This window comes from Gossypium hirsutum, chromosome D12 (genome assembly GCF_007990345.1).
Source record: "Gossypium hirsutum isolate 1008001.06 chromosome D12, Gossypium_hirsutum_v2.1, whole genome shotgun sequence".
Lineage (NCBI taxonomy): Eukaryota > Viridiplantae > Streptophyta > Magnoliopsida > Malvales > Malvaceae > Gossypium > Gossypium hirsutum.
In genome coordinates, this window is record NC_053448.1 from 1932829 (window position 1) to 2004917 (window position 72089).

The 72089-nt window shown below is 33.2% G+C and overlaps 6 protein-coding genes across 6 annotated transcripts; 4 read left to right on the forward strand and 2 right to left on the reverse strand.

The window, feature by feature from the left end:
- The first annotated feature begins 22441 nt into the window (after positions 1–22441).
- Positions 22442–26821, forward strand: LOC107929108 (outer envelope protein 64, mitochondrial). The gene is made up of 10 exons (XM_016860450.2): positions 22442–22822; positions 22928–23080; positions 23192–23316; positions 23571–23696; positions 24147–24329; positions 24476–24620; positions 24776–24944; positions 25613–25747; positions 25840–26039; positions 26352–26821. Exons 1-9 carry the CDS (start codon positions 22572–22574, stop codon positions 26029–26031), a joined length of 1479 nt encoding a protein of 492 aa, XP_016715939.1. The 5' UTR covers positions 22442–22571; the 3' UTR covers positions 26032–26039; positions 26352–26821.
- Positions 26822–33632: 6811 nt separating this feature from the next.
- LOC107939255 (2-hydroxy-6-oxononadienedioate/2-hydroxy-6-oxononatrienedioate hydrolase) lies at positions 33633–36474 on the forward strand. Its single transcript, XM_041108172.1, has 4 exons — positions 33633–34858; positions 35088–35180; positions 36063–36130; positions 36224–36474. The coding sequence occupies exons 1-4, from the start codon at positions 34217–34219 to the stop codon at positions 36390–36392; spliced, it is 972 nt and encodes a 323-aa protein (XP_040964106.1). The 5' UTR covers positions 33633–34216; the 3' UTR covers positions 36393–36474.
- Positions 36475–36593: 119 nt separating this feature from the next.
- On the forward strand, positions 36594–40958 carry LOC107929102 (chaperone protein dnaJ A6, chloroplastic). The gene is made up of 8 exons (XM_016860436.2): positions 36594–37550; positions 37729–37832; positions 38066–38207; positions 38308–38365; positions 38797–38839; positions 39530–39578; positions 39701–39781; positions 39890–40958. Exons 2-8 carry the CDS (start codon positions 37732–37734, stop codon positions 40721–40723), a joined length of 1308 nt encoding a protein of 435 aa, XP_016715925.2. The 5' UTR covers positions 36594–37550; positions 37729–37731; the 3' UTR covers positions 40724–40958.
- A 4910-nt stretch (positions 40959–45868) lies between these two features.
- On the forward strand, positions 45869–47814 carry LOC107929079 (7-deoxyloganetin glucosyltransferase). The gene is made up of 2 exons (XM_016860419.2): positions 45869–46724; positions 46799–47814. Exons 1-2 carry the CDS (start codon positions 46226–46228, stop codon positions 47737–47739), a joined length of 1440 nt encoding a protein of 479 aa, XP_016715908.1. The 5' UTR covers positions 45869–46225; the 3' UTR covers positions 47740–47814.
- On the reverse strand, positions 47746–51146 carry LOC107929091 (NADH:quinone reductase). Its single transcript, XM_016860427.2, has 6 exons — positions 50836–51146; positions 49970–50182; positions 49163–49258; positions 48830–48975; positions 48272–48491; positions 47746–48096 (listed from the first exon to the last, which is right to left on the reverse strand). Exons 1-6 carry the CDS (start codon positions 50968–50970, stop codon positions 47902–47904), a joined length of 1005 nt encoding a protein of 334 aa, XP_016715916.1. The 5' UTR covers positions 50971–51146; the 3' UTR covers positions 47746–47901.
- A 1882-nt stretch (positions 51147–53028) lies between these two features.
- Positions 53029–56427, reverse strand: LOC107929069 (polyadenylate-binding protein 2). The gene is made up of 6 exons (XM_016860408.2): positions 56152–56427; positions 55950–56052; positions 55385–55455; positions 53788–53979; positions 53580–53701; positions 53029–53443 (listed from the first exon to the last, which is right to left on the reverse strand). Exons 1-6 carry the CDS (start codon positions 56197–56199, stop codon positions 53395–53397), a joined length of 585 nt encoding a protein of 194 aa, XP_016715897.2. The 5' UTR covers positions 56200–56427; the 3' UTR covers positions 53029–53394.
- Between the last annotated feature and the right edge of the window lie 15662 nt (positions 56428–72089).

The window sequence follows — 72089 nt, forward strand, 5'->3', positions numbered from 1 at the left end:
CCAACTGTAAGTATGACATGATTCGCTCGTCCAGATCGTACTTGGGAAAATGAAACCGCGACCTCAAAACCCGATACTCATCCTGTATGGTAATTTTTTTTATAAAAATATGATAAATCAATTATCTATATAATTTAAATATAAAATTATATATTGAAGAGTAAAACTAAAAGGTTGAGAAAACAAAAACATCACATTTATACTATACCAATGTAGTCATTCCAAGTATTTTTTATTTAATTTAAATTAAACGAGTAATAGAATATTAATAATAGAATAAAGATTTGTCATAAATATCAATAATAACACGTAGAGATCAAATGTGATTATTATGTCCTAATCATAGTTAAGCATTAAAACAAAAGGCAACCATATAACTACAAAAAGTACATCAAACAAAAAAAAACGATAATGTCCTAGAAAAACATAGGTGGTATGGGTAAATATAAAAATAAAAAGACTTATTTTTATTGAATCGATATCTATAATAATACATAGAATTTTACATATAATATAAACTAGGCATATTCAAACTCGAAAATTTATTTTACATGCGAGAACTTTTATAAAAAAAATATATTCACTCATTAAAGACAAATGTAACTTTTTTGTACTCCACAAATGGAACCAAGCACAGTAACAATGCAAAATTAAGCAGAAATGTCGTCATATTAAAAAAAATTAATATATAAATTTATGAACGTGTCACAAATTAAAAAAAATTATAACTAACACGTAGAGATCAATTTCATGCAAACATGAGTTAAAAAGGGATAATAACAACTAAATAGAGATCAGTTTCACGCAATCAAAACACGTTGAGCAAAGCAGCACTTAGTAAGAAAAAACGAGAAACTAAAACATTTTTTAATTTAATTTATAATCAATTTTACTGTTTCGTTGATCCTCGATGAAGTGTGATCCGTATTTGCTCCAGAAGATATTTTGATATCTGTATAATTTTAAAAAAATTATATAAATTAAATATAATTAATTATTATATTACAATAACTATAAAATACAAAATACAAATTATAAATAACTTACTAGTTTTTTTTTTTCCTTTCCTCCTTTTTATAAAATATTTGACGGGGGGACCAAAACCCCACCTTATTAAATAAGACGTTCTTCTTCTCTTTTTTTTTTTCTTAACTAACAATTATTAGGATAATGACTAGTTACATCGCTGATGTCACTGTCACGATGTGACTAGTCATAATATATAATTTTAATTTTTTAATATACATATATTTTTAAAAAAGTCATAGTTTTTTAACAAATAAATCTTTTTTTATTTTTTTCCAATCAATTCAATTTTCACTTTTTTTATCATTTTTTTCAATTTTTTTGGTTCTTATTTTTTTTATTTCTATTAAAAGTGTCTCTTTAATTTTCTTAATTTCACATTACATAAATTATTTATAGGCTTTTTTTTATAAAACTAACCTAAAAAATTAATTAATTACATAAATTACCTATTTTTTGATAAAATACGTAAATAACCTAAAATTTACAATAATTATACAAATATACATAAAATATTATAAAAAAATTAAAAAAAAAAACAAATAAAGGACAAATAAAATATTATTTTTAAAATTTTAAATATAATTTAAAAAACGTTTCAATATCTTTAAAAGTAATTTTAAAAAATAATAATTTAAAAAAAATATATTTAAATTTTTAAAAAATACTTTTTAAAAATTTTAAAATATACATTTAAAATATTATAAAACAAATAATAAATTTGAAAGGTGGTATCTTTAGAAATGATATATTTTAAATGTTTTATAATATTAAAAAATATATTTAAAATTTTTAAAAATAATATTGTAAAACATTTAAAATATACATTAAAAATATTATAAACCAATAATAAACAAACAAATAAAATAAAGAAAGAAAGAAAATAAAGGACAAATAAAAGAAACTGAAATAGTAAATAAAGAAAAACAAAATAAAAAAAAATGAAAAAGGACAAAGAAATGAAAGAAAGAAATAGAAAAAGCAACGAATGAAAAAAAGTTAAAAACATTTAGGCTGTTTGAATAGGTAACAGAATCTGGTGGCGTTAAATTATTTGTATCCACTAGAAAAAGGTAAAATTTCTTAAAGCCCCCTATTTTTTCAAAAACCGCAGTATTTTTTTAGTATTTATACAAGTGGCGTCATTCTATATAGCTCTACCAAAAAATGATTTTTTATGTAGATTGCTAACATGGCATATTGGTGGCGCCAAACACTTTGGTTTCACCAATTTTTACCGTAGATTTTAGATTATTTTTGTATTTTATCAAAAAAATAAATCATTTAAGTAATTAATTATTTTTGAGGGTTAATTTTATAAAAAAAAGCCGTAGGTTCCCCATAGAGCTGTCCATGGGCTGGGCCCGAAAAAAATTTCGGCCCGACTCTTAGGACCGGCTCGAAATATGGGCCTAAAATTTTGCCTAGGCCCGGCCCAGAAAAAATAATAAGCCCGAGCCCGGCCCGGCCCGATTTTTAATAAACATAAAAAAAATATTTTAAAAATAAAAAAATAAAAAAATATTTTTAAAGTATTTTAAAATTTAAAAATAAAAAATATATATTTATTATATTCGGGCCGGGCCGGACTCGGGCCAAAAAAGTTGAGCCCGAGCCCGGCCCATTTTTTAAACGGGCCTCTTTTTTTGCCCAAACCCATATTTCGAGTCTATATTTTTACCCGAACCCTCTCATATTTCAGGCGGGCCGTCGGGCCCGTCCCGTCCCGGCCCATGGACAGGTCTAGTCCCCACTCCAACATTATTTTCGTGACACTCGCAATCATACATTTCCATAATTCCTCACACCTTGCCTCACCTCGTCTCCTTCACACATTAATTACACTTGAAAATCTGCACGTTGTAAATCGCTTACACTACATCGGTTGCACTTGTCTATTCATTTGGTAGTCCTTTTCACATATAAAATACCACAACCTTTTTCATCATTACATTTGTTAAATAAGGTTAATTTGAAATTCAAAAAAGATTTGTATAAAAATATTAGACTCATTTAAAATGTAAATTAAGCTTGAGTTTTAAAATTTAAATCTATATCTTTTAATTTGATGTCCACAAAATTAACTAAAAATTTGACTAAAGTAAGTTCATCTATTAATTAATAGTATATCTATATTGAGCAAAAATATCATTCCCACGAAGACTAAAAGTACTAGTAATTACTGTCTTTCTATTATTTATTCGATAAATTCAAGTGATTGATGAAAAACTAAAATTAACTAAATTAATTAACTAACAAACACGACAAAAAACAAAACATGAAAATAACCAATTAACAACTAAGAAACAAAGCGATGCCCAAGAAATAATTCACCTAGACTTCTCCTACCACTATCAACCTAAATTACACAATTTATTTAATTAGTAACTTGATCTATAAAAATGCCTAAATTATGCTAATATCTCTTTCGAGAGTAAGAGCAATTGACTCTAGGTTGATTAATTGAAATTTCTTTCTAATTAAAACCTCTATTATCGCATTAACTCGTGCTATGGATTCCCTATTAGATTTGACTATAATCCTGTAGATTTATGTTGTCCTAGTTCTAGGATTGCATGTAACTCCACTCAATTACGCAAGACCTACTCTTAAACAGAGTCTATTCCTCCTCTCATTTAAGCACATCAAACATGTATCAATAACCTAGAAATATCAAACCAAGAATTAAGCACACATTATTGAGAATAAGAAACTAAGTATTTATCGCATAAAATAAAAATCAAATGACAGAATCCATCATAGGGTTCATCTCCCCTAGGCATTTAGAAAATTAGTTCATGCTTGCAAATAAAAACAACTAAGAGACAGGATAACCGAAAGAAACAAAAAAACTCATGATATTCTTCTAAGAAATCAATTGGGAATCTTCAATCTTGACGGAAATCCGCTTTAGAATCGACTTCAATTTTATTTTTCGAGTTGTTTTCTTGAATATTTTATGACGGCTCACTCTCATCTTCTTATTTTTGTGATATATAAGCCTTAGAATGCCCGAAAAACCTAAAAACACAATTTCTTGCAATTTAGGGTGCAAATTCACGAAATCGACACGGCCTACCAAATAGTCGTGTGGTCTGCCAGTGTGGCTCCCATAGCTTGCTCTGATTTTCCATTTTTACTCCTTTTGCTTCAAAATGCTCTATTAAGCATAAAAACATGAATTTAAAGGATTATGAACATTAAAATCACAATTAACATCGAATAATCACCCAAAAACGTATTAAGAATGAAGTTGAAACATATTACTTTTAACACTTATCATAGGTAGTGCATTAATCTGCATAATATACTAAATAAATTAACCTATATGAGTGTGAAATAGAGTTGCTTTTATAAGATTTATGGAAAAGTCTTTAAAGCACTCATGAAAATTTTATGTTTCATCATTTATTCCGTAAATTATGTCTCATTCTTTCTTGTTATAGTATATAGTCCAAAAGACACTAGAGTCGATGTGTTATATCTAAATAGAAGGGTCAAGGTGTAATACACTTAGCGGTTGCACTTGGTTGTGATCAGGCAATAAAACTGACTGTTACTGCTGGAGTTAGTATAAATTTTTGTGATGCTAATGGATGGACAACAATGCATTGGGCTGCTTTCTGTGGCAAGCAAGGACTCTATAAACTTACTCTTATCATTTGTGGTATATGCAAGCATCATTTTTTTGCTACATATGGAGACATCGACTCTCTTTTGGATGCTTATGCTTTCATGTCTATTGCATTTGAATAAGATCTCCTGCCAACTTTTCCCCTGCATGTCCTACCCCAAAAAAGTCCGGCCACATCTTTGTAGCATTATAGATGCGGTAACTTCATTTTGTCTGTAAATATAATATCTAACAATTTTAGGGTCTAAGGTATTGTGCTTGTTTCTAGGTAACGCAGAAAAGTGTTTCTTTTCGGGTTTAATAGTTTCTAATATCCCAAATTCTTAACTAAAGGGTTAGAGTAGTATTTATTGGTTGCTGAGTTTGTTGGATAAAATTATTTGTAGAGTAAAAATAAGTGAGTTAAATGAGTTCACTTTCATAGCGGGGCCAATTGTTGTGGTAATAACTTAGATATTTCGTGGAATATGATACATTAATTCATTGTGTGTAGACCTTATAATCCATACTTTTATATTGAATTTTGTGTTATTTTCATGTTCTATAAATTTTGATAAACAATAAGTTTTTACTAATTAGCATGTTCATGTTGTCTAGGTGTGATTTTTTAGTTTCATGTTTTTGTTATTTTTCTTATTTCGTTTCTAAAACTTGATGCTTACTTATAAAGTGTTCCATTTGTGTTCAAATCTTGTTTTTTTTTTTTGGGGGGGGGGGGTTAGACTTGATTGGTAGGCTCAATTAAACTCAACAAGATGTTCCAAAAAATCGATAAGAGATTTCCCAACTTAGTGCTTCTTTTAAAGGTGTGCTTGGTTGGATAGAAAAATGGAGGTATGGGAGGAGGAAGTAGAAAAGTGAAAACAAAATAAATTTTAAGTATATTTGATTGGGAAGAAGAGTGAGAAGAAGAAAAATAGGAGGATGACCATTTTTCATCCTACTGCATAAAAATCGACCTTTTCAAATTGGAATGATGAAACAAGAGAAAATGAGAGAGGCGTGTTATGCATTTTTCAGATGTTTTTTCTTCTTTCATTCAATTTTTTATCTCTACCAAGTAATGAATGGAAAGAAAATGTAAAGTGACAAGCTCTAATACCAATTGAAGTTTGTAAAAGATTGCTAAGATGAAAGTTGCACATTATAAAGGAGTGACTAGAGAGTGGACATTACTCTTTCACCATTGGAAGTAAAAACATTAAACAAGCAGAAGACTCAAGAGTTATTTACGCAGTTCTGTTTTCCTACGTCTGCGGAGCCTAGTTTAGTGAAAACTATTCATTATCTTCAACACTTACAACAAATTATTATAATTTATCGCACACCAGTGGCAATTTCCTTACATTTACACTTTGAAGAATAATACTCTCACCATTAAATTCACTATTGTGAATTCAACAAATAAAACCACAATAGACAAGTTTTTACTACCAATATGCATCCGTACAATATTGTTCAATAAATTGTCAACATCTCAAATATGAAAACGGTCTAATATAGCTCCAATAACACTCACTTAATTGTTTAATAATTTTCTATATATTCTCAAGTCACCCAATCTCAATTCTCTTTGCCAATTTTTCCATACTGTCTTTGATTAGTGATTTAGTTAACTTTTGCAAGATCATGATCTAGTTTAGTGGTAACTTTGATTTTATATCAGATTTTGTGTTTAGTGTTACTTTTATGTGCATAAATTATATATCAGTTCACCCGACTTTCCCAGGATTATGACTATACTTACTGTGTATTATGACAAATTGCAGGAGTTTTGGACCAATACTTAGCGTGTATTATTGATTGTTAGGGTACATACAACCGTGTATTATACCAAATTGCAGGAGGAGTTTTGGACCAATACCATCAGGTCCATCTCTAAAGCTTACGAGAAGACAGGCCAGGAAATTCTCTTACACATTCCTGACCCGGGAGGACAAGGTATAGAAATGAGAATCGATCATGCGCCCAACACTGAGCGCGGAAGCATCGAGAACAGAGGTGGCTTTGTCTCCAACATGTCATGTTAATCGACAACTATTTTCTGCTTATGTCTAATTTTCTCTTTAAAGACCATACTCTCCTGCATAACTGAATGGAAGTGAACAAGGACGGTATTGTGGCTGTCAATGTGTATGCGTCACGGTCTACACCCGTGGTAAAGTTCGAGCATGTGAAATATGCATATGACCAGCTACATCTTATATGCTTTCAAATGTAGTTTATACATCTTATATGACTTAACATGAGACGTAGCAAGAGTGAATGACCAACTTGATGACAAGAACATTAAATCACACCTCCAATGCTGATATCGACTCAGATACCCAACTTCTCATCCTTGCAAGTTACGGTCCATGGAAGGTGACTTTCTCATGTTTATTTTCTTTTTGCTCATGCCGAATCCATTCTAATGCAAGCCATGTCCGATCAAGCAGCAGTTGATATTGCGAAAAAGACCAAGGATGAAGGATCCATAGAGAGTGGCATAATAGTTAGCGAACAAGGCACTGAACTGAGTAAGGACTGAGGACAATATCTCCTGTAATGTATCTCGTTTCAAGGGGTAAAATCAAAACTGGAATATAATCGAAAAACACATCCCAGACTGCATAATATAAAAGAATCAAAGGGAAACATGATGGTGAAAATTCCTCGTAATCTTATTTGATTTAATACACATAATCCTATTATAAAATAAAAACATAAATTTCAAAATTTATTTTTATTTAATTCTAATAAATATTTTAAATTATATTTTATCAAAACTATTTTACAAAAGTTTACAAATATAATTATATCTATATCGAATAGTTTTTGTGTTATTTATTTTGGATATAATTATATTTTTTAAATTTGTAAATTTTCTATAACCCAATTTTTCTAAAATTAAATTATTTAAGTAAATTGAATTCTAAAATATTAGATGTCGAAACCTTTTTTTGAAAACAAAAATTTAATTGTCGACTTTAAAAAAAACAAAAATTAGAGTCGCCACCGATCCTTTATTAAGGTGTGATCGGCTCACCTTAAAATGATTTTGGTCTACGAAATTTGAGAAAATGAGTCCGGGAGTCAGTTACGCACGAGGAAAGATTAGCACCCTCGTAACGCCCAAAATCGGTACCAAATTGATTATTTAATATCTTGGTGTCGAAAAATTAAAAAGATTTTAAAAGAGAAATTTTAACTCGCAAACGAATCAAAAAAATATTCTTATTTCAAAGAAATAAAACATCACACCCAGTAAATTAGGGCACAATATTTTTAAATCTTCAAAATTCAGAATATTGCCTTTTGTTTTTGAAATCCTTATTTCGAGATAATAAAATGTCATGACCAGTAAGTTAAGACCCAACATTTTTGAATTCCCGAGAATAAGTTTTTATTTGAAATTTGTGGATTTATTGCAAAACAAATACTTGGCTTTCTAAATTCATCGAAAAATAATCGCAATCCAGTAAATTAGGACACGATCTTTCTCGAGAATCATGAATGTCAAATATTTAATACACGTATACAAGTATACATATGTAAGAAAGAATGAACATGTAAAACAAAACTTATAATAAAAGTTTTTTAAAGAATATGTATGCACATTATAAAATTCATGTATACGTGCATGTGAAGATCAATAAAAAAAATAAAAAAGATAAAATTATGTATATATATATTTAAAAAAAATAAAAAAATGTATAAGTATATATAAAATATGAAGTATATGAAAGTTAAAAAAACAAAAAAAACTATAAAAGAAAAAAACGTATGAATGCATGTGTTTATAAAAGTTATATATATTATATAAAGAAATATGTATATATATACTATATAAGAAATGCGTGTATAAATATAGAAATAGTAATAAATGATAATCAATAATATAGTAATACTTTTAAAAATAAAAATTAAAAAACAAATTGCGAAAAAAACAAAATAACCAAAAAGATGAAATTAAAATAAAACAGGACCAATTTGCCACACACGCATTATATGAGGGGGCCCAAATGGAACAAATTCGCCTCCCTAAAACGTTGCACTGCTATGAGGACCGATTTGAAACAAGGTAAAACATTTGGGCCAAATTAAAAAGAAATAACTGGCTTAATAAAACGTGGTGCAAAGGAGAGGGACTAGTAGCGCAAACCTCCACCCAAAAACCAAACGGCACCTGCTTTGTCCATCTTTTAGGTTTTAAAGAAAAAAAATTAAGCAAAAGAACATTTATTTGTTCTTTTGGGTTCCCCTTTCCAAATGAGAAACCAGACCCTTTTAGGGTTTCCTTAACCCTCATACGCCACCACTCAGCCTCGCGCGCCGTCGATGCCCCGATCTCTGATCGCTACAGAGAGGGGCACCAACTCGGCAATTCCAGTGAAAAAGGTAGGTTTTCTCTTCCTTTCTTTATATTTTAAGCAAAAATAAATAAAAAATAGCGAAACTAAAAAAAATCAAATATATATATGTACAAATGAAGAAAAAAAATGAAAGAACGATAATCGAAAAAATGGTAAAACAGAAAAGAAAGCCTTTTTATTTCAAAAAAAAGAAAATTTCCTCTGTGCCTTTGTATTTCTTTCGGTCCCTCTATTTTCGTATCTTTTTTTACACTCAATCATCCCCCCGTTACAAAGTGAAAGTGGCCTTTTATAGGCTGAAAAAGAAAAAGAAAATAAATCGATAATGCTATTTCTTTGCTGGTTTTTCTCCTCCAGATTCTTTGAGTCTGTTTTTTTGCAGGTGTCATGGGGAGCAAATGGCGCGCGTGGAGAGGGAAGTTCCGAGACGTGCAATGGCCGGGGTCTTGCTGGTGGCTACTATGCGGCTAGGGTTTTGCTTAGGTTTTTTTTTATTTAGTTGAGTTTTGGGTTAATGTTTGGGTCTTGGGCTGGGGTCAATTGGGTATTGGGTTTTAATTTTATTGGGCCTGCTATTGTATTCTATTATTGGTAGGGCCGGGCAAATAATTGGTATTACAACTGCCCCTCTTTGCTCGTTATCATGTGACGAGAATGGAGCAAAGACTTAAAAAGACCAATTTTTGCCTGGCCGTATGGACCTTAGCGTTAGTAGCCTCGTTCCTTCCTACTGCATCTTCAGAGGTATAGGAACTGGTGCTTCAACCTACTCCACTGGAATGTTAGGGAGATAGGATTCATACGTTGTAGCTTCTCAAAAGAACAAAATTTGCTATATTTAATCTGCTCCACTGTAACTTCAGGGAGATAAGACATATAACTTCAACTCATTCTGCTACAACTTAAAAATACATCTGATGCTATCCGCTCTATTGCAACTTCAGAGAGATGAGATCTGCGATTTTAATCCACTCCATTGCAACTTCAAGGAGATAAGATTGGTATACTTCTGTCTGCTCCACTGCAACTTCAGGGAGATAAGACTTGTATCTTCAATCTACTTCGCCACCGATATGGGAAGACAAGATTTGTTGTCTTTGATCTACTTCACGCCAATATATGAAGACAAGATCTACTTTCTTCGATCTACTTCACCACCAGTATGGGAAGACAAGACCTACTTTCTTCGATCTACTTCACGCTAATACATAAAGACAAGATCTGCTTTCTTCGATCTGCTTCGCCACCAGTATGGGAATGCAAGATCTGTTATCTCTGATCTACTTTACGCCAGTACATGAAGACAAGATCTACTTTCTTTGATCTGCTTCACCACCAGTATGGGAAGGCAAGATCTGGTATCTCTGATCTACTTCACGCCAGTACATGAAGATAAGATCTGCTTTCTTTGATCTGCTCCGCCACCAGTATGGAAAGGCAAGATCTGGTATCTCTGATCTACTTCACGCCAGTACATGAAGACAAGATCTGTTTTCTTCGATCTGCTTCGCCACCAGTATGGGAAGGCAAGATCTGTTATCTTTGATTTACTTTACGCCGGTACATGAAGACAAGAACTGCTTTCTTTGACCTGCTTCGCCACCAGTATGGGAATGTAAGATATGGTATCTCTGATCTACTTCACGCCAGTACATGAAGACAAGATCTGTTTTCTTCGATCTGTTTCGCCACCAGTATGGGAAGACAAGATCTATTATCTTTAATCTACTTCACGCCGGTACATGAAGACAAGATCTGCTTTCTCTGACCTGCTTCACCACCAGTATGGGAAGGCAAGATCTGCTATATTCAACCTACTCCACTACTGCCCAGGAAGACAAGGCTGGTATCTTTGATCTGCTTCTCTGTCAGTACAGGAAGGCAAGATCTGCTATCTTCAGTCTGCTCCGCTGCAAACTCAGGAAGGCAAGGCTGAAGTTTCACCGGTTTGTCCTCTGAGGAGCATAACCTGTATAATTCAACTTATGAACCTAATTATGCCTAGTGATTAGGATATCATGATCAGAATGAATCAAATGCTCCTAACTAGACATGTATGAATGACGTTTGAATGAATACAGAATGTCATTTTTTCCGAGAATGATCTCGCTTAGGTAGTCATTACTCAAAATTTATTAAAGCCGTATCACTGACGCACTACAACGTCCTCTTGCTCAGCTAGCATCTTCAAAAAAAAAACACTCAATCAAATTGCCCCCCACTGTGAACTTTAAAGTTCAATCTACTGGGATGCAATATTGGTACCATCTTTCTCCCGCTATAACCCAAGGGTAGAAAAAAATCTGGCCTCTCAATATTCTCTTATCGCAAGGTGACGCACTTTGGTCCTTTATACCGTTCTCAAGGTGTCATACCAAATACCTATGCACAAATAAAGAATTTCTTTCTCCGAGAACAACTTTTTTTTATTATTCGGTGATCATTGTTTGCTTGTTCATTGAAGCTTTATTACCAACCCGACATCTTACCATTTTGTTCAATTAACACTTTAGACAAGAAAATTCAAAGGGATAGTCTTAATTTAGACTCTTCCTTATTAGATTTCTAACCTGGTGCGTTCTAAACAATAGTCCTATTTGAGGTTCCTATATTATTCAGAAACTTCTAGAGTAATATGCGAAACTTCCCTTGTGAAAGTTTTATTAGTCTATTAATTATTATTCTAATGCAACATGATTTGCAAAAAGATCATGGATAAGAATAGAGTTGGTTCTGAGCATAGCTCGAGATGAATAAATTGTCGAGGATAACAAAGATGGATAACAAAGAAATTAATTTAGGAATGCGTATCTTGGAAATGAATGAAGTGTTCCAAGAATAACAAAAATAGTATATGGATTAGGTGCCCCAGATATCGCAGCTTGAACTTCTCTGTACAGACTTTTTAAAGACCATTCGGAGTTTAACATGTGTTTAGGAGTACTTTGTCGATGCCCCAAGATGTCGCCTACCCTTTCATGTTGATTCTAGTATAGCAAGACCACTGCATGCCCCCATTCTGATCAGTATTTGAGCTACTCTGAAAATTTCAAATGCCATTTTGATCAACATTTGAGCCGCCCTTTTTGGGTTTTCAACTCAAATCCCCTTTGGTCTAAGGTGCCCTTTGCGGGTTTTCACCTTAGCCTCTCTATTTTTACTTTTTTCATTTTTCATTTTCATCTTTTCATTTTTCACATCAGTTTTTTTTGGACTCAAACTTCCCTTTGCGGGTTTTTACCTTGGTCCTCTCCTTTTTTAAGCGGAGAATTTCCTGACTGAATCTGAGTTTACAGGACTTTACAGGTTTATCATCCATCTCGCTCAAAATCAAAGCTCCTTTGGAAAAAAACCTTCTCTATAATTATAAAGTTCCTCCCAATTTGGCATCTGTTATATTTTTGTAGAGTGAGGATCTTCTTCAGCATTAGGTCGCCATCGTGGAATTATCTGGGACAAACCTTTTGCTATAGGCTCGCATCATTCATTTCTTGTTACATTTGACCCTGATGACTAGTTTCTAGCCTTTTTCTTCAACTAGGTTCAACTGGTCATATCGGGATTGGATCTTCATCCTACTTCAACTCAGCTAAAACTCGAAGAGAACGAATTTCACCTTCAATGAAAAAATCATGATAAACTGGAAAGAGTGGTATTGCCCCGGTAGAGTTTTCATTGTACCATTCATGATATTCAGCTAGAACATGCTGTAAATTTCTGATATCATGCTGTTGTTCAGATTGTAATGACAGCGCTTAAACCGGGCACATCCTGGTATGACCATGCGAAGGCATCTTTGGATGCTTGAAGTAATTCAACAATGTCCTGCCTTGCTTTTTCAGTCATGCATGTTACCTCAATGTCACAGTCTCTATTGTCTCTTTGTGAGGTAAAATTTCCTTCCTGCTCTACCATCCTTAATAAGTCCAGAAATAAGCTACAATCCATGTCATCTTCAAAGTTGTGAGATCCCTTTAAACACATGCCCCGCTCAAATAAGGAAATTCTGAACTGTAGCAGCGTCACTCACGTCATTGATACCTGGGGACCCATAGTAAGTACCAATGAATATACAAAAGGATGTATGAATTTATATGAATGAATGAATGCATGATTTGGCAGGGAAAAAAAATCTAAAAGAATGAACGAATCGTAAAGAATGAAAGAACATTTGCTCAAAGATGATTGCAATAATGTATTTCATTAAAATAATAATGTTCAGCTGTGAGCCTATTTCACAAAGAAGTTCTTATTGCTTCTAGGCTAAAAGCAATAAGTGTGTTATGAACATTACTCTAGCAAACTCTAAATACTATAGGGTTTCTTCTGCAGTCCAATTATTTAGAATACCTCAAAGGCGAATATCTAATAAGGACTCTTTTAATTGTGTCTGAATATATGGCATCGATGTGCAAGTTTCTCATCACTTCTTCATACATTGCAGTCCATCCATCCTCAATCATGATTGGGTAGCGGATTTCCTGCGCTAGACGAGTCACCAAACTTGACAATACCCATGTTGATAGGTCTTTCAACTTGCTTCTTGAAGGCAGTGCAATTCTTAATCGAGTGTCCCGTAATTCCCGCATGGTATTCACATTGTGTGTTCGCATCATACCATTCAGGATACGGAGGTTGTAGAGGCTTCACATAAAAAGGGGAAACAACATGTGCATCAAACAAATTTTGATATAGCTCCCTATGTGACACCGGAATTGGCGTAAATTGGGGCCTCTCAGTGTTTTATCTTGTACCATCTTTCTGTCTCGATGAACCTTGTTGATTAGTAGCCACCTTTCTTGGCTGACTCACAGTAACTGGTTTAAAGTAACTCGTGCTGTTCATCTCATTTTCTCTTCTCCTTGAGACTGACCTCTTGTTACTCTCATCTGCATCAATTTTCCCACTCCTTATGGCATTCTCGATCATCTCTCCATTCATAACTATATCAGAAAAGCTTTTTGTAGCACTCCTTAACATATGCATAATGAACGGTGCCTTCAGTGTGTTAATAAACAGTATGGTCATTTCCTTTTCCAAGAGCGGTGGCTGAACTTGGACTACGACCTCCCTCCATCTCTGCGCGTACTGCCTAAAGCTTTCGCTCGGCTTCTTCTCCATATTCTGGAGGGTGATTCTATCAGGAGCCATATCTGTCACATGACTATATTGTTGCATGAATGCTTGTGCCAAGTCCCTCCATGAACCAATCGTGGCACGACTCAACTGATTGTACCATTTGGATGCTGCCCCTGCAAGGCTGTCTTGGAAACAATATATCAAGAGTTGGTCGTTGTTAACATATCCCGCCATTCGCCTGCAGAACATGGTGATATGAGCTTCTGGGCAGCTTGTCTCATTGTACTTTTCAAATTCAGGCATCTTAAACTTATGAGGGAGTACTATTTTGCGTCAATGCCTCGATAACTCTCAGTGACCTCCATCACCTTGAACTTCTCCTCGAGCCACCTACATATTTTCTCTAACTATTTCGGTAACTCCTCTTTCATTCTTTCATTCTCAACCACTTCATCAAAGTCAGGAATGGCAGAGTTAACAGGATTATTTTCAGGATTAGAACTCGGCCAAGCTTAGAAGTTCAAAATACCAGCCCGAAACTGCTGAGGTATGATAGTGACAGTAGATTTGCGCGGGTATTCAGCTTGAGCTCGCTTATGTGGAGGGGTGAAACCTGGAGGATAGAGAATTTCATCATCATTTCCCTCATCGACATTTGCCATGGGACCCTTTCCTTTATCACTTCCCTTAGTTATCAGTTGGGTTAACTTTGCCACTATATCTTCTTGGGATTCTCGCATCTTCTTAGACATCTCTTATTTCATCTTGTCTAACCGCTCCTGCACCTGTAGCTGAAGTCGGTCCTGTATCTCCTTTTGACACTGTTCGAGTTTTTCCAATTTCTTATCCATATCTTTTGTCTTTGCCCGAGTGCCGTATCGGTGTTGGATTGGTTGGCTGGTTTCCAGGTTAACTGAGCAATAATTTTAATTAACTAGGATCAATTAAAGGTTTTTAATGCATATGGTGTGATGCATGAGATGAATGCCAGAAATGTGTTAATTATGATTCAATTCCACTTGGAAAACTTTGTTAGAAAACAAATCCCTTTACATAGAATAGACTACAAATACGACTTTGCCCTAATACTTAAGACCTTGATTTTTTGAAGCAACGAGGCTAACTCCCGTCCCCGGTCTAACTCTAATTCATACTTTACACTCAACGTGTCAGCTTGTATTGCCAGAGTTTGTAGGTGATCCGCTACTTCCCGAATCTGAACCAAAGCTTCTCCCATAACACGATCTCTGCTTCTGACTTGATTCTGGAAATAATGAAGCTGTTCGCTTTGATGATCTTCGTTTGCCTCCAAATACTCAATCCTGGCTTCACAGTTTTGCAATGCCACCTCTAGTTCTTCTATAGTTTTCTTCATTTGCTCGATCCTGCTTAAACTTGCTTGCAGTTCCACCACTGAATTACGATTTCGGTATTGATGAACAATCTTCTCAAGTTCGGCCACTCTAGCCTTTAGTTTATCCCATTTATCCTGATTTTCTAACAAACTCTTCTCAAGCGATCTATTTTGCATCTGGGCTTCCTGGAATCTTTCTTCCCATCTACCAGCCTTGGCCTTTTCTTCTTGAACCTCTTGACGCCACTGCTCTGAGGTTTTTCCCAACCTAGCAGTTCTCACTGACAAACGTAGTCTCTTATAATCCGTCTTCAAACTATTCAGATCTTCCTCGACTTTGCGCTTCCCTTTTCTCAGGCCTTTGGTTTCCAATTTCTGAACATCTATGTCCAACTTTAAATTCACTTTTTCTTCCTCCATTTGCTCTATTTTCTTCTCTAATGCTGCATTCATTCTTTCGAAGTCTTGCTTTATGATTTCCAGCTCAGAAGGGACGACACGTAAATGCTCCTCTATCGACTGACTATTTTCTGGACTTGGCCCAGGAATGTTATCATTAATCCTCCTAACACACCATTCGTTGTACTCAGAAGTTGTCATTGGACCCACGGCTAATCTCTTCATTTGGTGAGCCTGATTCCATGCATTGGCCGTCTCACGAGCCTTCCTCTTGTAGCCATCATCCCTATATGAAAATTCACACTCAGCTAGTCCTTGAGTGGCAGGTACAAACTGTCTTGACCTGTATTGTCTTAATACTAGCAATGGAGCATAACCAACAGCTCTCCAAATCTCGAGCAACGGAACCCAGTCAAAATTCCCACCCCGATATAGGATATCATCTCGAAGCAACCACGGAGCTCTCCACTCGATGTTTTCCTCTTATAGATTCTGAAAGATTGCCATCCATTTCTCCTCTGTAATATCATCTCTCCTTGACGTAGCCACTATCTCTTTCAACGGTGAATAACTTTCAGAGAAGACCTGATATGAAACTTTATCAACCTTCCAAAAGTGGCTATGGAACCACCCAAGTAGTAGCTGCGCACATCCAATAAATCTGCCCTCTCCCGTTCTTCGACATGCATTTAATGACCTAAAGGTTTCTACCAAAATCACCGGAACTGGCGTAACTCCCTTATCAAGTCGATTAAATAAATCAGTGACCGCCTCGTCAATATGTCCCAAAATCTTAGGAAACACAATTAAGCCATATATACTCAAAGCAAAGACGTCTACTTTCTTCCTCACATCTGGGTGTGCTAAAATGAGGTCTCTCAAACTTTTCCAGGGAATACACCTGCTATCTCCTTTTTGCTTAATCCCAGCCGTAACCCACTGCTCACTCATCCCTGTTATATTTATCAGCTTCTTTAAGAAGGTCGGTACATTTACCGCTTTCGAATAAATTCTATCTACCTGAACCTTTGAACACCGAAGTAAAGCTGTGTACTCCTCTATCGTAGGCACCAAATCAACCTTCCCGAATGTGAAGCAACTGTAGGCCGGATTCCAAAACTGGGCAAGAGCTCGAAACAGACGCTTGTCTACCTTCATGTCAAGTAAATAAGGCAAATCCGCATAATTTAAATAGAATAACTGCCTAACCTCATTATCCTACTGATCCTAAATATCCTTCAACTCCTGCAAGTTGTTATGAGCTACGCTAACACGAGTGAAATCTCATAACTCTGATATGTATCCCACGGCCAAACTATCACCTTTTTCACGCTGTATCATCTCAGACCAAGTCCGGACAGCCGCATTGTCTTCCACTCTATCAAGAAACTCATTTCCCATGATAAGCTTTCTATATGGCAACCGAATATGAACCAACGCCTTTATAATGAAATGTCATGCAATTATGATGTCATGTAATCAAAACAAAATAAACCCAAGTCAGTATCACATATAAAGATATAATCCAATATAAAATAACAAGAACACTTATTCAGGAATCTACTAGGGTTCGGTATAGTTCTACCTAGGGCAAGTTCCTAAAGCTCACTATATGAGGTTTAGTTTCTAGAGTAAGGGTACCCGAACCAGCAGATTCCTCGATCGTCACCCATTATAGGCTCATATGGATCGAGTTCAGTTCAGGGGGACACATTTCCCTATGGCTGCACGGAGATGAAAATCTCACGAAGACATAGGTACGGATGTATCCCGGAAGCGGTCCACTACCCTGCACGAAGGTGAAAACCTCACGAATGTGAAAACCTCACGAAGGACTAGTTTCTCACTCCCACTTAAGGGTAAAATGCAAAATGCAAATGCAAAGTTACCAACATACCATGATGAAAAGTCAATGAGTGCGAAGGGAACTTATGAATTTTTTAAAAAATTTTATTTTCGACACAAAGACAAACATAATTAGTTTATGGCTCGACTCTCTAACGTCCCCAGCGGAGTCGCCAAGCTGTCGAAGCCGTTTTTTGAAAACAAAAATTTTAGTTTTGACTTAAAAATAAAAACTGGAGTCGCCACCGATCCTTTATTAAGGTGTGGTCGGCGCACCTTAAAAATAATTTTGGTCTGCGAAATTTGAGAAAACAGGTTTGGGAGTCAGTTACGCACGAGGAAGGATTAACACCCTCGTAACGCCCAAAATTGGTACCAAATTGATTTTATTTATGCCTTGGTGTCGAAAACTTGAAAAGATTTTAAAAGGAAACTTTTTATTTCATGAATGAATTAAAATGATAAGACATTCTTATTTCAAAGAAATAAAACACCACACCCACTGAGTTAGGGCACAATGTTTTTAAATCCTCAAAATACCCGAATATTGCCTTTTGCTTTTGAAAATTCTTATTTCGAGAAGAAAATGTCATGACTAGTAAGTTAGGACCCAACATTTTTGAATTCCCGAGAATAAGCTTTTATTTAAAATTTGCGAATTTATTGCAAAACAAATACTTGGCTTTCTAAATTCATCGAAAAATAACCGCAATCCAGTAAGTTAGGACACGATCTTTCTCAAGAATCATGAATGCCAAATATTTTGGAATTTATAAAATAGGATGATTTAAATACTCTGAGAAAATCAAAATATATATTTTTAAAAGGGATGCTAAAAAGGGTTAAGGTATAACATGAAACGAATACTCTAATTTCAAACATATATGAATAAATATTGACAAATATATATACAAGTAGGTATAATATACAAATAAGTTTACAAGTATGTGTACGCATATATATCTAACACACATATACAAGAATACATGTACAGAGAAGGAATGAAATACATCAAATAAAAGCAAACAGAAATACATGTGTTGAAAATAAAATAAAAGTATAAAAATACGTATTTACATAAAAAAATTTGAAATTAAAATATAAAAATATGTATATATAAAGAACGTTTGTATGTACAATATATATATATTTAAAATCTTCTAAAAATGTATATATGTATATTATTTGAAACATGCGTGTATATGTATAGTGGTAGTAATAATAATAATAATAATAATAATAGTAATAATAATAATAAAAATCATAGCCCAACATAATTTTAAAAAAATGAATAAAATAAAAAAAGGTTGAATTGAATTAAAAAATAGGGAAAAAAAACTAAATTCGAAGTAAATCTGAAAATAGGACCACATTGAATGCGCGCGCAAGAGTGGAGGACCAAAAGGGAAATTATCCCCTCCTTCCAAAACGCTGCGCATTGACACTGGCCAAAATGAACAGAAACAGAAACATTTGGGCTAAATTTAAAAAACAAAAATTGGCTTAATAAAACAGAAACAGAAAGGACTGATTGAGCAAATTTCCCTTCTGACGTCAGAACGCGCGGATCCTCCCCTCCGAGTCGGGTCACCGCGCGGGTCGCACCTAGCTAAAACGGCGCCGTTTTGATCTGTTATTTAAAACAGATTTTTTTCTCTAAAAAGCATTTACCTGATTGAAAAGAAAAAAAAACAAAAAAAAGCTTCTATGGTGCTCTACTAGGGTTTAATCCCTAGCGTCATCGCGACACCGTTTAGCCAGTGCCGGTGCTCCGATTGCGACGGAGACGGCCACCGTTCGGCGTCTTCGACGAAAAAGGTTAGATTTCCCCTTTTCCTTTTTGTGTTATCTTTTTTTAAAAAAAACTGAAGAAAGAAAATAATGAAGAGGAAAAAAGACTAAAAACCCGATTTCACCTTCAAAAGTGCTGTATTCTCAGTATTCTCCTTTTTTCTCTTCAATTCCCCCATTTACATGTTAAAAATGGCCTTTTATAGGCCGAAAAAAAAAGAAACGAAAATACAATTATTCTGCTTATTTTTTTCCTTCGGACTCTTTGAGTCCGTATTCGCAGGTGAAAGTGGAGCAAACGGCGCGCGTGGGGTGGTCGATTCCGAGACGTGCGGCGCCTGGGAACTGCTGGAGGCGGCGACTAAGGGTTTTTTAGGGTTTCGGTGATTGTAATTGGGTTAGTTTTAGGATAAATTGATTTGGGCTAGATTATTGGGCCGTGTAAAATGTAGGCCTGTTTATTATTTTTTGTTTCGGTTTATTATGTGGGCCCAGGCCAATTGGGCCTTATTACATTAGCATTTTAAAATTTTCAAAAATTTCAAACTCTTCATTCAAATGTTACGAATCAAGAATAGTTCCATTTAATTAATTTATTTCTATGGGATGTTGATAGCAAGATAAATTTGTATTTTTAATATATTTATTTTTGACTAATTATCAAACAAAATGCTATTAAATTTTGATTTTTCTTATCAGGAATAAAGTTGGTGTGCTGAATCCAAACTCTTACAAAAAGGAGCTAAATTGAAACAAAAAACAAAGAGGAGGGCTTGATTGAAAGATTGAAGATTCAAGGATATCTCGGTAGAGAATGAAGGGTTGAAGATTTCTTTTAAAAAGTGACTGGATAAAGATCGACAGATTTTTTTATATTGTTACAACTCTCTAATTAGTTTAAATTTGATTTTTAAATTTTGAATTATTTAGTGATAACATTTAGGAAAAATCTAACTAAATTTTAGCACTAAGAGTGTGTATAAATACCTAATGACTACAACCAATTGAACACACACTTTGCTTTTGGCATAAATTCTCTATTTCTTTTCTCCCTCGTTGCGTTACTCTTTCCCTTTCCACTTTTTACAATTTCATTTGAACCATTTATTTTTAGGCATAATTCTTTTCATGATTAACTAAACCCTTTTTAGCTTTAACTCAAAATTTGTTCCAACTAAACAATCGTGAGATACGAACCTGCTCAAAAAACCTCTCAACGCAATACTTTCTATCTCTCTGGTATATGGGATAATATAAATTCATCCCTTAAAAGTTGATTTAGTTTCAATTCAAAAAATGCACATTGGGTTGAAGTTATTTGGTATACAGTTGGGAAGACGAATCGGCCGTGCTATGTTCAAATTCCCGTGAACAAATTGGTGTGTCTAGGTGGGAAAAGCCAGTTAGATTCTGTCAAGGGACATAGATATCGGATTTAAACGACCCACGCGGTTGAGGTTGTTGATTGGAGTACATCGAAGCTAAGGCTAAGCTTATGACTGTGACCGTGACAACTATTCTGGTTACGGAAAAAGGCGAAATTAGATAGCCAATCTTTGTGAATTCGACCCTACTGCTCTATACTACTAATTATTGTATTTTGTTGTAGGAATTTATATTTTATGGATTCGACGCCCATTAGATATTCTGTGCGCATTTGTTATATACTTTAATTTGTGGCTCATGACACAAACATATACTAAAACTAGAATTAAAATTAAAAAGTTAACATAGTGGCCTCCATGTACAAAAATTTATGATTTTGTCAAATATGAGTATCACATTAGGGGAAAAAAAAGTACCAAATTAAATAAAAGTACTAAATGACGTATCAAGCTTAAAAAAATATAAAAAGGTAAAAACATCAATAATAACTTTCTTTAAAATGTTATTTTCTTTTTGAGTGAACGAGTTGATATTCAACTCAGTAAATGGTTTATAATAGTATAAACAAATACAAATAATATAAATGGAATAATGATTTATTTGACCCTTCAAATAAAAAAGAGAGAGGTCATTTTAACATTTTATTTAGTTTTTCGTCTCTTTTAGTTTTTAAATTTATTTGTTAAGTTACCCAAAATGGATGAAAAATTAATGTTTGTTAACTTTGTTGGTGTGTCATATATGTGGATGTAACATCAATAATTAATTAATTTTTTAATTTTAAAAAATTCAAAAAAATTAAAAATATTTTAATTATTAAAAAAGTATAAAATATTAAAGACTAAAAGAGACAAAAAAATTAAATAAAAATTAAAACAACTTTTTTTCATAAAATTAGAAGTCAAATCATGTATAAATTTAATTAAAACTATGTTGATTTAGTCTTCGTTTATTTGTACTTGAAAAACAGTTTTTGGTTAGTTGTAGGGTTGAGAAAAACTCGATTCGATTATAAAAAATTGAAAGAAATTTGAATTTTGAGTTAATCGAATCGAGTCACTTTTTAAAATGAACAAATTGGTCTTTCTCAACAAAAATTACAAAAAATGTTCAAAATAATTTCCAAAATTTTAAAATAATTTTTAAAATTCAAAAATTTTAAAATTTATATTAAAAATTTTTAAAAATTTCTAAAAAATATACAAAGAAAGTTAAAATTTTAAAAATTTTCTAAAAATAATAATTTTGGGATCTAAATAAGTAAATTAATAATTTAATTTTATCATATTAAATTATTTTTTTATTTTTTTGAATTTTTTAAGTATATATGATTTCAAATTAAATTAAAATGATAAAATAAAACTATCAACTTGATTAACTTAAAATTTTTTATTTGATTCAACTCAATTTCATCGAACGGATCCTAATTGATTGGTATATGTAAAAAAAAAAAAGAAAGTCTTTGGGTCGTTTTTAAAAATGAAATAAAAATAAGGGAAGACTTGGGCTTTGTCCAAGAAGAAAAAGGAAGACTTCGGCTCGTCTTTAATTAGGCATTTAACCCCGACACACGGCAGAACATTCCAATATCTGTTCCAAATCACAATCCCTTTAAAGATCAGATTAAATTGTCCCAAGTCAAACCTACCTTTGACCTCTTCCCCGCTTCTCTGGATTGGAGAGCTTCTCTTGGAATCCGATAATGTCAAAAACCATTAATCTAATAAAAGCCAACGCTTCTAACCCTAAGGTTTGGATTGTGGCGGGAATTACAGTGGCCGGAATCCTACTTCTGGCTGACACCACTAGAAGGAGGAGGAGGAAAGCTATCATCATCCAAAGACAAGATTTTGGCGCTTTCTTGGAACGCTTCGACTTAATCCCTTTCCCCCAGCCGCCAACTCCTCCCGCCAAACTTCCATTACAAGGTCTTACATTTGCCATCAAGGACATGTTCGTCATTCCACATCCTTTCTCTTTCTCCCTTGCTATACTTTTGTTATAATTTTGGTTTTCCCTTTCAATCTTTTTCTTTCTTTCTTTTAATGATTGCAACAGATTTGATGTAAAAGGTTACGTAACGGGGTTTGGGAATCCCGATTGGCGTAGAACACATGAGCCGTCTGATAAGATGGCGCTGGTGCTTACTGCTTTGTTGCAAAACGGTGCTAAATGTGTTGGCAAGACAGTCATGGACGAACTGGCTTTTGGGTAACCTTTTATTTGGATTACTAGGAAGAAAGTTGTTATGAAGAAGAGCTGGAGCAACATAGATTGATTTCCCAAATGTGACAATTCTTGCTTTTGTTTTCCAATTATTAGAATAACGGGGGAAAATAAGCATTATGGAACACCTATAAATCCCAAAGTGCAGTCAAATATTCCAGGAGGTTCTTCAAGTGGTTCTGCTGTGGCGGTTGCAGCTGAATTTGTGGACTTTGCTCTAGGTAATTTCTTCACTCCCTTACATTGCCAGTACTCAATAGTCAGTCAAATCCCCACAGCCCTTTCCCTGTTTGTTATGCTTTTATTTTGTTTTGTGCATGATTAATTAGTTTCTAGCCTTGAATGGCATAGCTTATCTTTTCCATTCCCTTCCTAAAAGCCTTCGCAGACCCTTTTTTACTGAATCTTGTTGATATACAGTTTGTCTTCTTCTTACTGTTATCTTAGCATAGAAGGCTTTTTCATCACTTTGCAGGTACTGATACAATTGGCTGCATTAGACTTCCGGCATCCTTCTGTGGTATTCTTGGCTTCCGTCCATCTCATCAAGCTGTATCTACTATTGGGCTTATTCCAAATTCCCAAAGTTTGGATACTATTGGTATTGTAATGTGGCCTTCTTGTTCAGATTGTTAAGATGTTCTAATTGTGCAGTGTGGCCTTGGTGTTTTGATCCTTGAGATGTTTGTTGAATCTACTCGTAGATAATAGCTGTTGATAGTTTTAGCTAGTCTGAATTATATAATTATGTGAATTCATTTTGTATTCACCTAAATATATTATTTCTTAACTAAAATGTGGTGCAACTGAATGTGTGATCTATTAGTGAATGGATGCTGCCTCCGGAAAAGGAGCAGACAACTTTGCCCCTCTAGGTTTGTGGCACATGTCATTGCTGTTCTATCATAAGAATGGGCTGTTCAAATAATCAATGGGTATTTATTTGTTTGAGTCTAATTTATTGCTTAGCATTAAACTTTTGGAGAGTTTGCTTTGCCTTCCTCTAGATTTCCTTTGCTTCTCTTGATTTCGTCGAATGTTGATTTTAAAGGATGGTTTGCTCGTGATCCATCTGTTCTACGCCGTGTTGGACATGTTCTACTTAAAGTAAAAGCAGTGGAACCTAAAAGGGAAAGGCGCCTTGTGTTTGCTGATGATCTATTCCAGCTTTCAAAGGTTACCAAGCAGAAGACAGTTTATGTTGTTAGCAAAGCAATAGAAAAGCTTTCTGGTTGTAAGTTGTATGGCCTTCAATTTTTATTTATATCAGTTGCATGTTTTTTGGGTCTCAAAATCATGATCCTAACTCGGTGCTACCACTTCTGTTATGATGCTGTAAGTTTTACTTAATGATTTGTCTACCTCTTGTTGATTGCACAGACCAGCCTCCCCAGCATATTAATTTTTCTCAGTATGTTGCTTCAAATGTGCCCAGTCTAAAAGCTTTTGGTCAAAATTCCTCAAACCTGCAATATGGAATTTCTGCTTTGAAAGCTCTTTCATCAGTGATGGTGTCATTGCAAAGGTACTTGAGAATAATGTGTTACACGCAGGAGTACATATACCTCTTCGACCTGCTTTTATTGTTGCAATCCCTAAATCAAGATATAGTCATTATTAATATCAATTCTTGGCTTTGTCCACTTACCAGTTCTAATATCTAGCAGTATTACTTTTCAGCTATGAGTTCAAAACAAACCATGAGGAATGGGTTAAAAATGTTAAACCAAGACTAGGACCTGAGATTTCTCATCGTGTTCTTGCAGCAATCAACACTAAATATGAGAACGTGAAAGTTTTGTACAAAGTCGGGACAGAGATGCGCGCTGCTCTGCAAAGTCTTCTTAAGGTGTGGTTGCTTCTTCTCTTTCCTCTTTTCTGTCTGCTTCCATTTGTTTCAACTAATGTGATAAGTTTTTGTACCATTTGTTACTGTTATTCTTTTCTATAAGAGAGTTCACTATATACCAAGGATTATGAAGTCTCCCTGGTCATTGCTATAATACATTTGTTACAATATACCAATGAAGTTGTCTCCAGGCAGTTCTGTGCTTCATTTTTAATCAAAGAGAGAAGCAAACTTTAGTGTCTTATTAGCAAACTTTAGCTTTTTCTTATCTGAGACATGATTATTGGTTTTTGGTTCCAGAACACCGATCATATTTAAAAGGGAATGCAAGATAAACTGTTCTTTTCATAGTAAACTTTTTTTTATGTTTACACTGTATAACTGAGACACGTTTAATAATAACAATCTTGTTAGAGGTGCCTGGAAAGGAGACATTGGGCAGATGGGATATTATCTATGATTAAACTAATTGAGAAAAAATGCTAAGAATGTCAGGTGCTTATCATCAGTATCTACGAAGGTGCCTACCTCTGCTGAATTTAGGGTTATTTTTATGGATCCAAAGGTTCTCAGATTTCTGGTGTTGTCTTGAATTGCTATAGTCTACGATGTTAGAATGGCTTTGAACTGGATGAACTCAGATAACCAGGTCATCTTTTTTGTTTCAGGATGATGGAATATTAGTGATTCCCACAATTGTGGACCCTCCACCAAAGCTTAATTCAATGAAAGATTATTCCACTGAGTTTCATGATAGAGCCTGTGCAGTATTGAGCATTGCTAGCATGTCAGGGGGCTGTCAGGTGACTTACAATGTTACTAGGGTTAAGTTGTCATTCTTATTTGTTGTAGCTTGGATATCAATAATTCATTTGACCGTAGAATCTCTTCCTAGGCTTGTGTTCCATTAGGAAATGATGCTGGTTGTCCTGTTTCTGTTTCGTTTGTCTCGTGCCATGGAGCAGACAAATTTCTTCTTGATGCAGTTTTGGATATGTATGCATCTCTGCAAGACCAAGTCAGCATTGCATTCAAGTCCGCGCTATTGCCTGATGTCAATGGTAATATGGATGCTTCTCAATGGTGAAGGAAAAGGTCTGCCTTGCAATATCTTAATTGATTTTTCTAACAAAATCTATATGTCTATGTGAATGACATCCCTGATTTTATTAGTTGACGGGTGTCAGTGATTCCCACAAATCCAAAATAAAGTTTTAGTTTTGCCTATTTGTATTCTTTATCTCGTAATAGTATATTGTTTTACTAAATGGCATATTACTTGACAAGTAAAAAGTAGGAAGGACGAGTTCCTTTTGGGTTATCCGGAGTTCAATTATTGCTGTGATGTGAATGACATGTAGATCTTGAAAAGATGCCATTAACTTGATCTGCGCTATAAAATTGCAGAACTGAGCTACAGGAAAAGAAACTATTTCATATCCAAATTGCTAGTCAAACAAGGAGGAGAAGCGACCAGATATTGAAAAGAATGGGATTGCAAGAATGACACATAAGAAAGAAATTTGTAACTTATTTCTTAAACATGCCAATCATGTCTTAGCTAAGGGGAAATCTTCACTATATGAAAACCTTGGGTTTTAAGCATATCTGTGGGTCATCTCCAACCGATGGATTCAGACGCCGATCTTCAGCGCTGAGCCCTCCCAAATCCCAATAGAACGCCAAGAGTTGGTTATGGGGTAACTGGTCAAACCGAGTTCAAATTTTTTTCCTTTCATTTTATTTTACTTTAGAAAATTAGGTGTAAAGGTTGAACACAGATGACATATGGATGTCTTGTATAAATATGATTTTCCTTTCTATCATTTCCTAATGGAACACAATTTAAAGAGGAATAAACACATTTTTAATCCTAACAAAATTTGGTTTGTTTGATGTTCCCATTAAGTTTTGATTAGTGCAATAATTTGACCTTCAACTACTCTTTATTGAGAGTATAAATGCTCCTTTTATAGAGAAAAGAAAAGAAAATTTTGCCTCTTCTAGGCTAGTCAAATTCTTACTAGAATATACGGCCATTGTTGTTACTTCATATCGAGTTCTAGATTAGAGGTGATTCAAGATTTGCTTACTTTGGTTTGTGAGTGATTCAAAGGAATCGAGAACTACTATTATAAGTAGATCCTATTTTATTCTCTTCTATTCTTTTAATATCTCAAGTAGGATTCAAGAAAAAAATTATATTTTTTCCTTTCCATTTTCTGATTTTTATTCTTGAATTCCAAGACAAAGACATGAATGGGTTAAATGATATAAGAATCTTCTTTTTCTAATTTAAATTTAAGTTTTTAAAAAAAAGCACCTAATAAGAATATAAATATCTTTATATTCATACACATTTTGCTTTACTTTTTTTTTTTTAATTTTATTGATAGAGTTGATGTTTGATTAATTTTACGACATTAAATATAGTCAAACAATAGATACAACTAGATCACAGTACACCCATGATGCAAGTGAAAAATTATACAATAAATATATTTATTAACCCACTGAGTAAAAAAGTTTATGTGAAAAATATATTATTAAAAAAAAAGAAATTATAGTTAAAATTGTAAAGTTGAGATGTTGAAAACCATGTTGCCTTAACTTCAAATTGTTGGATCTAGTGCTCTTAGTAAAATATTTTAATCAATATGTACATTTGTATTTTTTGAATAAATTGATTTAATAAAAATATCCATTAATTACGTTAATAACATTTGTATATTATTCTTAATGGTTTTTGCATGCAAAGTAAAATGGAAGCATTATTATGTGGTCGAATCATAATACAGAAAGACAACTTATATTAGTAGATAATCTAAACACGTCATTAGTCTAATCAGAAATGAGCAGATGTTTTGTCCAATTGTAAGACTAATATGTCGTTTATAAGTTCAATTGGGCAGATATTTGTTTTGAGCATCATTCCACAATGGTAGAATATGTAACCCAACTAAACGGTAAAATATATCCTTTTATTGGCATTATATAATAGGTGAAAAATAAACGTGGTTGCGAGTAATGTAGTCGGTTCCACACCTGTTCAAATTGCACCTGTCAGTGCACACCTTTCCAGTTATAAATCGGAATGACTACTCTTTTCGCAGCGGTGTAAATTCTGGTCTGTACCGGTTGCACCGGCTTGTTACGGCTAATGTCGGTTACACTGACCGGTGCATGAATAATGTTAAAAAATAGATAAAATTATCATTTTTTATTAATCAATTTTAAATTTTAACAAAAAAAAGGAGAACTTTAAAATTTTAAGTAAAAAATTAATGAATAACAAAAAGTAAATAATTTATATAACAAACAAACTAAAGAAAAAAAAAAGAAAAAAATTTCTAAATGCTTCACGAACACAACATTTTATGTATGTTTTTTTTTTGTTAAACTTTCATTTTATATATTTAATGTGGGATGATCTTATTATAATTTAAAAAATAATAATATTGCGGATAATTTTGTTATTTAATGTGTGAGATGCTTTTTTCCTTGTTTACTTTAAATTTGTTAAATGATGAAATTTTATTTGCGAAGTTTATGGATAAATATTTTATATAATCAATTAATATTTTTATATTTGAAATTATTTAATCTAATCCATTTGATGTATTTAATATTTTTTAAAATCAATAAATTCGAAACGGTACACCGAAATAGACTGGTATTGTTATGTACCAATTCTAGTAGAAAAACAGTGCGCCCACGGGTGTGGTACTAACTACCTTGATCACGGGTCATTTGTCTTTGTGATAAATGACTTGATTACTATTTGACAGTAATTGACTTTATTGAAAGAAGATTAATGATTACTGTGAGATAAAATAAGATTATATTGAGAAAATAAATTTATTCCATAGAGATTAATGATATTCTATAAGAATAACACACTTATGATAAAGTCATTAGGTGAACATTTATTAAGTTGCTTTTGTGATGATATACAATAAGGGAGAGTTCAGTCACGATACTTTAGTGGAATGATTTCGTGACTAAATAAATGTATAATTAATAGGCGAAAAGCCAAAACTTAATTATAAATTATTTGAGCCCTAATTGTATATATCTGATTGGTCTTTCTGTTAGCTCGTTGAAACAAAAAAATGAATTGCATGTAGAACTAAATGAATAGAAATGATGAAATAAGAGAAATGGATCCCATTCATAGTAAATGTGTTTTTCTCGCTAAATATAGAAATGACTTGAAAATTAATTTAAAGTTTTTCCAATTATGGTTTAATTAATTATAATTAAATAATTGAAATTCAAAAATGAGGTTAAATTAATTAGTCATTATGAATATATTAAATAAGAAAATTAAATATATTTCCTCGTAGATTCTATTACAGTAAAATTGTTATGACTTCAATGAAAATAGAATTGGTTTGAAAACATTATTTATTTGATAAATTAATTTAGTTAATTTAAATTAATTGAATAAATAATATTTAATTTGGGAAATAGAAAATAAGTATTAGGTTAGATTAAATTATAAAATGTTGGGTCAAAAGTCTTAGTGGTGAGCACATATAATTGAACTCAATATATGAGAGGCCCAAATTTCTCTCATACAACATGTGTGGGGCACTAATTAGGGTGTGTCGCCCCTCTCTTTAAATTGGAAGTGTATTTTCTATTTAAATAATATTATTTATTAAGGGTTTGTTCAATCATGATTCTTATACATCTCCTTATAAATAAGAGCATCGGTTGACCTAAAAGCACACTTCATAGATTATTGAGTTATCGTTATTTTGCCAGAAAGTAGTGATAATATATTTCCTAGAGAATAAATTTTACTTTTCGGAGGTTTTTACCAATTTTTTAAAAGAGAACTTACTTTCCAACTGAAAGTAAGTAAATTGTTTCTATTTTGTTCTTTGGTTTGTGTTGCTCGATCTCACACTCGACACAATTTGTGATACGAGGATAGAGTCATTGTAACACCTCATGCCTAACCCGATCATCGAATGCGGACTACAGTGTGCTACACTTCATAGCTCAAAATGAACTAACGCATTCTTTAATGAATATTCTGCCATTCTGACTTAATGCAACTATTATTAAATTACAGTTATCTAATTGATCATGCCACATGAATTTAATTCGATTATGTAACCTTAATATAATATACAAAATATTTTACAATTTAGTTTAAACATCTCGAATATTTGCTTAGTTTGGAAATAATATTCTTATCAAAATCAATTACAAATAAAACTCTGATCCTGAGACTCCACCTCTGGGTCGTCCCACTTTATACATATTACGACAAGGAAGCACAACTGCCTAATCACAACAGATTTTGGTTCGGCCCATCCATGAATTATCAAAATCCCTTATTACAGGTAATACATAATTACACAAACATAAATTCAAATGAACTTAATAAGTTATCCATACCTCATATTAGCAGAATGCTATCAAGCTTACAAATTTTGAACTAAAGTTTAACTGTCTATACTAGGACAGTTCACCAATCTCATTGGTGTGGTATTTACGTTACAAGATCTAGCTCACTTGTACTTGGTACATCATCTTCAAAGACACTGTCGCTTAATCACTTGCACAACCTAGAGAACAAATCATCTTTCTTGACTGCCTTTGATCTATTACGGATGACTTGAAAATAGAAGATTTCGTAATCGGCTAATGAGCCTTGCACATAAAAAGCTTTCACTAATGAGACTTTTCGTATGTAATATTAGAATGCAGATAAACGTTTGACCACTTGGCGAATTATCCCTATGAATTCTATCTTCATTAGTTGCCCTTGCAAACCCATATGCAGCTTCTTCCTTGAGAGGAAATCTTCGTGGATTTTTACTAGTGGACTTATGAAAGTAAACCCATCTCACCATTTTTCCCCAATAATATATCGTTATCCATATAATACAGATCTTGGCGGATAGTTCCTATTGCGAACTGCCATTAGTGGTTTGTCCTAACGGATTCAGATCCGTAATGCGATCTTTATGGGTTCCTGTTTCAGGCCCAAGTCTATGGATTCATACCTTGCGAAAATATACCAGCAAACTCATAAGTAAAACTCCCATTACAAGTTAATAAGAAGACCAATTTATCTCAATCAAGCCGACGATTCTGGTGGATTGGCGAATCCCACCTTTGTCTCGCAATAATAGATAAACCATTCATAGTGGTCCACCTTTAGAAATAGATAACATGTAGGCAAATTCTTAAGAGCAAATTCCTTATCGCGATACCATACACGTAAAATAGCCCTAACAGATTGTTATATCTTGCTCATATGGACTGGCATATACAAATAACTCTTTCTTGGCGGATTTATTAAGAGGGGATCCCTTCTTTGCGAAATCTTATTTGTAAAATAGTCTTGACAGATTTTCACTTATAAGATAGTCCTGACGGACTTCCACATATAAGATAGTCCTGACGGACTCCACATATAAAATAGTCTTGACGAACTTCCACATGTAAGATAGTCCTGATAGACTTATTAATCAAATCAGGCGAACTTTCATAATTTTTCATAACTTTCATATGTCATGGCTATGAACTTACTTTCACTTATGAGGCTTAAAGTCTTAGACTCCACAAAGCCTCGTACATTCATAGAACTCATGTTGGGTTATCATATTCATTTGCACATATATCTCTGTACAATCCAACCAAACCTCTGCAAAGTCGAAAACCATGCATATACATTCTCTGTACTATCCACCCAAACCTCCGCAAAGGCAGTTAACACGTGGCATAGAGTGCACAATATGACAATTCTTCATCTTTCATCCGCCAAAACATCCTTCTGCTCTCCGCATATCAAACACATGCATTTCATACATAGGCATTCTATCAACACCACTGTTCAAGCATGACACACATCACGCCAACATTTCATTCATTTTCATAACAACACAACAGATCTCACGATACATCAATATTCAACTACAAAGTAATTCATCAATTACGCATCATTCAGCCATAGGATGACGAATCATTTGCTCAACACTCAACCAACATAACCAACAAACATCATGCCAAACATCTCATTTATACCTAGGGGTGTTCATGTTGGAAAAAACGAATTTGAAAAACGCAGCGGAAAATAAATTTAGGGAAAACATAATTTTAATTTTTTTTCCAAAACAAGATCTTGGTTGTGACATCTAAAGTAATAAATACTTTATCAAAATTGTACTTTTTCCATTCGTCTAGGATTGGCACTTCAACCGAGTAGTACTCTCTGCTATCCTCAAGTTCAAGTCTACCAAGTGTGTGCTCGTTTCAAATCAGAAAATTTTTCACATAAATTACCAGTGGAGTAATTTCACAATTTCTCTAAACTTTTGGGTTAAGCTGTAAATCAGAAAAATATCTCTAGAAATTTTATAAAATAATCTATTCAGAGAATTTTTTCTCTACAACTTTCCCTTGAATTCAAGTATTAATGACCCAAGGCTCCTTTATATAGGAAGAGTTTATAGAGTTAAACTATGATTAAACTTAATCCTTTTAAAATTAATATAATATTTATAAATATAAATATTAAATTTAATTTAATATTAAATCTTGTTATAATAATAGAATATTTATCTATAAGATAAATATTAAATTAAATTTAATATTAAACTACTAAAATAATATTATTTTTGGAATAGTTAATCTGAAATCAAATTCTCTGGTAGAGTCCCAGTAGGAGTGTAACTCTTCTACCGCTCAACCACCGAAGACCAATCACCGCCGGTCACTTGAACGCCGCCATCGTAGCTGTTTGTACCACAGTGTTCGGTGATGCAGGTGCGACATCTTTATAGTACCCCTAGCCGGTTCAGTTGCTGTCGGTTTGACCTGGGTCAGTGACAATCTGATCGGTCCGATCCAGCCACCGGCTGGACCGTCAGCCCGGTTTTACATACCGTGCCCGGTTCGACTAATATTTGGGTCTTGGTCTCAGTTTTGGGCTTCCAGACCCAATTTACGATTTCAGGTCTAATTTTCAAGTTTAATTACCCATTGGACCAATTGTTTGACTTAAAAATTAATTTCCAAAAATATCATATTAATTTTAATTAATTTGATTAATTTAATTTTACTTGATCAAAATTAATTTTCCCAAAAATCACTTAGATTTTCCAAATTAAATTTTCAAGAAAATTCTTTAATTAAATTCTCTAGTTGAACAATTCTCACGACCCGAATTTGCAAAAAAAAATTATTGTTTTGCTGTTATTTTCTCACTGTTTTGCTGCAGTTTTCATAATTATGTTGTTACTATTTTGTTGTTATTATTTAGATATTGTATAACTCTTGTTTTAGTGTTAATTTTGCTACTATTTTAGAGGTATTTGCTTGTTAAGTTGCACCTATCTTAGTGTTATTTGAGTATAAAGACTTTTTAAAATTTATTTTCAATTTGTTGAGAAACTTTTATTTTAATGTTTTTAGTGTTTTTAATTTATTATATTTTAAATTTTTTATATAAAAAATAAAAAAATTTTAATACGGGCTAGATCTAGAGTTTTATTAGGACCCAATCTGAATCTGACTCAACCTATGAACAAGTCTAATACCATATGTACAAAATGTTGTTATATACCATGTATATTAAATGAATGTTGTAGCATTCCTAAAAATTACATGAACATTGAAAAACAGGTTACTATAGTATTAAATATGCTGAATAACATGCCATTGTCAAAATGGGAAAAACATAATGTAATTAGTCGCACAAAGTTTACAACTAGGAGAATATCTGTTCACAATCTATGTTATCCATAAATTGACATGGAAATGAATCAGATACAACATTTGGTGTAACTTTTTAACTTTAATAGACAACTTAGAAGATGTGGTTTTTGTTTGTTTGTTTGTTTACGCAGAATCAAGCGAGGGATGTTCCTCTGGGATCAAATTCCGGGTTCTGCAAGCCACCTCTGGCAACAGAGCGAAAAGCGAAAATCGCGCATGTATGGAATCTTGTTGGACTCTCCTATCCTCTCAGCAAACCAATATGCTCCTCTTAATTTGTGGCAAAGATTTTCTAGCCATTCTTGTCTTTTCCCCTACGTAACTGATCTTTGTTTCGGGACGCTAATGTAACTAGGCGATTTTCACGCTTCATTTTTGTCAAATTTATTTACCCCCAAAATATATGCTACAACAAATTTTGAAAGCTGAATTTATCATCTGGATTCAATATGGAGCAACATCATCGAACTCAACACCAGGAAATTTGAAATTTCGTTTGATTTTTTTTTTTTTTGCAATTAGAAGAACACACAATGCGCCATTCCAAGTTGTCAAGGTACTTCAGCTTCACGGCGTCTCGCGATTGGTTCTACCGTTATTCGTTCGGCAATGCAGGCCTTCGTTCGATCAGGACTGATCTCGGCGAAGGCACCGTCATGCACTGTTGGGTACCAAAATGCCACAACGCTTCCAGGCCCAATCTCCTCCTTGTTCACGGATTCGGTGCCAATGCCATGTGGCAATACGGTGAGCATCTCCGCCACTTCACATCTCGATTCAACGTCTATGTGCCGGACCTTATCTTCTTCGGTGAATCCTACACGACGAGAAGCGAGCGGACGGAGTCGTTCCAGGCTCAATCGTTGATGAAACTGATGGAGGCGCACGGAGTGCCAAGAATGAGCTTGGTAGGCATAAGCTACGGCGGGTTCGTGGGGTACAGTATGGCGGCACAGTTTCCAGAGAAAATGGAGAAGTTGGTGTTGTGCTGCGCTGGGGTTTGCTTAGAGGAGAAGGATTTGGAAGAGGGTTTATTTAATGTATCGGATTTGAATGAGGCTTTGAGTATTTTGTTGCCACAGACGCCTGAGAGACTGAGGGACCTGATTAAATTTTCCTTCGTCAAGCCAATAGGCAAGTGGGTGCCAAGCTTTTTTCTCTCAGATTTCATTGATGTAAGCTTGCTTCACTTTCCCTTCCCATTCTAATCCTATCATTATATTCTTCTAATTATTGCAAACTTTTTAGTAATTCAATTTTATTGACTTGAAAAGTGATAGATTGAATTCTAACGAAGAATGTAGCGATTTCAATATAAAAAAGTTGGAATGCAACCAAGCAAAACTAAACCCTAAACTTGTATTTTCAGTAAGTATTTCATCATTGCATATATGTTTGCTGTAGGTAATGTGTACAGACCATCTTAAAGAGAAAAGAGAGCTGCTAGTGGCAATACTAGAAGATAGAAAACTCAGCAACATTCCTAAGATCACACAGGTTTAAGCTCTTCTCTTGTTCCCTTCTTTCAATTTTGTTTTCTTACACCCTATATAACTTCAACATTTCAACCGCGGGGTTTACTTAGTGCCAAATAAAGTCTTATTTGCTAATATTATTAGAAAACCGCCTTAAATTACAAATTAAATATTAAAAAGTTAACATAATTACTTTTAGATATCAAAATGTACAAATTTTTCATATATCACAAACATGGTACCACATTATATAAAAACATGAATACCGTATTAAAAAAATATTAAATTCAGGTATTCGATAACCAATTGAATAAATAAAAAATCGAAAATCAAATTATTTCGATTTATTCGGTTTGATTTTCTCAGTTTCACCGATATCTTGCAAACTCTTACCCCTCATTAGGTTTTAGTGTCAAATGGATTTGTTTGATAGGTAAAAATATCATGGAGGCCCTTGTACTAAGAGTTAGATTACATTTTGCCTCCTCTTCTAAAAAAATATGCAAATTAGTCCTCGTAGATTAGATCAATGAGCAAATTAGTCCTTCTGTTAAAAATTACATATATTTCTACTATTAAAAATTGGTCTATGTATGTCATAATAAGGTACACGTGACACACCAAGTGTAACTTTCTAATTATTCTATTAGCCACATCAATTTTCAACGATAAAAATGAATGAAAATTTTAATAGAAAGGACCAAATTACTCTTGTAAAAAAAATTAACTTTCTACTCTTTTAAAATAGTGTTCTCATATTCATAAATGTAAACCTACAACTCCATATTTAACATTTGTATTTGTTTATTTGTACAAAAAGTTTTTGAAAACAAAATGAAACCCATTACTTTTATTCTTATATTAATATAATTTAACTCTTCTTCTTTTTTTCTTATTCTTAAAGAGCCTATTGATAATATGGGGAGAAGAAGATAAGATATTCCCATTGGAACTTGGCTACAGATTAAAAAGGTTAGTAACCATAATAATGTGTTTTCTTTTCCTTTGACGTATGAGCTGGTACTGATTAATATGTATTTGAATGTGTTGTGTTGTGTGGTGTAGGCATGTGGGGGAAGAGGCTAAGATTGTAGTGATTAAGAATGCAGGGCATGCTGTAAACATAGAAAAGTCAAAGGATTTCATGAAGCACTTAAAATCTTTCCTTTTTGATTCTCTAACACCTCATCGTCCCCCTTCCCTTTTACCCCTTTTCGATTCTTTATGGTCCTAGTTTTAACTTTACATTTCAATATTAGTATTACCTCTCTCTTTTTTCTTCTCAATAACTTCAATCTCATCCATCCTTTTATTTATACACTTTTATTACATTTAAATAATCCTTCACTTTTTAAATTAAACCTTAGCTTTTCATTTATATCCAAATAAACCCTTAATATAATTACTTTTTTTCATTTAAAATAAGGGTTTATTTAGATATAAAAATGATAAGAGTTTATTTGGAATAAATGTCAAAGGGTTAGGCTTCAGCTCTCTGTTGAAGATTTTGAAAGGGTTTAGACAAAATAAATAGGGTTTGTATTGTCTCTAGCTCAAGCTAAAGATTTATCTCTCAACTCTAATTAGACATATATGCTTGCCATTTAAAGGGAAAAGATTCAAACCTACTATTCGTGGATGCTCCTGTTTACAGGTGCTCTTACTCTATGAACTCAGCCTAAAGCATTTTAGGTCTTATCAGAATCAGGAGACAAAATCCTAGTTTAATCAAGAGAAAATATTGACTCGTTAAGGGGTTCGACAGCTTTAGTTGGTCAATATTTTATAAACTTTTTTGAAATAAATTAACCTCCCATCAATATATATAATCATTAAATATTAAATAAAAATAATATGAGCAAGCTTAAACTAATTTGGATTAATCATTTATAATATATATGGTATTAATACCATGCATATGGCACGAACTTGATCTAACTAAAGAAATTTATGAACTAATAAGATCATGATCCAATTTTAAATTACTTAAAAATAAATTAAAAAAAGATTTCCATTACGCACATGAAATTAAATATTAATATATGAAATAAAATTAATTTACTAATATTAGAATTTAGGACAAAAACTAATTTCTACCGCTTAATAAATAAAATATTACTTTATAAAAATTAAATTTCCAGAAAACTCTAATAGCTTCCGCAGGTTAGTGTCCTGTTGGAGTCTTTACGTCATTTCTTCCACTTCATACCGATGGGAACTCTAGAGTGTTTATTCAAAAGCAAAGCATTGCTCTGCTTTCAAACGTTTCCTTCCCCCACTCATCTCTGCCCCAAGGCAGGAAAGGCGCCTCTCGCAGTTCATTATCCAGCTACCAACAGTGGAACCCATAGCCTAAAAGCTTGAGAAGAAGAGCCATATTTGGTAGTTTCAGGTAACTAGTTTATCAGAACTCAAGTAACCCAACTTCTAATCTATATGTTCTCTGATATATCTAGTAAGTTAAAGAAATATGCTGGGGTTCTCGTAATTGCTTTGGCTAACAAGTTTTGCTAGGATCGTTTCTCTTTTACTGCTTGTTTGCTAGATTAACTTTTGATTCTTTGTTTCAGAGTATGGCGACGGCTATACCTTGTGGAAACACAGTGGTGACTGGGCTTCGACCGCGGCTTTTGTCAAGCTTGAATACCAACAAATGGCGGATATCTCAAGCGCGGTGAGATTTTCTCCTTGGAGGTTTAAGAGTTGTGTGTGTATATATATATATATTATATGTCATGGAGGTTTAAGTTCTTTTAATAAACGTCTTAATATAGAAGGTTAAATTTTTAAATCATTTAGTTGGTGCACTGCAGCTTTTAGGTTCTGGAAAATATGTTGTCTGCAGATTATCAATAATGGTTTTTGCTTTAGAGCAACAATTTTACGTGTTTATGTTGTGTTATGCAGTGTTTCAACTGAGATAGGAGCGTTATCATTTTCAAGTTCAAGCATTTTTCCTCAAAATTTGACGCATTTGTTATTCAATTCATGGTCACCTAAAATCCCATATCACCACTTGGCAAGGCGTCTGATTGTCAAAGCTGCTCGGGTAGAGTATTTATCTAGCAACTATGGTTCTAAACTTTTCTTCTTTGGTTATTTTTCCTTTCTTTCTGGTATTTTCTTGCTTAACTGCATACATTTTGCAGGACTACTATTCCATCCTTGGAGTATCTAAAAATGGCAGCAAATCAGACATAAAAAGCGGTGAATGAACTACCCTGTTTATCCTTGACTTCTATGTGTTTACCCCATCTGCTTTTTTCTTTTTCAACTTGACATGGTTTGCATATGATGGCTTGTGTTTTGCATATGGTCTTGAGGTCTACATTTATCGAAGGCTTCCCCTATGACTTCATTTACACATTCATGCTTTACGGCTATCATCCTCATTGGAAGTTTTAAAATCAATGCTTTTATTGTGACATTTTAAGTGTCTGCCAAGAGTTTCTTTGATTTAGAATCCAAATCTTATTCTGTTACTGTGCATAGTCAGCCTTATTTACTGAAGTATGTAGGACAGTAGGAGTATTCCCCTTTGTATTATTTCTGGATCTGGTATAGTCATGTAATTTAGGAGCTATAAAAATATTGATTTTGATTCATTTGTACTGACTACACCCTTTTTTAACTTTCAGCTTATCGAAAACTCGCCAGGAATTATCATCCTGATGTGAACAAGTAAGTTAAAGAACCTTTTTAATTTTTGCAATTATTTATATTATTCAGGTATCAGCTGGAATGTTAAATCTATCATGTATCAGTCCCCCCTCTGCTGGGGAAAAAATCCATTTTATCATTTTTTTTCTTTAATTTATTGCTACAATGTGATCAAAACCGGTAATCATAACCTTCAAACCTAGACATATTGGATTCTTCTATTGATTTGTCACCTTGACTCCACTGCTGTGTTGCCACCTTCAAACACAGTAATCTTCCAAAATAGTTGATTTAACATGTCTCACTTGCTAACTTGAAGGCTTAATTATTAAATTGACGTGTGCTTTAGTGGTTACTAGTCCTACCTTGATTAGATAACAAGAAGTGCCCATTGAAAATTGAGCTTTTGTAGCAAGTATGAAGATCAATTTGAGGGGATGTTGTGGAAATTCTTATTGTCCCACAAGACTGCACCCATATTTTTCTTATCATGTTGTCTTTCCAGTCCTTCCATTAGCAAAACATGTAGTTGTAAATCCTCATTTTTCACTATTTTATCCTCTGTATGTCTGTTCCTAATTCTGTTAGCACACATTCTTGCCAAAATAGATGCAGGTCTCTTTGTATGCTAAACATAACATACCTTAAATGACCACGCTTCTTTATTGGTTTGCAATTTCAATTCTATGCTAATATATATCGTGCCTTCAGGGAAGCAGGAGCTGAACAGAAATTTAAGGAGATTAGTGAAGCTTATGAGGTACAAATCTGATTTCAAACATCAGTGATTGGTCATGGGTGCCGGATTGAACTTGGGATTTGATGTGCAACTTCTTTTGTTCAGGATATTTGTATAATAAAGATGAAAAATATGCGGTGCAGGTCTTGTCAGATGATGAGAAGCGTTCTATATACGACAGATATGGTAAAGATGGTTTTAAAGGTTCTACTATGGACATGGGGGTAAGTTACTTCGATCAAAAGAATAAATCTGTGAAACTTTACCAATATCTCTATTTTTGGCACATCTCTCTTCCTAATAAGTCAAATCTTTTCCGTTTATTCTTGTAGGACTTTAGCAATCCATTTGATCTATTTAGCTCATTATTCGACATGGACATCAGAAATAGAGGTGCTAGAAATATGGCCGCAGATGGCGAAGATCTAATTTGCAATCTAGTATTGACTTTCAAGGAAGCTGTCTTTGGGGTAGAAAAAGAGATCGATGTGTCCAGGCTTGACAACTGTACAACCTGTGATGGTTCAGGTGCAAAGCCAGGGACCAAGGCATATACTTGCACCACATGTGGTGGGCAAGGGCAAGTTGTCTCATCATCAAGGACTCCACTGGGTGTCTTCCAGCAGGTAATGACATGTTCTGCCTGTAGTGGGACTGGGGAAACATTCACTCCTTGTAACAAATGTGGCGGCGATGGAAGAGAAAGGAAATCAAAGAAGATTAGCCTGAAGGTGCCTGCTGGGGTTGATTCCGGTAGTCGGTTGAGGGTCAGATCAGAGGGCAATGCTGGAAAGAGAGGGGGTGCTCCTGGTGATCTTTTTGTCGTCATTGAAGTGATCCCAGACCCTGTACTGAAACGGGATGACACGAACATTCTCTATACATGCAAGATTTCATACATTGATGCAATCTTGGGGACAACAGTGAAGGTACCAACAGTTGATGGATCGGCCGATCTTAAAATCCCTGCCGGTGTCCAGCCTGGAACAACCTTGGTGATGTCAAAGAAAGGAGTGCCGTTGCTGAACAAAGGCAAAATGAGGGGGGACCAATTAGTGAGAGTGCAGGTGGAAATCCCAAGGCAGCTAAGTGATGAAGAAAGGAGGCTTGTTGAAGAACTAGCCAACCTGAAGAAAACCAAGACTTTGAATGGTAGCAGGAGATAAGAGGGTATATTAGCATAAGCATTTTTCCTGGAATTCATGTATTTCTTATATTACAAGTTTCTGACAAATTTATTATTAGAAAGATCTAGACAGACGGTGAGCTATAAAAAGAAGCTTGGAAGAGATTAAATGGCGTACCTGACAGGCCAAGTGCCATTCTTCAGACTCTTAATTGTTTACATTTTCACTATAAAACTTTGGAATATTATCTTTATTTAATTTTAATTTTAATTTTATGTTATTAAAAACATTTTTAATTTTTACAAATTTAATGACATTTATATTGCATTTTTTTATTTAGTTATTTTTAGTATCATTATTAACTTTTATAATTATTTGTTAATTAATGATTTCAATAGCTTAATTTTTTAAAATTATTATTTATCTAAGTAAGATAATCACAAATACTAGTAGTTTGAGTTTGAAGTGATGCATTTGAAAATACTAGCATTAAATGAAAATTTAAAATAATTATAAAAATAATGATATTAAAAATAAATAATACAAAATATGAGTATGGTTTGATCTGTAAAAATGTATAACAATTTTAATAATATGGACAAAAGTCACATTTTAAAGTTAATTTTTATTTTATTTTATTGTGGGATCATATCCTTTTGTTTCACTGAAAATGGTTTCTGAAAAATGACTTTCTTTCTGGAAAAGCTAATATTTTCAGGTGTTTTGATAAATCTTTGTAAAATATTTTTGTTGTTTGACAAATTTTTTGAAAATATTTTATAAAAGTTATTTTCAATGAAACAAACATACATTTGAGATTATGATAAGTAGTGAATTGATTACAAAGTGATGTTAGGGTGAAATTATAATAAATAATAAATCTTCATGAGGTTAAGGATTAAATTGTAAAATTTTTGAAATATATAATTGAAACAAGAGAAGTGATATGCTTGAAAATTTGTCATATGACATAAGATATTATAATAAATTATTTGATTAAAATGCTTATATGGTGAAAATTAAATTACATGGCAATAGGGACTAAATTGAAAAATGTACAAAATTTTAAGTGTGAAACAATTTAATATGTGAATAAGAGAATTATGGTAAAAGTTTAATGAATTTGTTATGAGATGATGGAATATGAATAATGTGTTGTGAAAGTGAAATTGTGAAAAAATATATGAAAATTTTATGATAACAAGGACTAAATTGTTAAACTTGAGAACATATGTGGACGAAATAATATACAAAGTGAAATACATAGAAATTTGATATGTGAAACAAGATATTGAGATAAATTATGTGATTAAAACGTAACAAGAAAAAAAATTGATTTAATATGATTAACTAGTAAATATTAAACTTTTATGACAAAAAGGGACTAAATTGAAAAATTATGAAAGTTTATAAGAAAATATTTGATAAGTAAAAAATGTAGTAGAGAATGTAATATCCTGGTGCTTTGACCCGATGTTTGGGTCGGGTACGGGGATATTACAGTGAACAGAGCATAATTAGTTTAGAAAATGTCTTACGGAAAAAAATGTGGTAAGACATTTACGAGAATAATGGGATAATTTTATGTTAGTTGGAAAACCTTTTACATTAACCATCCTATTTTACTTGAAACAAATATCGAAAAAGGCTGAAAATATTTTATATAAAAAATTTTACGTTGAAACAAAATGGAGCCTAAATGAAAAGAATTTTAAAAAATCTTTAGGTGGAGTTGGAATTGTGAATTTAAGTTGTTAAAAAAAATTGAAATTTTTAAAAATTTTCAAAAACCTTGATAAAAATGAAATTTTTATCCAAATCTTAACCCAAACATACTCTAAAATTTTAAAATTATTAATACAAACATATACTTAATACTAAGAATAGGGAGATGGTCTTTTTTTTTTATCAAAATCAATTTTTTAAAATTATTTTGTAATACTTTAGTCATGGTTACAAATTTGTATTTTAAAATGATGTACATTTAAATTCTAAAAATATTTATCTTAATCCTTAATTACAAAAAAGGTGGTTGACTGAGTCTTAATTTGATATTGATATTGTTGTCGGAGGAGGAGAATTTGGATTTAAGCACGTTGAGGCGTATTTATCCTTCTATTTAAGTGTGATAATAATTTTGCCTAGTTGTAAGCATTGTATAAAAAAAAAGGATAGACTACCTAGTTGGTCACCTAACTTTTAGGGCATTTTCATTTTGGTCACCGAAAACAAAATCTTTACAATTTCATTACCCAATTTTTAAAGCGCTTTTATTTTAGTCACTCAATTGTTAAATCTCAAATGGTAGTTAACTTGTACACGCCACATCATGTTCATATTTTTATTTTGATAACCTAACTTTTAAGGTACTTTCATTTTGGTCACCTAATATGAAATCTTTACAATTTCGTCACTCAATTTTTAGAGTGTTTTCATTTTAATCACCAACCGTTAAATCTCAAATGGCGGTTAACTTGTACACGTAATAGTCATATCATGTTCACACTTTTATTTTGGTCACCAAAAAAATATTTTTTTATATAATATTGATTGGATAAAAAATATTAATGATTAAAGTAAAAAAGTGGTAGAAACTAAAATAATGTTTTAAAAATTGTCAAATTGTACTTATTTATCTCATTGCCAAAAGTTTTATTTTTTTTTCAATATTAAAATTTTAAATTTCAAAACATCAAAATTAATTAAATAAGTTATTCAAATTTTTTATCATTTGATAGTGTCAACCGATTTGTTACTATAATATTGAAATTAATTAAATTAATTAATTTAGTCTCATTTTAAATCTTAAAATTTTATTTGATGTTTCTAAATTAAAATCAACTTAAATAAATAATCTTTAATAAGTGTACGTGAAACCCAAATTTCTTTTGATTATATTATATCGAATCTTTCATGCAAAGCTAAAAGCAAAGAAAAATCATTATAATTAATTTTTAATTAACTAATTTTATATTCCATGCCAAACAAAATTCAAAAAAAATTATCACTTCTTTACTCAAATGAAGAACAAGCAATTAATTTAATTAATTGCAATGATTTTTCTTTACTTTTAGTTTAGTATAGAAGATTCAAGATTATATAATCAAAAGAAATTTAAGTTTCATAAACAATTATTGTATATGAGTTATCGAGATGATTTCATTAAAAATAATATAAAAACATAAAATAAAATTTGAAAATTTAGAAGGAGATTAATTTAATTAATTTTAATATTACAGCAACAATTAGTTAACATTATCAAGGGATAACAAAATTTGGCTATTTTACCAAAATAATCCAAAAAAATTTTATATTTACAAAAATAACTCAGGTATTCACCAAAATAACCTGAAAATAACACTAAAATGGGGTTGTGGCCTGTTAATGGCCGGCACCACCTGGTATTTTGGACTCATGATTGCCTGATAATTGTGTTAGACTTTAAAAAAATAATTTTTTTGGTTCTGGCCTGTCAATGGCCGGAACCCGTGTATTTTTTTAAATCGTATATTACTGGTATACAGAAAATCGAAAAAAAGGGAAAAAATTTTGGGATGGCCGGCACCCCTATACAAAAAAAAATTTTGCGTGTTGGTCTGTCAATGGCCGGCACCAGAATACGAAAAAAGCAAAAAAAAATTTGGGGTGGCCTGGCAATGGTCGGCACCCCTTTTCTACAATTTTTTTTTTTACTTTTGGTATGTCAATGGCCGGCACCAGTATACGAAAAAAGTAAAAAAAAAATTTGGGTGGCCTGGCAATGGCCGGAACCCCCTTTATACATTTTTTTTTTACTTTTGGTATGTCAATGGCCGGCACCAGTATACGAAAAAAGTAAAAAAAAAATTTGGGTGGCCTGCCAATAGCCGGCACCCCCTTTGTACAATTTTTTTTTTTTTACTTTTAGTCTGTCAATAGCTGGCACCAGTATACGAAAAAAGTAAAAAAAAATTAATTGTACAAAGGGGATGTCGGCCATTGCTAGGCCACCCAAATTTTTTTTTTACTTTTTTCGTATACTGGTGCCGGGCTGCTGGCCATTGACACACCCAAAAGTAAAAAAAAAATATTGTAGAAAAGGGGTGCCGACCATTGCCAGGCCACTCCCAAAATTTTTTTTACTTTTTTCGTATTCTGGTGCCAGCCATTGACACACTAAAAGTAAAAAAAAATTATTGTAGAAAGGGGGTGCCGGCCATTGCCAAGCCACCCAAAATTTTTTTTTTTACTTTTTTCGTATTCTGGTGCCGGCCATTGATAGACCAACACTCGAAATTTTTTTTTTCATATAAAGGGGTTCCGGCCATTGACAGACCAGCGCCCAAAATTTCTTTTTTTCCTTTTTTTTCGATTTTCAGTATACCAGTAATATACGATTTAGAAAAAATACACGGGTTCTGGCCATTGACAGGCCAGAACCAAAAAATTCATTTTTTTTAAGTCTAACACAATTATCAGGCAATCATGGGTTCAAAATACCAGGTGGTGCCGGCCATTGACAGGCCACAACTCCATTTTACTGTTCATTTCGGGTTATTTTGGTGAATGTTTTAAAACTTGAGTTATTTTTGTAAATATATATATATTTTTTTATTTTGGTAAAATAGCCACAAAATTTTCAACAAATTATTTAATTGGTTTTTATGTTTTGAAATTTAAAAATTCAATATTTTAAAAAAAATCTAGAATTTCGGCAATGTGATAAACAAGTACAATTTGACAATTTTTTAATGCATTGTTTTAGTTTCTACCATTTTTTACTTTAATCCTTAGTTTTTTTAATCTCAATCAATACTTTAAAAATTGGAACTTTTGGGGTGACCAAATTGAAAGCAACCTAGAAGTTGGGTAATTAAAACGAAAGTGTGAACATGATGAGGCATATATTATTAACCATCATTAGAGATTTAACAATTAAGGGACTAAAATGAAAGCGTTCTAAATTTGAGTGATGAAATTGCAATGATCAAAATAAAAATAACCTAAAAATTGGGTGACCAACTACGGTAATTTACCTAAAAAAAGGATATGGTAAAAAAAATTATAAATTAAAAAAAATAGTAACTAAAATAAAAATCTATAGGGTTGGAACAAATCAAAATTTATTGTGTGGTTAATGATCCGTTTACGACTTTACAAAAAGTCTATATACCCTTTTTGTCTCTTCTTTGTTACCGTGGGTAGCGGCGGATCTAGAGGATTAGCAGGGTCCGACCTTCTGAAAAAAAAAATCTCAGTTCGCCCTGGTGCAATGACAGTCTTCCCATCGGCTATTCATTTGATGTATTTTAAGATACCGTCCTCTATTTACATACAAATGGTCCAATGATCTCGTAGGTGGGCCAACAAAACAATCTTTAATTACAGTGACATGACACGTTGCGATCAACCTTAATGTGGGATAAGATTTTGACTAAACAAAGTGGGGGACTCTCTTCTTATCCTCTTATGGTTGTTTTGATGTCAACCTCTTTATTAATTTAAACATGCCTTTCTTGTTCCATTGGAGAGTGTGAGTGCTACACGTTTTCAAAGGGCCAAATGGAAGCTGGGAAGCCCCATGCTGTCTGTATTCCTCTACCAGCTCAAGGCCACATTAACCCTATGTTATTACTTGCCAAACTCCTCCACTTCCATGGCTTCCATATCACTTTCATCCATACCGAGTTCAACTACCATCGCTTGATTCAGTCGAGAGGACTCGACTCGCTCAGGGGCTCACCCCATTTCCGGTTCGAAACGATAACCGATGGTTTGCCATCGACCAACATTCGGGGGATACAAGATTTACCCGACTTGTGCTTGGCGTTGACGGTTCATGGGTTACGTTCGTTTCGAGAGCTCATAATGAAACTTAATGCTAGGTCAGATGTCCCTCCGGTTACTAGAATAATATCGGATGGGGTGATGAGCTTCACCTTGGAAGTTGCTGAGGCATTTGGCATCCCTGAGATGGTTCTTTTCACTCCTAGTGCTTGTGGCATGTTGGGTTACCTTCACTTTGAAGACCTTAAGGAACGTGGGTACTTCCCATTGAAAGGTACTTACAATTTACATACATAAGTTTGTTCTGATTTATATGATGACCCTTCGTTTAAATAATATTATTTGCAGATGAGAGTGAGTTGAATAATGGATATCTTGAGACGGAGATTGATTGGATACCAGCAATGAAAGGGGTTAGGTTAAAAGATATCCCCACTTTCATTCGAACCACCAACCCTGATGATATCATGTTCATTTACAACTTGCAATCCGTCAACAATGCCAGGAAAGCTGCTGCTGTGATCCTCAACACCTTTGATGATTTTGAACATCATGTTTTGGACGCCATTAAAACTAAGTTACCCAAGCTCTACACTGTTGGTCCTTTATCAATGCTTCAACGCCAGCTTTGTCCCACAAATTTGGACTCCATTGGATCGAATTTGTGGAAAGAAGACACCCAATGCTTGGGTTGGTTGGACAGATGGAAACCCAAGTCAGTTGTGTATGTAAATTATGGGAGCTTGATAACAGTGACGCCTCAACATTTGCGTGAGTTTGCATGGGGACTTGCGGACACCAACTACCCGTTCTTGTGGGTTATTAGGCCGGACATTGTCGATGGCGGTGGAGAAAGAATATTATCCAAGGAATTCACGGCGGCGATAAGCGGCAGGGGTCTGCTTGTGGGGTGGTGCCCACAAGAGAGGGTATTGAGCCACCCTTCAGTGGGAGGGTTTTTGACGCATTGCGGGTGGAATTCCACCATGGAAAGTGTTAGTGAAGGGGTGCCATTGATTTGTTGGCCATTTTTTGCTGAGCAACAGATGAATTGTTTCTACTCGTGCACCAAGTGGGGCATTGGGATGGAGATTGACAGTGATATCAAAAGGGAGAAAGTTGAAAGTCTTGTGAGGGAGTTGATGGAAGGGATGAAGGGGCAAGGTTTAAGGCAAAAAGCCATAGATTGGAAGAAGAGAGCTGAAATAGCTACAAGCCCTGATGGCTCTTCTTACATTAATTTTAATAAGATGGTTATACAGTTGAAACAAGGGATGCCAAATGCTTGAACTGTATCAACTTCCAAGTTTCTGCTATGGAGATTTGCTTTTTTGTGTTATTGAATCGGATAAAAGTTCACATTACATATGTGTAAAACTAGAATACTAATGAAATAGCTTTTAAAACTGTGTAACTTCATCAAATAAGGTATAAAATTCACATAATCAATTTTAGATCGAGTCCGGATTAAATGTTTGGTGGATAAGAAGTTGAGCCGCTTCAACCAGCTTCTTTACAACTTGTCCGGCAGGTAGAATTTCCTTGATGAGGCCTACACTTTGGCCTGCGTACATCACCATGCTTTCAATGTCACCTGTTGTTGTTGGGTTCGGAACTGTACCGGCAAAACGCCGAATTTCTCTTTCCTATCAAACAATCATCGAGTTAACACAAGGTTAGATACTTCATTCAGCATAATATCATTTCAGTGATATCTCTCTAGCCCCACTCTAGTGGAATGAACCGATTAGGAAATAGTTCTATTGTTGAAAATGTCATTATGCAACATTATTTTAATAATGCGTTGTCTAACATTCTCACCACGCCGTGTATTATTGTTCGACCAATGATAGGCTGATTAGTTTCATTTTCTTGAGCATTAAGGCATTTCCAATCACAGAAGAAGGGTGTTTGAAGGACACGGTGTGGTGCACCAGGCCACCTTGCTCTGCCAAAGACATCTGTATACTCGGTTTTATCGTATTCAATCAGTTTCCGCTTGTACGTAGGGTGCGCATAGCTTTCATGAGTTGCCAGAAACCTGCAGAAACTCAATACTTTAGGACAAACTTAAGAGACTATAAATGCTCCAGAATTTCTGCATGGTTCAACAAAACCTCAATGATTTGGCTTAAGCATGATTCCATAACTTAACTTCTTACCTTTCAGTTATTGCACAAGACTAGCTGGAGCTAAAATGATTTTGACACACACAAAAGAGGCAAAACACCATAAAAATTCAACGAAACAAAGATGAGAATATTTCACATGCATCATGCTCGAGTTGAACATATTTAAGCACCACCAGTCTTGGATGAAACCAAATGTCCAGATTATTGTAAGTGGATACTTTTTATTTTACACTGACATGGTCCTAACCTTGTACCCATGCAAATGCCTTTAGCACCAAGAGCCAAAGCAGCAACATAACCACGAGCATCTACAATGCCTCCAGCAGCAATAACAGGAATACCGTGATCACCAACAAGATCGACTACTCGTGGCAACAAGGAAATTAGACCTTCCTGGAAATAATAAAACATAACATTTTTACAAGTTTTATACGATTGAGAAACACATCTTACTAATCCTCAAAGTATAATAACATTGAATGCATGGGACGCAGTTGTTAATTTTGGCAAGCAGTAGCTCCAAGATAATTATTACTACTATAGTTGAAATATAATAAATAAACTCAAGAAATGCTCATACCTGTCCGATTACATGCCCTCCTGCTTCACGGCCTTGGACAATGATTGCATCTACGCCCACATTAATTGCTTTTTTTGCTTCCTCCAAACTCCCAACCTTCAATGGAGTTACATTTAGCTCATGATATAGTCTAAGAGAAAGCACAATCCAGATGAAATATACCATCATACCACCCTTCACCTCCATTTCAAAAATTGGCAAAGAATTTGGTGACATGAGCCTTCAAAATGAGTGTTCTTAACTTCTTCCCCCACAAATGAATGCATATTATTGTCCCCATACAGAATTTCCTCATGTTATTCTTGCATGCCATTACATGATAAGTACTAGTTGACTACTGGCACAAAGTAAAACCTTATCCCTACCTTGCACATCTCTCTTGGATCCAAAAAGGCAAAAACTAATGAAATTACTTCATCATATGTGCAGAACTATATATATCATAAGAAAACGTTATTGATGAACTAAAAATGCAATATGAAAATGAAGTTTCTGAAAGCGTTCAAAAAATCACATTAAGTAGGCAAAGTCACTCCATTACATGGTAATGTCGAACTATCATGGTATGCCATAGAGTACTGGGAACGAGTAGGGGTTTTCTCTGCCCCCAGCGCCTTCCCACAAACTTCTCAATATTAAATGTATATATCATATTGAGATTAATACACTTAACAAAACGATCATATCATATAGGCGATACAAAGTTGTATCTTTTTGCTTGTTTTTGGTAGAATTAGGATTCCACGATCCAGAAAAAGACATAAGGCATGTTTAACTATGAAATGAGAGGGAAAAAAGGATACTCACTTGGGGAACAACCTTGACCCCAGCATTATGAGCTTCTATTACAAGCTCCTTTGAGCATTCTCCCCAATACAGTTGCAACACTGCTACCTTCTCTTCTAGTATAGCCTTTACATTTTCTTTGTGAGGAAATGGCAGAATAACACCAACCCCAAAGGGTTTGTCGGTTAACTTCCGAGTCTTCCTTATCAACTCCTTCACATAATCTGGTGATTCCTGGTACAACAAAGTACGGGGAAATCAACAGTTGATTGATAGTTTAAGCAGAGCTAGAACTAAGAATAGTAACAAGTAACCCATTTCTGAATTTCAAAATAAAATCAGCAATTGTAATACCTTTAATCTACTTGGGAATCTAAAATAAACTCAAACCAGACCTTATTTTATCTACTTGTGTTAAGTTGCTTAATTTGGATAACTTACCATTACCTTGAAAGCTGTTCAAGGTTGAGAAGAGTAAGTACATTATTAGTAAATAGTCATATACAACTCATTGGTTAGGAATTCCCAATCTTGAACCTGTAACTTGAAGACCATATTGGCTTAACCAAGAAAACAGTAAAAACCTTCTTTATATATTCATCGGCTGCCTACATTTAATAAGGTTTCTCATGCTATACAAATCAGAAAGTCTCAGAAACCAAACATGGTATTTGCGTATAATTGTAACTAATCAGAGGTGGTCAAATGAGATTCAAAGCAAACATTCTAGTGAAACTTAAACAACGGAAGAGGAAGATCAAACTATCTACATATAAAAGAGGAAATACTAGAATTCAATATCCAATCAGGAGCTCTAAAGCGCTAGTATTTACCAAAGGAAGATCAAACTATGAACATATAGAAAAGGAAATACTAGAATTAAATACCCAATCAGGAGCTCTAAGAAGGCCTAGTCCACCAGCGTTTGCAACAGCAGCAACTAGCTCCGGACCAGCAATATCCGGTCCCAAAGGTCCTTGAACAATTCCATACTCAAAACCCAGAATTCCTTTCCACCCCATATCTCTTCAACCGTTATTGATTTGTTTTAAGTTCATATGAATACTTTAAATAGGCCAGAGCTTGAGTGCACTGCAGACTGGTCAATCAGGAGTGTCGAAATTGTATTTTGATACCAGACTGGTCAACCAGTAATTTTGTTGGTTTCCCACATTAATTTTAGTTTTCTAAGGAACCAAACAGCGGATAGCGCTATGGGTTGGGCCCTTTTCATTATATAAATAGCAGATTTGGTGTTTGGAGTCAAGCAGTGCAAGTGAGAAACGTAAGCAGCGACGTCTGAAGGACACAGGACCCTTTCATCTACTCTTTATTTTTTACCCAAAGATGCTGCCTACACCACGCCACGCCGCATCACTAGTTTGTTTATTATTAATCCCTTCATTAATAGATAATGGAGGCAAAAGACGGTGACGTTACATTAACGTTTTATCCTTTCCCAGTAAAAGCAGCCAATTGGTGAGCAATCTTTTTACCCGCCCTTCCTTTTGGTGAGGTTCACTTCACTATGTATTGGTCCGCACAGATGAAAATTTTCGTTGTTATTTAACTCCAATGCCTCGTGATAGTCACTTTTAACTATAGACCGTCCTGTATACCAGCATGTCTGTGTTGCATAATGTGTGCTAATTGGTATTATTGTGATCACCATGATTTCTTCTTATGTACTAAAATTACTCTGTAGTAGCTCCATTACTCTGTAGTAGCTCCATGTTTTGGTTCCTTGGTCTATGAGGTCGTCAACTGTGTTTATTCAACTTTTGTATTGCGTCTCCCATTTGAATTAGCACCAACTAGGTTTCCTCCAGGCACCCATCTGTCATTGAAATATTAATGGATCTACCATTGCCCACTTGTCTTTCTACCATCCCTTTCAAACCATATATGCTTCTTATAAAAGAAGGGTTCTGACTTGTGACCAAGTTCATTACATAAGACACTTTGGAAATGCCTATAGGATTACTTACACAAAAGTAGATTTTCCACCTTGTGAAACAGCCCTTAACAAACCAAAAGTAGTATGAAAACCCAACCTAATTATCATAAATAGTTACAACCGAACTCACATCTGCTTTTAAGCACCCACTAAAAAGTCTGTATCCCTTTTTAAATAATAGTGTCCCTAATGGCTATTCGCGTGCTGCTAATGCATACATGCATATATAGCATCCAAAATTTCTACATCTACTACTGGTGTTTTTTCTTTAAAAATAATTCAAAACACTAATCTAACTTTTATTTTAACAACAAATGTAAGAAATAGTAATACTCACTTCAATCCATTCAAAACACTAACCACACATTTGGTTCACTAAAATAGAATAAGAATAGAATTGTAATAAAATAATCATTCTATGAGAATATAATAGAACCGTAATAAAATTGAATAGGCATAAAAATAGTTTAGTTGGATGAAATAAAATGAGTATTGTAATAGTATTCACGATTTGACGAAGAATAATAGATATATAATAATAATAATAAAACTCAAATGACAAATATGCTTTTTAATAAATTATATTATGTAATATAAAATATCTACTCTCAAGTGAAGTTAATAATATTTTATTTTTATATACATTACAAAAATAAATCAATTATATGTATTAAAAATTCAGAATAAAATATTAAAACTTTAATATCTATGAATATAATAAGAAATAATATCTATAATTATAATAAAAATAATATTTTAAATACATAATTAACAAAACAATACATGTAAATGTATTTTTCACATCAATTTAATATTAAAGAACAATATTTTCTATCAAAAGAATAATATTTTATTTTTATATTTTTTGAAATTTAGAAACAATATTTTATATTAAATTATTTAAATTATTTTTGTTCTTACCATTTTTTCTTTTCCTTTATTATTTTTGGTCGGGTTAAAATGGAAATAAAAGAAAAGAATTCTGAGTTGCTATTCAAGAACTATGAGGAATAATCCTGTAATAAACTATTCTGCTTAATAACATTCGGCCAACCAAATTAACAGAATACTGTAGCACTCAGAATGGATCTAGAACCGAGTGGTTACTACAACCAACCAAACACACTTTAAATATCGTTCCTTTTTCTTTAAAAAAAATGATTACAAGAATCAACTGAGCTAAGCTTAGGGTTCATAACTAACACTTAATTCTTAACAGGTACCGATTAAAAACTTCAAATGACCTAAGGAACTTAGAAAACAATACAGGCACTGGCCAGCTCAACATAAATGGAAATGCATTAATGTTAGGAGAGGCAACATGGGCAGTGCAAGAAAGATAGTTGCATAATTCACCACCAATAAAACTAGACCAAAATTCTTGCATAGTTCTGGCACATCAACCAAATTGATTACAATAAAAAAATTCCCTCACAAACTTGCCCCATCGATCAAAAGTATTTGGAGCTAATAGTATGGCCCTTGATGTCTAATAATAGGGGCTATATCGTGTTGCCATTCTCAACCTTGGAACCTTCCTGCAACGCATAGAGGATAAAGTTTAACTACATTCAGGTTGCTAAAACTGAAAACGAAAGCACAATAGTATACATGTGTGTGTACATATATGAAGGTAATCCAAATTAAGATGGATAACAAAAGCTGCAAACATACCCATATCCATAAGGAGAAAAGAAATATGGAGCCATAAATGGGTCCCTGGGTTGCATAAAAGGGTTGGACCGGCGTGGCCGATATTGTTTCATCCCAGGTATATTGGTCCGCTTAGCAGTAACCTGCAAAGACAGAGAGAAAGAAAGCACATGATGTTTGAACAGTTTAACAGATGAAAGTTTTAAAGGGGGAAAAGCCTAAATTTTACCTTCAACTGCCTGCCATGCAGTTCAGATTCATTTAAAAGAAGAGCCTCTTGAACAGCCTCAGCTTCAAGGAACTCCACGTAAGCATAACCCTTTGGCTGGCCATATTTATCAGTACGGATAGTAACCCTATTTACAGTCCCACAAGACTGAAAATGCTGTTGAACTTCCTCGGGTGTACATGAATAATCCACCTGTATTCACAGAATGTTTTATATGTAGCCAGTAAATTGTGCAGAACAGGATATTCTAAAATATTAACAATATAGAACAAGGGGCTGCAAATATTAATTTGTTATAAGAAAGCAGCAAACAAGGTCACTTGTGCAGCAAGTATCTACTTACTAATCACCTTGTTAAGAAAGGCCAGGCGGCCTGAATAAAGAACAGGTCTTAGTTTACAAGATTAAACATGTCCCGGGTGTTTCTAACAAAGGAGTCAAACTAAATAAGCAAATGGTTAAAAATCTTCTCAAGCAATTAGCATTCACATAGGAAAGATACTGTTGATAGATAGGGCCAACACATTGGTCAATGATCTAAATAACCCAAGTAAATATAGACAGATTATATAAACTTGATAAATGTAAGGAGGACAGCACATAAAAGGATATTTCCGAGTTCGCTAAGTCACGAACCAGGCCAGTGCCATATTACAGCCACATCATCCTTACATGACCAAACTAGGGTAAAGTTCATTTTAACAAGCACAGGTAAAGAAGAAAAATCCATTACATTCTTCAAAAATACAGAGAAGAAAACAAGAGCACATATGCAAATGTTTCATGAGAAAATATTTTGACAACTTGAGTTATATGTTGTGGAAAAAGAAACACAATATTTGCTTTCATCAATGTGTAATAATACTGCATCAACCTTTACTTAATTTCTTTCACAATAGAAACACCATAATCAGAACTAAAAACCAGATTCAGAGTTGATCACGATATGTTTCATTTCAGTCACTTTTTAAACAACTAACAAACTCATTATTCAATAGTTATTGTAACTTTCTAAACGGCTTTCAAGTTATAATTATAATTTCATCCTTCTTCACGTCCACACAAACATGTCAGGATTCAGGAAGATGCAGCCTTCCATGCTTGGTTTCTTCATGCATGTAGAGAACCTCTGGCACTAGTCTCACACAAAGAAGAGCCCAAAGCTGTCCAATAAGATGCTGCTGGGTAGTGGCTCTTAATCCAGCATATCTACTGGTAAAGCTGGACAACTAGTTGAAACAATTTGAATTACAATTACACTTTAAGTTCAGGTATGATTGATCCGAATACTGGTATTACTGTGTCCAGCCTCAATTACTTGGAATAGGAACTTGCAAGAATGTACAGATATTTCTAGAGCTGATAGGATAAGTTCAACCTGATGCAAAAATTAACTATTCTCATGCAGTTGGCAAAGGCTTACTTCGTTGTTGCGGTTGTAGATTCAGAAGATAGCATGTCATTTACCTACTCATTATGACTCAAACTTCATAGATATTTCTATATATTTGATAATGGAGGTGAATATACGCGTGGAATAGCATTATAGACATGTGCGAAGGCAAGCAGAAAAATAAGTTAGGGAAAGTAGCCTCACATTGCCAACAAAGATTGATCGGGAATCTACTTCCTCTCGATTAGCCTGAGATGTAGCAGCAGCAGCAGGATCTATTGCAAAGAAGCAAATCCAACAACAAAGATGAGCATGCAACTAAAATTTAAAGTACAGAAGATAGAAGGTAATCATCTTATATGATGCACACATATCCACAGGATTCAACATTCCAGCAAAGTGTTCCATAACAGATACCATCGGAAGTTTAGCCTAAAAATTTTGAAAACCTATACGGGATTTGCTTTGGATTTGAAAGCTTTGTCAATAACAAGAAAAACAAAAATAAGCCAAATGAAAGCATTTATCAGATAGTTTCGCAATCATTTAGCAAGATATCAAATATTAAATACCAGAAGCCCATTTCTAAAAACCAACAAGAGAAAACAAGGGGAGAAAAACAAAGAGCGCCAATCAAACGCTTTTAATTGAACCTATTAACTACAAAAATTATTTTTTCAAAAAAAAATAATAATAAAACCCAAAATCTTAAAACAAAGAAAAAAAAGAGGCACATTGAACCAGGAAAATAGAAAGAAAAACAGATAACCTTGTACGGAACCCATCTCCTTCTCGACCTTAGCTTGCATCTCACGAAGAGCAGCGGCTTCATCCTCCATCTCTTTCAACCTTTTTTTCATGTCATCGAGGTCCTGCAAATTTCTCCAAAATTAGGGTTTACTAAAAATAGGAAAAGCCCTAACAATAATAAAAGTGAGAAAAAATATATAAAAATAAAATAGAAAAAATACAGCTTCAGTGGATTCCGGCGCTGCCATGACTACATCGTCTCCTTCCATCCTCCCTCTCTCTTTTCAAAATAGAAGGTTAGAAAGCAGCCTTTTCGCTTTTCCCCGTTATAGCTAAATATACTTTCTTCCAGTGTCAGATCCTTTAGCTGATATTTTCTCTCTTTGGTCTTTGCTAGGGATATTTCGTTTCTCTTACCTTTTCAACCCTAAATTTTACGTCTCCCCGCTACCTTATCCGTGCCACGTCAGAATATTAAATTTCAAACCGTTTTCTTTAGCCTACTGGCAAGTAAAGTTTTAGTTGGTATAATATTAATTTTAGTTTTTTAGTTTTATGTATATAAAAACTTTTAATTTTGATTTTAATTTTTATTATATATAAAAATACAAAAAGCTAGAATTATTTTAAAGATTTTAAAAAATTATAAAATATATTATTAAAATAAAATAAATAACAAATTTAAAAATAAATTAAGTGAGAGAATATTAAAATATTCCATATCCAATTTTTTAAAAAAACAAAAAAAAATTAAAAAATTATCCATTCTCTACTTTTTTTAACAAGAGTCGGTTCCTTGCTAATACCTTTGCACCGACCGAAACACTCCGTTCCAATGCTCAATGGAAACACATGGGAGAATTCTGTTCCGCTCCAAATATCGCCCTATTCTAACGATTTCGGTTTGTACCGGTGCTTTTTGCATGTTCTGGCAAAATGTAGATGTACCGAACCATATTAAAATGAGATTTAGATGTGGTGGGTTTAATTTTCTTTTTTTTTATATATTATAGTATTTAATATTATTGCAATCGTCATTTTTATATTAATTGTAGATAAATGTATTGTCTATTCAAAATTTACTTAAAAACTATTTAAAAACTTAATTGTATATGATCAAAATTGAGCTTTGACCAGCTATTACCCAAGCGTGAATGCTTTGGTTCAAAACTTCAATTTCTAACCTAACAAGGAAAACACCCAAGAAGCTGAAGTAGTCTGTCTGCCCTTTCGCAACCTGTACGCCACCGCTCCTCTGCCATCCAGCTGGTAGACGAAGCAAAATCTTTTCCACTGCTCAACCATTGTTAGTTAAAGCTGCTTACTTTAGTAATTTTCTGTTTTGGTTATTGTATTTTGAGGATGTTAGACGTTGTTGAATGGATGGAAATTGTGGTTTCCAAATTCATTATTATTTGATTCAGTCCCCTTTGAAGAAAAACATTGGTAGAGAAAGGTGGATTTCTTGAATGATGTATAAGAATTTGTAACATTTGTTCGATAATTACATTATACCAAGAGAAAAAAGGGGAAAAAAAACTATAAGAAGTAGTAATGGTTTGTTAGCTAGTGGGTCTTTGTTCCAGATTACCATGCAAATACCGAATGAAATAAGAGATGATAATTGTTCTAATATGGAAATTTTTACAACTAGAATTGGAATTTAGATTTTAAAATAAACTTTCAAATTTATGAATTTTTTGTTTTCAATTTTTTTTTGGGAATTAAAATATTTAAAATTTAAGATTTTGATTTAATTTAAAATTCATTGTTTAGATAATTTAAATTTATATTTGGATTTCAATTCCTTCAAAACCATTTTTTTAATTTAATTATTTAGGAGGCTTTTGAACATTATTGTTTGAATCAGATTGAACCAGTTGGTCGAATCGATAATTGACTAGGATACCGGTCTAGAGAAAGGCATTAGATCGGTTGACTCGGGAACTGGTACGGACCAATTGATTGAACAATTGAACCAAATTTTTTTTATGAATTTCTAATGATTCATTTAATAGAATTGGTCGAACCAATCGTACAAATCAAATTGATTGAATCGATCGAATTGATCAAACCGGTTGGACTAGCAAGTCGATTGCCTAAATATGGAAATTATAAATTAAAAGTCAATGGTTTATAAATTAAAAATATTGAATTACAGTATAAATGAAAATTTTGAATATTTATATTGTATTAAATTAAATGCATGAACCTTTATCATTGTTTATAGAACCAAATTGGTCGGTCAAACCGATTGGATTGAGAATCAATCGGGTACCAGTCTGAAATAAGGCTCAATTTGGTTGATCTGTGAATTGGTTGAACCGATCAGACCGGCCAAATCAACGATCGAACCGATTGAATCGATTTATCTATTTTAAAATATTTTTTATTTCTAATAATTTATTCAATCGAACTGGTTGAATTGGTCAAATCGGATGAATTAGAATCCAGTGATCTAACCAATTCGCCTACTTTCGAAAACCTTGAGTTTCGTTAATGATATGTTATAAGTAAATTTAATTATTTAGTACTTGAGTTTTGAAGTAAGTGCAAAAGGAGAATAACAAAAAATTTCATGTTTTTTAGGCTAAATTAGACTTATATGTTGATTTTTTTTAATTGGGCTTTTAGGCTCTCTTTTTTTAAAATTTAGGGAGCTTGGCTGAATATTTTTTTAACTTAACAATGGAGTTTCGGCAGTAGCAATGTAACAGTCTGTTTTTTTGTGGTGTCGAAAACAGTGATTTTGAGGCCACCAAATCCGACGAGTAAGTTAGTAAATATTATTATTTAATATTTACGAGTCAAATATGATTTTTAAGAAAAGGTTTTTGATTTGATAATTTATGTTATATAAGTGATTTATTAAGTTCAAGTGGTTTTAGAAAATGAGGTATTGGGACCTTATTTTTATAAACTGAGCTGTAAATATTTTTATAAATATTTACGGAGTGTCATTAAGGTGATATTAAAGTTTCGTTAAGAAATTTTAATGTTTCGATGGTTAATTAATTAAAAGGATCAAATTAAAAAGATGTGCATTTCTGGGACTCCGTTCCCATAAATTAGACTCATAAATATTTTTATTAGGTTTTGGTTAGGTGAATTTGCATAAATTAAGAGTAAATAGGTATAAGGACTAAATTGCATATAGGGTGAAAGTTGAATTATAGATTAAAGAAAAATTAAAAGGGACTAAATAAGCAATTATGTCATTGTTCTTTAGGTGAGGCCGCATAAGTTAAATATATGTGAATTTAATATATATTATAATAATAATAAAACAAACAAAAGAAAGAAAGAAAGAAATAGAAATAGAAAGGTAGAAACGAAACAGAGAAGCAAAACGAAAAAAAAGAAAAGAAAAAGGATAAAGAAACAGACGAAGGGCCTTAGGGTTTTAAAACTTTCAAATTCAATTGGTTAGTCAATTTAATCTCTTTTCCTTGTAATTTTTATGTTCTTGGAATCCCGGTATTAAATACTACCTGACCCATGTCAAAATTTTAGAAATTATTGAGTTTTTAAATGTTGTTAATGTTGAATAATTTTAGTATTAGGGATTAAATTGATAGATTTTTAAGCTATAAATGAAAAAGGATTAAATTGTAGAACAAACTGTAAATTTTGAGTAATAGAGACTAAATTGTGAAAAATTTGAAATTTAGGGATTTAAGTGAAATTAGAGAGTTAAATCTAGTTTAAAGTGGAAATTGAATAAAAATATATAATTGATTGTGAAGAAATAAAATTAGTCTCGGTTTAAGGACTAAATTGGAATTTAGACAAATGTTGAGTAAAAATTGAAATATGCAATATGAAATTGAATTGTATTGTATTGATGAATTTTAATTGTTTTAATTCCGTAGCTAACGTCGTACCAGAATCCTCGACTAAAAAGGGGAACGATAAAGTCGACGAATAATAGCTCAAAATTTCTGGTTTGTATTTCTATAATCCGAATTTAGTTGTTAATTGTTATAATTCAATTTAATGTATATGGTAAGTGTTAAGGTGAGAATTATTGTGTTTTGCAATTGAAATGGATTGTTTTAGTATGTGATGAATTTATTGAATTTATATTGATTGAATTGGTATATATATTGAATATATTGATTATTTGAATTGAAATGAATATTGGTTGTATTTGAAAAGTGAATTGAAACCCTATTAACTGCATTGGGCTGAGTCAAATATAGATGACATGCCATAGGATTGGAAGAGTTTAGGGATTTCTTCGAATTCGAGTTGATAAGACATTGGGTGTCAATTTACTACTTCGGATTAATTCGATGAGGCACTGGTGCCAATTTACTTCAGTTTAACCGATGAGACACTGAGTGTCAAATTATTACTTCGAATTATCTGATGAGGCACTGGGTGCCAAACTGGTGCGTTTTGGTTGGATTCGTGTATCCGTCCTAGTCCGAGTCGTGTTAATAGGGGTAAATGAATAATAAAGTTTTATAATTGATATTGAAATGGTATGGTATGAGAAATGGAAGTGAAATAGTGAATTGAAAATAGAATGTGAAATATGTTGCAAATATATGGAATATATGAGTAATATACTCATGAAATTACTATGGAATGGATATTGCAATGGTATAATGAAATATGAAATAAATTGTGAAAAACTATTTATATAGCAGGTATGAGAATTGAGATATTTGTGAAACAAATGAAATATGATATGATTGTTGTAATAATTAAATATTAATATGTGTTTATATTTCAATTGTATATTTGTAATTTATTATCTTTAAATATTTAGATTATAGAAATACCACTGAGTTTTACTGAGCGTACGGTTTTGTTTCCCGTGCGCAGGTTAGGTACTTAACTTTTGATCATCGATTCAGCATCCAACAACAATCCAGAACTCAAATGTGATGATGTTTATCCTTTGTGTCAGCATGTACCTAGGGTGTCTAAATAATAGTTATTTTGTGGTTTAATTGTAAATGAGGTTATAAGTTTAATGTTGGTTGGTTCTATACATATAAATATATGTTTGTTTTTTAAGCCATATTATGGCATGATAAATTGAACTAAATCTAGATAAGTGCATGTGAATTTAATTCTATGTTTAAGTGCTCATGAACTAGGCAAAATTGATTTGGATTTAATATGTTTATAATTTGGATTAAAATGATGCTTTGGTGACTTGTTTTGATGATATGAAATGTTTGAAATTTCTGTCTGTTTGATCTGTAAACTCTGATAATGCTCCGTAACCCGGTTTCGATGAGGGATACGGGTTGGGGGTGTTACAAGCAAGGTGAAATGAGAAAGATGATAGCTAATTCTCTCATGTTTAAGCATTTATTTATTAAATTACTTATTTACCCTTATGATATAACTTATAAAATAACTCGATCATGTCCATCATTGTCCACCATAAATATGAATGGCATAATTACCTACTAGATCCATTAATTTACCTTTCCATAGCCATTTAACCTTTTTGATTAATAGAAATTCACTTTTTCAACTTTTACGATTTAGTCCTTTTTAATTAATTAACTATATAAACCTTAAAATTTCTTAACGGAACTTTAATACAACCCTAATATAATCCCATGGACTCTAAATAAATAATAAAAGATGTATTCTCTCACTGGAATTGTGGTCCCAAAACCATTATTTTCGACACCATTGAAATTAGGTTGTTACATACTTGTTGAGTAATTTTATGTTGTGTCTCATTGAAGGGAACAATCGAATATATGTACATGGTTATTGTTCATGGAATTGACGTTCTTAGTAGACTCCAAGCATGCAAGACACATGTGTTGTTTTGGGTTGCAAGTTGGATTTCGTGGCCCTCGTATGCGAACTCCTTAGGTATATGCAAGCTCCCATTGGGAGCACCCTGTGGCATGTGCGAGCCGAGATTACGAGCTCCCTTGCGAACTTTCGGTTCGCGGGTGGGTGACCCAGACCTTATTTGGTTCTCGGGTTGGTAATCATAAGTACATAACAATCTTAGCACTAGAAGGAGGGCCCTGTCTGCTGCTAGCTCTCTCTTAGTTCCTAAAATGCACATATTTCCTTTGAAAAGTGCCACGCAACGCCCTTTTAATCTCCTTTGCCTCTACGAACTTGTAGGCTCGCGCATGCATATCTACCAAACTCTACGGCCTATTATTAGTAAAGGAGTACTGTACATGGTCATTTTGTACCCCAATTATGAAAGCATCTATAGCCTACTAATACTCTAAATTCTTTATGTTCAAAGTCGGTACATGAAACCGCTTCACATAATCTTGGAGAGACTCGCATTCTCTCTGTTTCACAAACATCAATCCCATAGGCATACTCATGATCACTTTGTAAGCCCTGAATCTTCCCAAGAACATTTGACCCAGTTGGGATAAACTTCGAAATGAGCTCTTAAGAAGGGACAAGTACTAATCATTCACACTTTCTTTAAGTGTCGTGGAAAAAGCTTTGCATTTTGTTAATTTTGATGCTCCCAACACGTTCATATAATCCTTGTACTGCATCAAGTGGGCTTGCGGGTCTCTTCTACCCTCAAACATGTCTTTTGGGACTTTAAAATCACGTGGTAAGTTCACTGCTACTATTTCAAGGGCCAATGGATTGTTAGAACATAAAAGTCAATCTATATCCTAGGACCCAGGGTACAACGCTCTCACATCTCGCCGTAACTCGTCCATCTCATTATGCCATTCTCTTGCATGTATAACCAGACCTTTGTCCTGCGTATTTACATTATCATGAAAATCAGAATTGTCAGAGTGTACTTTCCTTCTTAACTCTTCATTTTGATTTACTAACTCTTACTGAAGAGTCTACTGCTGCTCGAACCGTGCCTCCTGCGTAGCCATTGTTCACTCATAAATTTCATTTTCTCCTAGAGAGTAAGAAATTGTTATGACGATGCTTCTTGAGTTGAAGGAAGTGGTAGCCTATGCCCAAAGGATATGTTCAAGTCCAATGGACCAGAAACTCCCTAATAAGCTGCATTGTCGAAGTTCTCCAGTCGAACGACAAACTAGCTGATAAACAAGTCTGCTTCATTGGGTTGACTGCTAGAACCCAAGGCTCCAAATTGTTCAGACGAAAGATTGAAGGGGAAATTCTCATTTGGGTGAGTCATCTTAACTCTCGGTAATTTTTTTTCAAACTTGAAAGAAATATGTCGGTCAGAAGTCTATCCATGTTTATAGCCCTCCTTAAACCCAATAGGGGAAATTCTCTTTTGGGTGAGTCATCCTAACTTTCGGTAATTTCTTCTATTTTTTATGTTTTTGTGATCGTTGCAACTAGGTCTAGCTAGCTCGTACCTCTATTTTTGAATCTGTTAAAATTTTTAGAAGTTTCCATTGATGAATCTGGAATGTTTTTTATGATAACTATGTGTTTGAAGCTTTGATTGTGGTATTTGGTTATTTTGTGAAGTGATTTTTGTTAGATTTTGGTTTAAGGATCAAATTGTTAAAATGTCAAAATTTCAAGGTTTGATAGTGAATTTTAGGTATAATAAGGACTTTTAAAGAGCCTAGAATATTCATTTGTAATTTGGTTCTTAGAAATTGGTCAATTTGATGAATATCGGGTTAGAGGACTAACTTGCAAAAGTTGTAAAAGTTTAGGGAAAATGTGTAATTAATGAAAATTTAAGGGTCATATACATTGAGTGGAATTTGAAATATGTATGAGATTAATATATTGTATTTATTATATAGATCAAAACTTGGATAAAAAAATAATAACCGAGGAAAATAGAAAATAGCGGATTAGTCCCCGCGTGTTGGTTGGAATCGAATAGTAGGTAAGTTTATGGTATTTCAATACAGAAATGAATTATTGTTTAAAGAAAATTATTGTTTGATTGCACATACGTGCCCCTATTTGTACTTCAGTATCCCTGAATGCACATACGTGCCCCTGTTTGTACTTCGGTACCCCGAATGCACATACATGCCCTTGTTTGTACTTCGGTACCCCTGATTGCACATACGTGCCCCTGTTTGTACTTCAGTACCCCTGAGTGCACATACGTGCCCCTGTTTATACTCTGGTAACTCTGAATCAAATAGTTATGAATTGTATTTATTTCAATTTAGATTAAATGTTATACTATGTCCTTACTAAGCTTTGTAACCTTAGCGGTTCTTATGGATTGTTTTGTTGATAAATGTTGCTAACAGTTTGGAAGGATCATTCAACCGGCTCACACTATCCATCTAAGTTGGTAGTTTTTGTATCTCTTAGGGTAGTGACATGTATATATAGATAAATGTGTTAGTTTGGTACACATTGATACTTTACCAAATTATGTCACTTGGTTATTTTAATATACTTGTAAATAAGGTTCTTTTTGGTTAATTGAGTGGTTAGAAGATGATTATTTGTGGTATGCTATGGTACATATTTGAACTAGGTTATCATGCATAAAATGAAACAATATTGACATGTTTTGATAGTTGATATGTTGACATAATTGTGATGCCTTTGAATGGCACATTGGTTAGTTGTTTTAGGGTGTCCAAAATGACATGTTTATGTGATTTTGAATGATGTTTAAGTCCTTTGGATATATGCTTAAATGGTTATATTAGTTAGGCGTGAATTGATTGTGAAATGGCTTGATATTAGGTAAAATTTAGGTTCACATAGCCTAGGACATGGGCTGTCACACGGTCGTGTGAGGCACACGGCCTGACAATACAGTTGTGAGTATCTGAGATTTTTTTAGGGTTTGTAACACCCTTAACCTATATTTGTTGCCAAAACAGGGTCATGGAGTATTATTAGAGTAAACATATTAAATACAGACATTTCATATTATTATTTAACCTTCATGTCGGATATTATTCATAAAGTCCCTTATGAGAGTCCTCGAGGCTTAAATTTCACTTTAGAAACAAATTGGGATTGTAACATCCCTCACTCGTATCCGTCACTGGATTAGGATTACGAAACATTATCGAACAGATCACAGCTCAAAACAGGCATTCATTACAATTTATGCTTTGTAAATTAACCCTATTAATACATTTAGCCCATTCAAATTTCAGAGCTTAAATCACCCATATTCATCTTGTTTGCATTTTAAAAATATTATCTAAGCATATATTATTATATAACGTATATCGTGTATATTATATTTACTATGCAGTATCACACAGAATATAGACTCCAACATATTCGACCTAAACAACCACAACAAATGGTCATGTATGAAATTTTAAACTTCATAGTCATGCACTCAAATTACAAATTTCATAATCAAGCCAAACCATATTTATCTATTTATTCACCTCATGAACTATTCAGCTAGCATATCAATCTAAATTTAACCATTCACACGGCCTAATAACATATTTTTTTACACAAAAACCGTCATTACAAAAAGACCAAATATACCACTTCATTCATCATGAAATTATGCGCATATGACCACTTTATTTTGAGCAAATTTCATTCATCCATATTGAAACATATCATACCATCACGAACCTAATCATAATAATTCAACCTTAAGTGATTACATTACTAGCATATACATTTACTTTCACTAATGAATATCTGAATTTACATGCACATCATATACTAACCCTCAAATTACTTCCAATATAAAAGTACCTCAAACTATAACACCAAAACATACCTATTTCTCATTATAAATTTGTGCGTACGAGACCATATTAATCTGAACCATTTCGAACATAAATAATACTTAAATTACACCTAAATCACATGATTAAAAATTTCATAGACATAGCCAATCCCTTAACCACATATTCAGTCATCACATTCAACCCCAAAAAATAAATCATGTCATTTTCATCATGAACTAAACTTAAAACTCTTTCATTCAAACCTATAAAATATATGCATGTTTAATCATTACATATATAAATAGTTGCCCTCTTTTATCACATAGATCCAAAACAAAACCATCAATCGAACAATCATAGAACATGTCCATTCTTGCATTTGGCAACCGAACTTATATAGTCAAAATTTCAACAAATATATATATCATTACTTCATTACTAAGCTAAATTATACAACTATCCACCATTCAAAATTTGTTCCACATCTCGTATTTCCAAAATTAGCTAACTATCAAACCAACTATTTAACCTACCTATCATTTCTCATTACCGATTTATAACTAACATCCCAATCATATTTATATATCGATAGCCTATTTTCATAATAGTATCAAGTTCTAACCATATATGCATAACTTTAACATTAAAACCAAATTATGTAACCAAATACCACACATATATATACACCATGAAATATATTTTCCTAAAAAACTATTACCATAACCGAACACATAAGTATTAATATCAAGATTAAGCCATTTTCGCATGGCTAAATATATATATACACACTTCATGACTAAACAAGACAAATAATAGCCTATACATGCCATATGTTTAAAATTGTAAGCTTTCAAAGTACCGAAATAGAGATCGGTAGTGTGACGGACTTCCTTGACAATCCCCGAGCTTGTAACTAACTTCCAAAATCTATAAAACAATGAATGAACAAACACACAATAAGTTTAAATAGCTTAGTAAGTCATAAGCAAATAGTTTTTAAAGAATACATATAAGTTATACAAGTAGGCCGAATTCTATTAATCTTGAACACATATATATACATACATACTCATATTTAAGTGATTAATTCATCTTTTCATGTTATACAAAGTACTTAACTTTACTTCCAAACTTCGTATAACTTAAACATACTTGAATTGTTTAATTCAAACTCGCATTCGATTTTGCCATATAATTTCTCGTTATACCATTTGGAATCAAAAAGGGGTATTCGGACTGCTTTAAATAGCTCGTACAATGCCAACGTCCCAGACGTGGTCTTACATGTATTCAAATAACGATGCCACTGTCCCGGACAAGGTCTTACACGAAATCATATATGATGCCTATGTCCCAGACATGGTCTTACACATAAATCTCAATTCGATGCCAACATCCAAGACGTGGTGTTACACGATATCACATATCAGAATTCACGTAATTCGCACTGTTTTCAAATGTCGTAAATCAATTGAATTAAGCTCGTAATTAATCATATTAAGCTAAATTTAATTCGACATTGAAGATATACATACAAACATTTCAATTTGGTTACGTATAAAATAAATACATTCAATTTAGCATCAATTATTCACTTAGGAACTTACCTCGGATGAAGGCAAGTTGATGGAATCGATTACTCGACTACTTTCGACTTCCCCCGTTCTAATTCTGTTTTCTTTTGTTCTTGATCTAAATAAATTCAAATTTAGCTATTTAATAACAAAATTCATTCAATTTAAACCACAAACACATAATTTGGGAAATTTGCACTTTATCCTTTAAATTTTACATTTTTACAATTTAGTCTCTATTTCATAAAATCACAAAATACACAAAATTCATCAAAACCATGCCTTAGCCAAATCTTCCTATGATCCCTAGCAACCCATGTATTTCATTTATTTCACATTTAAGTCCCTAAATTTTCTAATTTCACAAATAAATCCCTAATTTGAATTTTTATAAAAAATCACTTAATTAAACATGATAATCAAACACCAAAGATTTATTTTTCATCATCAAACAACAATTTCATCACATTATCAACAATGGAAATTCTCAAATTCATCATCAACTCCAAAAATTAAAACATGGGCTAGGTAATATACAAAGCAACGATCTCAAAAACGTAAAAATTATCAAAACCGAGTAAAACACATACCTAATTTAAGCTTCTAAAGTGCCGAACCTAGCTTTTCTTTTCTTTCTTTTTTTTTTATTTTGAAGGTTCGACCAAGGATGCACAAATGCATGGCCATTTTGTGTTTTATTTAATTTAATTATATGTTATTTTACTTTTTACTATTTTTTCCTTAATTAAAACCATAATTGAAGTCATTTGAATCATGGACATAAATGTCCACTAACCTTATAATGGCATAATAACCTTATAATGGCATAATAACCTTTTAAGGACTTCCCATAAATCAAATCATAACAAATTAGCATATTAACAATGAGAATGCCACTTTTACTTTTTATGCAATTTAGCCATTTTCACAAATTAAGCACACAAACGGATAAATTTAATCACGAAAATTTCACACATATCAATTCACATATTATAAGCACGAAAAATAATATTAAAATGTTTTTCTGACTCAAATTTGTGGTCCCAAAACCACTGTCTGACTAGGGTCTAAACCGGGATGTTATAAGGACTAAATCAGAAACCCAGACAATTTTTCGTGAAATTTCAAAATTTTCCAATGTGCAAGGGACACAGGCCCGTGTGGTCAGGCCGTGTGGCTCACACGGCCAAGTGACACACCCGTGTTTTAGGCCGTGTGGTATTTGAAGTAGGGCACACAGCCTTGTCCCCAGCCCGTATAACTCTTTGACTTGCAATGTACATTTAAGTGCAGGGGTTACACGGCCAAGCCACATGCCCGTGTGCTAGGTCGTGTGATCAATTCTGAGCATTCTGTTTTGAAATTTTAAGATGCAGGGGACACACGGCCAGAACACACGTCCATGTGCTAGGCCGTGTATCACATACGGCTGAGATACATGCCCATGTCTCTGCCCATGTGGACAAAATAAGGCCATTTCCAAGCCTTATTCCTCACCTAATTTCACCTTCCACCTACATAAACACTTAAACACATTCAAGAGCCAATTCAAAACATATAAACATGTTTTACCAAATACACTATCATAAACTAATATCCAATATACTTATATAATTTTCCTCATTCAACCTTATAAACATACTCATCAAGCATATTAAGACTATTTACATATCAAAACATATCATTTAATAACCATTCCAATGGTTAATTTCAACCAACATTACATTGCCATCAATGGTAACATTTAACCTATACATGTCATTATTACCAAAATTAGTTTACTATTTATATATATATACCGAAAAATCTGAGGGATAGTGTGATGTAGCTCCGACCAGCTTCCAACCTTTACAAGCCTTCGAGTATTATAAAACAGAGAAAATAAAACAGAGTAAGCACTTAATCCTTAGTAAGTTCGTATAACAGGAAATTAACTTACCATTCATTTACTTATATAATAAACATGCATAATACATCCAGAGCAATTTGGCAATTAGCCTAACACATATAACCTCAACAAACATTTTAGTCATGTATTTTATGTGAATAACAAGAATAACGATGAGCTCATCAGGTATCGAGTTTCCAAGTATTTCATGCAATACAGATAATAGTTTTATTTTGAGTTCATATGTTCTCTTGTCAGAATTTCACCCGTTGAATCATTTGAAATCTCGATGGATACTTGGGTAGTACACCTGAAGTGTGCAATACTATAAATCCATCAATTCATATCCGGGTGTGCTTTTATGAACACTTAAACAGAAAGCTCTCTCTCAAGCACTATGACGGGAAGCTTATCCGGATAATATAACAGGAAGCTCACAAAGAGCCTATAATGGGTAGCTCCAAAAAGCAATTAACGGGTAGCTCCGAAGAGCAATTAATGGGAAGTTCAAGCTAGCACTAACGGGAAGCTCATAAAGAGCCTTTAATCGGGAAGCTCATGAAGAGTCATATAACGGGACGCTCATAAGAGCTGCGGTGTGCCCATAATATATGTAGGGTCACAACCGATCAGGATGCTCTAAAAAGCATTGAACGGGAAGCTTTAGAGTGCTTGTAACGGGAGCCTCGTTCGAGCTACGGTACGTCCGCAACATATACATATGCAGGAACACTACCGATCTGATACTTTTTCTTTTCCACGATCTAACTCCGTTTTTTGATCTATCCGGATATGAAGCAAATATTGAAAAACTAGCTTAAACCCTCTTCAATAGTTGTTTTAGAACTAAAAAATGATGATGAAAATGTCTAAAATTTCAATTTCCCTTTTTATTTCACTTAAATTTGGCAAAATTTACAATTTTGCCCTTATTTCACATCAATTTCTTGATTTTTCTATGCTTATGCCGCCTCAGCCATCCCATGTGGGTCCAATTGCCCTTTTAGTCCTCCTTTATTTACTATTTAGGCTATTTAATCACTATTTCTTTAATTAGCAAGTTTTGCACCTTTTTCAATTTAGTCATTTTTAATTAATGAACTACCAAAACGTTAAAATTTTCTAACGAAACTTTAATACTACCTTAATGACTCTCTGTAAATATTTATAAAAATATTTACGACTTGGTTTATAGGATCGAGATCTCGATACCTCTTTTCTAAATCACTTGACCTAATAAAGCCTTATAAAACATAAATTACTAATTCAAAATCTTTTAAAAACCACATTTGGCTCGTAAATATTAAATAATAAAAATTTACTAGCTTATTTGCCATATTTGGTGGTCTTGAGCCACTGTTTCTGAGATCACTGAAAACCAGGCGGTTATAGGGTTCAAGCTAGTAAGTTACACGGCCTAGCACACTGTCTGGCATACGGGCATGTGACATGGTCGTGTGACCATACTCAGTGAGTTACATAGGTGAGAATACGGGTTGGGACATGGCCGTGTGTCCCTTGTTCGAAAGTTACACGGCTTAGGTGATGTCACACGGCCGTGTGACCACTGTTTCCAATTTTTGCAACTTTTTCTTAAACTTTCTGTTATGTTTCAAATTAGTCCCGAATTGCTTCCAAGTTATTTTTAGGGTCTTGAGGGCTCGATTTAGGGACGAATTGTATGAGAATGAATGATTTATAATATATTTTAGATTATTGAATGTTATGATGTTTAAATGTTTCTGATTGTATGGTTATGCTCTGTAACCCTAATCCGGCAACGGAGATGAGTTAGGGGTGTTACAGGTGTCGAAACCATTTTTATTAAAAAACAAAAATTTAGTTGTCGACTTAAAAACGAAAATTGGAGTCGCCACCGATATTTTAATGAGGTGTTATCGGATCACCTTGAAAACGATTTTAGGTCTACGAATTTTGAGAAAATAGGTCCGGGAGTTGGTTACACACGAGGGAGGGTTAGCACCCTTGTAACGCCCAAAATTGGTACCGAATTGATTGTTTAATGTCTTAGTGTCGAGAATTTGAAAAGATTTTAAAATACGATCCTTTGAAAAGAAAATTTGAATAAAATGAATTGGATGATGAGGCTTACTTATTTCAAAAAGATAAATTGTCACATTCAGTAAGTTAGAGTGCAACATTTTTAAATCCTCAAAATTAAGTTTATCTCTTGACTTTTAAAACCTATGCATTTTGAGAAGGATATCTGATTATTCGGGTCAAATGAGGAAATCAAAACCCAGTAAGTTAGGGTTCAATCTCACAAAATTCCTAAATATCGAATATTGCCTTCATTTTTTTATTTGGTAGAAGAATCCTCGTCTCAAGAAAATAATATGCCATATCCAATGAGTTAGGCCACAACTTATCAACTTCCCGAAAATGAGTTTTTTTTATTTGTGTGTTAATTAAAATGGATATTCGGTTTCTTAAATCCCGAGGAAGATTGGAATCTAGTAAGTTAGGACACAATCTTTTCGAGGATCCCAAATTCCGAGTGTCACGTTATTTTGAAAAACTTTTTGAATAAAAATGCTCTCGATACTTGAATGATATTGAACGTAATCTTTAATGCGTATAAAACGCGATGTGATAACAATGTACAATGCGAAGTGATAATTCGTAAGTCGAAATATACATTAATGAACACAAATTATCAATCAACATAAATAATTAATACAATGCACATAAGAGCAATAATCTCACATCATATATCATGCTTACATTCAAAGGCTAATGAATTAAAAGTCAATCAAAACACCAAACAAATTAACACATATGAAATTGTACAAATTTTTAAAATAACTTAAGAAATATGGAAGATGGGAAATTATAATTAATGAATTATTTGTATAGAAATCTAAAATGAATTATATATATAAAGTTTGAAATAACCCAAGCATATAGTAAAATAGGGTTTAAAAATAGGTATATAAAACAATTTAAATAAGTGATAAAAAAAAATAAATAGTACGTGAAAATTAGTTTTAAATAACTAATATAAATCAATTTAAATCAAATAGTATAGGATAATTTTAAAATTAATGTATAAAGCAACTAAAAACAAAATAATGTATAAG

What these genes read in the sequence shown, in the direction of transcription:
- LOC107929108 (XM_016860450.2), top strand. Translation starts at nt 22,572, where the DNA reads ATGTCAAAAACCATTAATCTAATAAAAGCCAACGCTTCTAACCCTAAG. An exon ending in AATAGAAAAGCTTTCTGGTT is followed by an intron (nt 24,330 to 24,475) that starts GTAAGTTGTATG and finishes TTGATTGCACAG; the next exon opens with ACCAGCCTCCCCAGCATATT. An exon ending in GTGATGGTGTCATTGCAAAG is followed by an intron (nt 24,621 to 24,775) that starts GTACTTGAGAAT and finishes ATTACTTTTCAG; the next exon opens with CTATGAGTTCAAAACAAACC.
- LOC107939255 (XM_041108172.1), top strand. Translation starts at nt 34,217, where the DNA reads ATGCGCCATTCCAAGTTGTCAAGGTACTTCAGCTTCACGGCGTCTCGC. An exon ending in TTCTCTCAGATTTCATTGAT is followed by an intron (nt 34,859 to 35,087) that starts GTAAGCTTGCTT and finishes TGTTTGCTGTAG; the next exon opens with GTAATGTGTACAGACCATCT. An exon ending in CTTGGCTACAGATTAAAAAG is followed by an intron (nt 36,131 to 36,223) that starts GTTAGTAACCAT and finishes TGTGTGGTGTAG; the next exon opens with GCATGTGGGGGAAGAGGCTA.
- LOC107929102 (XM_016860436.2), top strand. Translation starts at nt 37,732, where the DNA reads ATGGCGACGGCTATACCTTGTGGAAACACAGTGGTGACTGGGCTTCGA. An exon ending in AGATTAGTGAAGCTTATGAG is followed by an intron (nt 39,579 to 39,700) that starts GTACAAATCTGA and finishes TATGCGGTGCAG; the next exon opens with GTCTTGTCAGATGATGAGAA. An exon ending in GTTCTACTATGGACATGGGG is followed by an intron (nt 39,782 to 39,889) that starts GTAAGTTACTTC and finishes TTATTCTTGTAG; the next exon opens with GACTTTAGCAATCCATTTGA.
- LOC107929079 (XM_016860419.2), top strand. Translation starts at nt 46,226, where the DNA reads ATGGAAGCTGGGAAGCCCCATGCTGTCTGTATTCCTCTACCAGCTCAA. An exon ending in TGGGTACTTCCCATTGAAAG is followed by an intron (nt 46,725 to 46,798) that starts GTACTTACAATT and finishes TATTATTTGCAG; the next exon opens with ATGAGAGTGAGTTGAATAAT.
- LOC107929091 (XM_016860427.2), bottom strand. Translation starts at nt 50,970, where the DNA reads ATGGGGTGGAAAGGAATTCTGGGTTTTGAGTATGGAATTGTTCAAGGA. An exon ending in TTCTTAGAGCTCCTGATTGG is followed by an intron (nt 50,183 to 50,835) that starts GTATTTAATTCT and finishes TTGTTGTACCAG; the next exon opens with GAATCACCAGATTATGTGAA. An exon ending in GAACAATAATACACGGCGTG is followed by an intron (nt 48,097 to 48,271) that starts GTGAGAATGTTA and finishes ATTGTTTGATAG; the next exon opens with GAAAGAGAAATTCGGCGTTT.
- LOC107929069 (XM_016860408.2), bottom strand. Translation starts at nt 56,199, where the DNA reads ATGGAAGGAGACGATGTAGTCATGGCAGCGCCGGAATCCACTGAAGCT. An exon ending in CGCCGGAATCCACTGAAGCT is followed by an intron (nt 56,053 to 56,151) that starts GTATTTTTTCTA and finishes AGAAATTTGCAG; the next exon opens with GACCTCGATGACATGAAAAA. An exon ending in GATCAATCTTTGTTGGCAAT is followed by an intron (nt 53,980 to 55,384) that starts GTGAGGCTACTT and finishes CTGTGAATACAG; the next exon opens with GTGGATTATTCATGTACACC.